A 71,002-nucleotide genomic window follows, 5' to 3' on the forward strand; every position below is an offset into this window, starting at 1 on the left:
GAACGCAAGTACTTGGGCCATCATCCGTTGCCTTGCAGGGTTTGTATCAGCAGGAAGCTGGATCAGAAGCGGAGGAGCCAGAATTCAAACCAGGCACTCTGATGTGGAATGCAGGCATCGCAAGCAGTGACTTAACCACTGCGCCACATTGCCTGCTCTGTTCAGACTGGCTTTTAAGAAAGAACCTGGAATGTCTAGGAGGTGTTGGGCAGACAGAGTCAGACAACTGCTGCCGGTGGCAAGGGGCAAGGCGAGGAGGGTCTGTACTAAGGATGGGGATGTGCAGGATAAGGGCGTGGGGGGTGAGATGGGGGATATGCAGATCATGTTACAGCTTGGGAGGAGGAAGTCTGGTAAAGGAGACAGGGAACACATGAAAGACTGTGGAAATCAAGACAGGCTTCCGAGATGGGGGCGGGGCATGTAGGATGGGTTCAGGGGCCTAAGTCGGGGTCAGCCTTGGGGAGGCGCATAGCTGCTCAACCAGTCTGCTTTAGGAGGCCCTAATGGCTGGATGGTGACACACACAAGCAGAGAGGCCAAGGCAAGGCCAGTTCACCAGGCCTCGGTAGAGGAGGTGGAGCCTCCCCCCCCCCCCCATTAACTGCACTGCAGGGGCCTGGGCTGGGGGAGAATCACAAAGCTTTGAATCCAGTATTAGGAGGAGCAGGGAGCCACCTGGGCTGGCAGCCATAAAGCTGGAGCGCATTAATCAGTAATGAAGCCCACTGGGGTGTTTATGTTGTTTGCCCTAGCAACCTGGGAGCAAAGGGGAGGAGCAAAACACTTCAGAGCCACTGCCCTCCCAGCCCCCTGGCCCACGTCCCTGTTGCCCATGAGGCAGAATGTCTGGGGGTGCAGCCGTGAGGCTGGGCCTGTGTCCTCGTCTCGTCTCGGGGCCTCTGCTTGTGTGGCTCTTAGCTGCTGTGCACTTGGCGGCCTCAGGCCCTCTGGCCAGGCCCCAGGCGGGTGGGGTGGTGGTTGGCTGTGGGGGGTGCATGTGCTCTGTTGCCCACCCACCCGCCCCCAAGTTCTCCTTGTGTAGGGGAAGATCTCCGCTTCCTCCGCTCCCCCCACCATGCACAGGGACTTAAGGGAAAGCAAATCCCTTCCTCCCCTGGGGTGACCGCAGCCAGAGCCCAAGTTCTTTTCACGGTAATCCTTCACATGAGATCCTGCTCTGGTTTTTTCCACCTTTAATTATCTTACGATTACAAGATTATAGGCTCATTATCAGACATTCTAATGCTGTGGAAATGTACAGTACAGAACATGCTCTGGACTCCTACCTTCCAGCCATGACCACTGTTCACTCTCATCTACGTGACTCGGGCTATATACACATATTCTTTTACATAACAATGTCATCTTTTTACATTTTTATTGTCTTATTTGTGCAAAAGTATACATTGTTAAACTTTTATAAAAATTTCTAAGAGATTTATTTATTTGAAAGTCAGAGCAACAAAGAGAGAAAGAGAGACAAAGAGATCTTCCATCCAGTTGTAATTCTCTGAAACTATTTGTGATTATATTTATGGAGCCATGAACAAACAAAAACAAATGAGACAAGTATGACAATACTTCAGAAAGTTCATGGGAGGGTGGGCATCTGGCCTAGCGGTTAAGATGGGGTTGGCACATCTGTATCTCCTGCTGGAGTGCCTGGGTTCAAGCCTCGGCTGTGGCTCCTGACTTCGGCTTCCCGCTAATATGCACCCTGGGAGGCAGCAGCATGTGGGAGATCTGGTTTGGATTCCTGGCTTTCTGGCCCAACCCTGCCTGTTAGGAGCCCTTGAGAAGTGGGCTCACAGATGGAGGCCTCCTGTCTCTCTGCTGTCGCTCCCCGTCTTCGTGGAGGAGCAACACTGAACCCTGCCTAGGCTTCATATCCGAGTCACGGCACCATTATGTCGCTCCCCCTCTTCATGGAGGAACGACACTAAACCCTGCCTGGGCTTCATATCCGAGTCACGGCACCATTATGTCGCTCCCCCTCTTCATGGAGGAGCAACACTGAACCCTGCCTAGGCTTCATATCCGAGTCACGGCACCATTATGTCACTCCCCCTCTTCGTGGAGGAACGACACAGGACCCTGCGCTGTTCTTTCTGTCTGCTCGGCCCTCCCCGGGTTTGCTGCTGGTTCTTCCCGGGTTGGCTACTGCCCCTTCCACCTCCGTGGAAGGGCAGTTCCCCCTGGCCACATTCCCCACTTCCGCAGGGGAGCGGCACACCGCCGGCCGGCTCTCTCAGGGGCTGCACAGGTGTTCCTTCAGATAGATGTTCCCCTTAGATGTTCCCCATAGATGTTCCTGGTGCATGCCGTCTCTCTCCTCCTTTATAGTCCTCCTCCGCCAATCCTAACTCGGCTGCTCACACGCCGAGTACGCTGCTCTCCAATCAGGAGCAAGTCCTACAGTTTATTGGTTGAACTGGAGGCAGCTGTGCGGAAGCTGTTTACTTCTCTCCCAGCGCCATATTGTGGGAGAGCAGATGCATAGAATAAGTCTTAATTCCAGTAACTCAGTCTAGTCCGGTTTGCTCCCCACATCTGCCTCTTAAAACACACACACACACACACACACAACTTTATAGGACATTGGCAAGTTGAAGCCAGCGGCGTGGAAGATACTAAAGCGTTATGGTCAGGCAGAACGGGCTCTGAGGTATAGGGTCTGCCCCAGAGCTCCTGGGGGCCCTGGCCCAAGCTGACTGCCTGAAACCACGTCCTTGCTCTTGCCTTCTGTTCCCATTCCCCTCACTCCTTACAGCTTCCTGCTGAGGGCCTCCCTCAGGAAGTCACTTAGCTGAGAACCTGTGTCGCAGGCTCCACCTTGAGGGAGGCTTATCTGAGACAGGAGCTTCCCCAGCTCCAGGAGCATGAGTGGTCGTGCCCTGACCACACCCTCACCATGCCCCTGCGGGATCTCAGGCCCCTACCAGATCCCACCTGTTTGCCCACCTGCCAATCAGGCTATGTAACTACCTCCCTTTGGAAGTGGATAAAAGGCCCTTGTTCCCCCTTGGGCCCGCTCCCTGCTTTCCTGCCTGCATGCGTGCTCCTTGCTCCACGTGGCTCATTTGTGGCCTGCTCTCTGCTTGCTATGGACCCAACTTCGCTTCTAGACTTCTTTTTCTCTCCTACATAAAGCCCTCACTCCCTCACTCCTTAAAACTTACCATGTTGTCTGGTCTATTTAAGCCAGTATTCAGAATTCTCTGAATAGTGGCAAGAGCCCACAAGGTTTATATTTTTAAAAATATTTATTTATTTATTTATTTGAAAGTCTGAGTTACACAGAGAGAAGAGAGGCAGAGAGAGAGAGAGAGAGAGAGGTCTTCCATCTGCTGGTTCACTCCCCAGATGGCTGCAACGGCCGGAGCTGCGCCGATCCGAAGCCAGGAACCAGGAACCTCTTCCGGGTCTCCCACGTGGGTGCAGGGGCCCAAGGACTTCAGTCATCTTCTACTGCTTTCCCAGGCCATAGCAGAGAGCTGGATCGGAAGAGGAGCAGCCAGGACTCGAACCGGTGCTTCAGGCCAGGGCGTTAACCCACTGCGCCACAGCGTCAGCCCCCACAAGGCTTATTAATATTGAAAAATTATTAATAAGCAGGATGGTATCACCTCTCTTGCTTATCAGACTCAGAACACAGTGCAGTGACCGTGGGTTTATTTCGTCCTGAGGCAGTGACCAACTATCAAGTAGTTCCTTCCTCTGTCCAACCTGGAATGGTTAAAATCAAAAAGATCTTGGCTTGAAGTACGTACTTGAGAAGATCGGCAAGCGTTGGAGCTACTGGAGCTCCAAAGGGAGTCTCTGGGTCCCCTGGTCTAAGCAGTGTAGGAAAAAGAAGGGGAAACAACCCCTAGTCCCTGTGATTGTCACACCACAGCCCAGCCACTAGGATTGGGCTTTGGGGCCCTCTCAGAGCACAGCCTGCATGCTGAAGCAATCACCAGGCTGTTTTGGAGAAGGGTGCGGCATCTTTTAGCAAGTTAGGGACAGTCATGCCTTGGCTGATTTCGAGACCGAGTCTAACAGGGAGAGCATTAGAAGCAGCTCCGGAGGGGGAGGATGCTGCCTGCAGTTCAGAGGGCAGAGCCCAAGACTGAGAGCCAGGAAGGTACTAACTCTGTGTCAAGATGGAGAAGGAAGGCAGGAGGAGGCTGGTTAAAGAGTGGAAGTCAGGGACAGGTAACGAAGGGTAAGGGTCAGGGTCAGGGTCAGCAGGGCCCACAGGAGGTTCTGTGTGAGTTCTAAGAACGTAACCGCATGTTGTCTAGGCTTGACTTGCACGTAATGAAAACACTACTTTTTTTTGTCTCCTTTAACATCCATTCAATAGGCATTACCTGGATGTGATAATTTTATGTGTCAACTTGACCAGGTCAAGGGGTGCCTAAGTATTCGGCAAAGCATTCTTTTTGGGTGTTTCTGTGAGGATACTTTTGGATGAGATTAGCATTGAAATAGACCGAATACAGCAGATGGTCCGCTCTAACATGGTAGGCCTCATCCAACCACCCACAGACCTCAATAGAACAAAAAGCCTGGCCGTCTTCTGAGAAGGGGGAATCCTTCCACCTGTCTGCAAGCTGGGACACCACTTTTCTTCCTGTCTTCTGGCTCAAATGGAAACATCAGCTCTTCCTGGGTCTCCAGCCTGTTACCATTTCGACGGCAACCACACCATTGGCTCCCCCTAGTCTCCAACTTGCTGACTCACCCTGCAGATCATGGAACCTGTTAGCCTCTTACTCATGTGGCTCAACTTACTCTGGCCCTGCTGAGCTCTCTGTAACTCCTGAAGACTCTCCACAGTGTTCCAGGTATACCGGTCTTCTCGATGCTCCGATGACACCAAGTCAGTTCTCAGAAATGCAAGGCCCTTACACCTTGAGGTCTCCTATGGTTTGTCCCCTAAGGGTTCATGTGTTGGGAACTTGGTCCCCAGCGTGGTGATGTTAAGAGGTGGTGGGACCTTTAAGAGGTGGGGCCAGTGGGAGGTCCTTGGGTCATTATGAAGGGATTACGGTTACTCTTGTGCATTAGTTCTTGGGAGAGGGTTGCTATAAACAGAGCACGTCTGGCTCGTCCCCCTTGCTCTGGCTTCCTGTCTCCCCACATGATCTCTCCTGGGCACATGGGCTCCTGCCATGACGCCATCCGTCGGCAGGTGCTGTAGTTAGGGTGCCGTCGCCAGAGCCCGTACCGTGCTGTTTGGACTTTCAGCCTCTGAAACAATGAGTGAAACGTATAAGTTACCCAGCCTCAGGTATGTCATTATAGTTGCAGAAAACAGACTAATACAGCTCCTGCTGGTTCTGTCTCTCCAAAGAACCCTGATTAATACATTGGAAAAAAATAAATCCCATTCCGGAATAAATACTGCCCTGGGCCCCGTGACTTTTCAGTTAAGTCCTAGGTCATAGCCTTTTTGTCCACCAAAGCTACAAATACAGCCTCTCCCGTAACTAGACTATTCAGCCCAAGAGAGTCTCCATAACTTCTCTCTTCCCCGGCTCAGGCCTGCTTCCAGCTGCACTCCTCCAGGAGGAAGTGCTGGTTTTCTTCCAACTTGCACTTCCTCTCTGCTCCTCCCAACTAGCTCCTGGGGAGGAAGCGTGGGTAGAAGGAGTAGCAGCAAGGGACTAGGCACAGCTCCTCGACCTGCCTCTCTCCAAGCCTGGCAGGGGTCTAAGCCAGGACACAGCTTGTATTGGCCTCGTCAGGTATGGGGATGATGGGACCCACAGGACAGCAGCACCTCCCTCAGTCACAAGAGTAAGCTCACCTGCTGGCCCTGGGGCTTCTAGACTGCTCTCTCCCACCTTTTGGGCAGACAATCCTGAGATGCATTTTCGCATTTCCATAGCTCCAGAGAAAGCCCTCAGTGATAGGAAACCTGTTACCACAGCGGTAATGAGCTTGTTAATACAAGTTTTTTGTTTTGTTTTGTTTTGCTTTTGACAGGCAGAGTGGACAGTGAGAGAGAGAGACAGAGAGAAAGGTCTTCCTTTGCCGTTGGTTCACCCTCCAATGGCCGCCTCGGCCGGCGCGCTGCGGCAGGTGCACTGCGCTGATCCGAAGGCAGGAGCCAGGTGCTTCTCCTGGTCTCCCATGGGGTGCAGGGCCCAAGCACTTGGGCCATCCTCCACTGCACTCCCTGGCCACAGCAGAGAGCTGGCCTGGAAGAGGGGCAACCTGGACAGAATCCGGCGCCCCGACCGGGACTACAACCCGGTGTGCCGGCACCGCTAGGTGGAGGATTAGCCTAGTGAGCCGCGGCGCTGGCCAATACAAGCTCTTTCGCTCCTCCCTGTCCCTCACTCCTGTTCCTCAGGATCATTCCACAAAATCAACGAATTGCAAGGAAGCCCTTTGCTCAGGTCTTTGGGGGTGGGGCGGACTGGCTCAGATGGATCCCTCATTAGACTTGGGATTAAAAGATAAAACCTGGAGTCCGAGTTGTGGTGTAGCGGGTAAAACCGCCACCTGCAGTGCTGACAGCCCCACATGGGAGACCCAGAGAAGCTCCTGGCTCCTGGCTTCAGATCGGTGCAGCTCCGGCCATTGCGGCCAGATAGGGAGTGGATGGAAGACCTTTCTCTTTCTCTCTTTCTCTCTCTCTCTCTCTCTCCCTGTCTCTGCCTCCCCTTCTCTCTGTGTGTAACTTTCAAAAATAAATCTTTTAAAAAAAGTCGTTGCTATCTACATCTTTTTTTTTTAAAAAAGATAAAACCTTTCCCCATACATCTTTACAGTTCTCCCTATATAATCTTTCATTTTTAGGGTTTGGGTGAAGAATCAGATAAAGCAACTACTCCCTGTCTCCCACCAGTCTTTCATATATTTCTCTCTTCCTACTCTGATCTCCGCCCCCCCCCCTTTTTTGATTTATTTATTTGAAAGGCACAGTGTGAGAATGAGAATGAGAGAAAGAAAGAGAAAGAGAGAGAGAGAGAGAGAGAGAGAGAGAGAGAGAGAGAGATCTTCCATCTCTGGTTCACCTTCTAAATGGCTACAACAGACAGGGTTGGGCCAGGCCAAGGCCAGGAGCCTGGAAATCCGTCCAGGGCTCCCACACGGGTGAGAGGGTCCAAGTACTTCAGCCACCTTCCGATGCCTTCCCAGGGGCATCAGGAGGAAGCTGGATCAGAAGCACAAGAGCTGGATGCCAATACGGGATGCAGGTGTGGCAAGCAGTGGCTTAGCCCACTGTGCCACAATGCCCACCCCTCATCTTTCCTGTCTGATCTGGTTAAGACCTGGGGAACTACTTCTTTTATAAATCTCTATGTGGTGATTTAGCACCTGACTCTGACATTTCACATTTATTGTAGCTAGATTCTCAAAGCTTCCATTTTTCTTTTTAAAAATGTATTTGCAAAAAGATTTGTTTTATTTATTTGAAAAGCAGAGTTACAGAGAGAAAGAAGGAGAGAAATCGAGAAAGAGATCTTTCTTCTGCTGGGTCACCCCCCAAATGGCTGCAATGGCCAGGGCTGGGCCGAACTGAAGTCAGGAGCCTGGAGCTTCTTCTGTGTCTCCCACACGGGAGCAGGAGCTCAAGCACTTGGGTCATCTTCTGCTGCTTTCCCAGGCCCATTAGCAGGGAGCTGGATTGGAAGTGGAGCAGCCGGGACTCAAATGGGCACCCATATGGGATGCCAGTGCCATAGGTGGAGGCTTTACCTGCTACACCACAGCGCCAGTCCCCCAAAAATGCATTTTTAAAAAAGATTTATTTATTTGTTCACTTGAAAGGCAGAATGACAGAGAGAGAGAGGGAGAGACCAAAAGAGAAACAGGTCTTTCATCCATTGGTTCACTCCCCAAATGGCTGCAATGGCTGGGGCTGAGCTAGGCTGAACTCAGGAGCCTGGAACTCCATCCATGTCTCCCATGTGGATGTCAGGGACCAAGCACTGCTTTCCCAGGCACATTAGCAGGGAGCTGAATTGCAAGCAGAATTGCTGGGATTTCAACGGATGCTTGGATGCGGATGCCAGCTTCATAAGTGGCTGTTTAATCCTCTGTGCCTTGATGCTGGTTCGAAAAAGCTTGCATTTTCCTATCCTGATACATGCTGATCACTCAGTCTAGAGCACTTCTGAACAACACTGACATACACTTTCCTAAGTGTCTATAACACGATTTCCAGTTCTCCTGCCATCCTGGTCTCCTGGCTCTGTGCCTGTTCTGAGCTGGGTTACTAACGTCAGTCCGAAAATATGCCCACTCCCATCCTCACTGCTGGTGATACCAATGAGGTGCAAACCATAGCTATTACCTCTGCCGAGATACTGTGCACTATAAACGCAGCCTGGTCGGTGTTCATCTTAGCAGCCACGTCATCTGGTTCCTTAGATGCCAGCTCCTGCTGCTATTTCCTAATGTCTGCTGGACATCTCCACTGGGATGTCTTCAGACTCTTCGAATTAACAAGCCTACAACAGCTCATCACGTCCTCCCACTTGAGCTCTGCCTCACGTACTTGTGGTCTTGGTGAGTGGAGTCATCCAAAGCGTCTCCCAGGCTAGCTGTCTCAGAGACTTTCTCAAGGACTTCAGCAGCACCCCCAATCGCACCTTTCCTCAGACCCGCTGTGTCCTACAGTCCAAACATCTCTCTGTCTTGGTTCACATCCCATCACTCCCATGGCCCCCTACCTGCAGCTCCTCTGACCTCCCATCTCCAGCCCTGATCATATGATCAGCTAGCTTTCAGTTCAGCAGCAAGAGCTACAAGTCTTCACAAATTGGCCCTATCACCCTTCTCCGGCCTCAGCCCCTACATACATATATCTAAGGCTCATGACCTTCCTTGAAGGTCAACTTCTTGGGTCCAGCGGGACTATGGTTTGAAGCTCTGCCTCCTTTCATCTTTACCACTAAGTCGTTGAATTCTAGTCTCAGATCGTAACCTGGTGATGGTGGTTTCCCAGCCACCAGTCATTGCTTTCTGCTCTCATCACTTTGCTCCTGTACTGAGTCAGGTTTCTCAGTAATGACTGCCTGCTATTAATTTGCAAGTTCTCAAGCGTCATGCTAGCTGCATGCTAATAAGAGTCATCTGAGTACATGCTCCCCAGTGCCTGGGGAACACCAAGTGACCAGGCTTATTAGGAAGCTACAGAAGTGGTCCACGCGCTCCATTCTTAGTGCCCTGGCTTAGGGAGCAGGATTCTGGAACACTGAGATTTTCCCCACCCACACCTCTCGGTTGTTGATGTCATCCTGAGAGACTAAACTGGGACACATCCAAGACACTCATTTGGGTGTATGGATACAATGAGGATGAGTCTTGCCTGTTCTTGCAGTGGCTGATGGGCTGGGCAGAAGGTTGGGGACCCCAGCAGCCCCGGAGCACATGCAAAGAGCCAACGGAATCCATGAGGTAGCAGCTACCCACACTACGGCTGATCAGTGCTCTACTCAGGACCTCTGAACCCCTAGATCTGACTCTGCATTTGCATTTCTGGGAAGTTCACACTTCTCACCACATTCTCAAAGGAGTTTGTGACACAAATGAGGTTCACAGAAGGAGAACAAAGGGGTGCTACAAAGCCACCATTTTGCTAGAATACGTTTCTTTCCGATTATAAAAGCATTTAACAATCATTGGAAAATTGGAAAATAAAACAAGCACAAAGGCCGGCGCCGTGGCTCACTAGGCTAATCCTCTGCCTTGCGGCGCCGGCACACTGAGTTCTAGTCCCATTCGGGGCGCCGGATTCTGTCCCGGTTGCCCCTCTTCCAGGCCAGCTCTTTGCTGTGGCCCGGGAGTGCAGTGGAGGATGGCCCAAGTACTTGGGCCCTGCACCCACATGGGAGACCAGGAGGAAGCACCTGGCTCCTGGCTTCGGATCATCACGGTGCGCTGGCTGCGGTGCGCCGGCCGCCGTGCGCCGGCCACGGCGGCCATTGGAGGGTGAACCAATGGCAAAAAGGAAGACCTTTCTCTCTGTCTCTCTCTCTCACTGTCCACTCTGCCTGTCAAACAAACAAAAAAACAAACAAGCACAAAGAAGACTATAAATTCAGCTCTAATTCCACCAGCCAGAGACAGCCATTTTAGCATTTTGATATGTATTCCTCTCATTGTTTCTCTGTACAAACATAAACACACATTCTGCCTCCAAATCCGGGGAAGATGTTCCTTTGTGGTTTGCCTCCTTCTGTGTAAGATAACATGGACATTTTCCCACAACTTTAATGACTTAAAAGACTTCATAGTATTCAAACATTTGAGTGTCTTCTTTATTGTTTGTTGCTATCATAAATAATATTGAGATAAACATTAATATATTTCTTAAAGATCAATTTATTTATTTGAAAGGCAGAGTTATAGAGAGGCAGAGAAAGAGAGACAGAGAGAGAGATCTTCCATCCGCTGGTTCACTCCCCAGTTGGCTGCAATGGCCAGAGCTGTGCCGATCTGAAGCCAGGAACCAGGAGCTTCCTCTGGGTCTCCCACGTGGGTGCAGGGGTCCAAGGACTTGAGCCATCTTCTACAGCTTTCCCAGGCCATAGCAGAGAGCTGGATCGTAAGTGGAGCAGTTGGGACTCGAACCAGTGCCCATATGGGATGCTGGCACTGCAGGTGGCAGCTTTACCTGCTATGCCACAGTGCCAGCCTCTTAATACACTTTCTAAGATTTGTGTTCTGTTAATGCAATGCAAGAAGTGGAGTTCTTATTTTAAAACTTTCCCCCGCTGCAGCAAAGTTCTGTATAAAAAGTGGAGTTTTTGAATGAAAGGGTATATTAGTCAGCTTTTTGTTATTTCAACTTAAATACCTGAGAGGAGTTTCTTAGGAAGGAAGAACGTTTATCTCGGCTTACAGTTTTGCAGGTTCACAGTTCAAGATTAGGCAAGTCTTATTGTATTGGTATCTGATAAGGGTGATGAATGGCAGAATAGGTCTGGAGTGAGGATAACATGGTGAGCCAGAAAGCAGAGAGAGAAGTGAGGCCAAACTCAGCTTAAATAACCAACCCTCTCATGAGAACTACCTTCTCAGAACAAGTCCCCATTGACTGAAGGCCTCCCACTGGGCCTACCACCTAGATGCCATAATGAAATCAAATCTCTATCCATAAGCCACCAACCATTAACATAAGACTCTGAGGACCAAAATCTCAATACGTGGGCTTTGGGGGGATACCAAACTATTATTCAAACCACAACATTCTGCTTCAGTCCCCCAAAAGGTTCATGTTTATCTCATAATGCAAAATATAATCAGTCCATCCCCCAAAGTACCCAAGTCTTAACTCAGTCCAACATTAATTCAAAAGTTCAAAGTCTCATCTGAACCTCAAGGCAAACTCCCTTAGCTGTGAGCCTTTGTACAGTTAAATACAAATTACATACTGGCAGGACAGGCACAGGGTCTATATGTCCATTCCAAACAGGGGAAACAGGGAAACAAAAAGGATTCACAAGGCTGAAATAAGATCAAAATCCAGCAGGGCAAACATTAAATATAAAGCTCTAGGTATGGCATCCTGGGCACAGCATGGTAGTGGATGAGCTCCCAAGGGCTCAAGCAGCCCTGCCCCCGTGGCTCTGCTGGTTGCAGTCCACCCTTCAGTTCTCACAGGTGGCGGTCTCATCTCTGTAGCTCCACTAGCTGTTGTCCTGGTGAGGACTCTCCGCAGTAGCACTGACCTTACATTTCTGCTCAGCATTGCTCCAATACGGGCTCTTTGCAGTAACTCTGTCCCTGTGACCAATCTCTGTCTGGATACTGAGTTTGTCCTCTACCTAGGTGGAGGCCCCTATGGACTTTGCCCACAAAGCTATTCCCCAAGGCTGTGTGCCGATGTCTGCAGCTTTCCCAGGCTTGTCTGGGATACTGCTTACAGCTTTCCTCACTGGGTGTCCCACATGCTTGGCACCTCCACTTTTCTGGGGTCTCCTCTGCAGCTGCACTCACAGCTTTACGACACTTTGTTCCTAACAGGGGCTCCAACCCTGTGGCGCAGCTCTGCCTGGTCCTCAAGGCTTTCCATTGAAATCTTGGTGGAAGCTACCATGGCCCCTAACTCTCATGTTCTGTACACCTAAAAAGCCAGCATCCTGTGGAGGGACAGCCTCAAAGATCCCTGAAATGTCTTCAAGGTCTTTTTCCCACAGCTTTACCCATTAGCACATGGCTCCCTTGTACCTGTGCTATTCTCTTTAGCAGGCTGTTTCTCTGAAGCATGTTCCTGTCCCAAACACACCACTTTTCCTTCATTCCTTCTCTGGCGAGGCTGCAAAATTTCCAAATCTTTCTAATCTGCTCCTTTTTGCTCACGATTCTCACTGAAAGTTGCCAGAAACACCCACGCTGCAGCCTGAATGCTTTGCTGTCTTGAGATCTCCTTTATCAAAAACAAACCAGTCCACCATCTTTAAGTTCAGCCTCCCAGAAAGTCTTAGGACATAGACACAAAAAAGGCAGATTCTTTGTCACCACACAACAAGTATGGCCTTTAGTGCAATTACCAATGGAATTCTCATGTCCATCTGAGACCTCATCAGCTCTGCATTTTCTGTCCTAAATTCAACCAGCGTTCTGGTCTGCTAAGCCCTCATCAGGATCACCTAGAACAGCATTCTAGGCTTTCTCTAGCATGCTCCTCCAAACTTTCAAATTGATAAAACAATTCCAAAGGTTCCTCTACTTCAGATAGAGTTAATAGTCATGACCCCCCCCCACTACCAATTTCCTGTGTTAGATCTTCATTAAATTAGGTAAAATATCTGAGAGTGTGCTCCCTGTGTCTCTCTGCCTCCCAATTCACCGTGGGATCCTCCCCCTGAACATATTCTGCAACCCTCATCAGATGTCAGGCTAATGGGGTCCCTTGATCTTGGACTGTGAACCTCCAAAATTGCAAACAGAAATAAATCCTCTTTCTTCCTAAGTAGCTCCTCTCAGATATTTTAGTTAAAGTAACAAAAAGTTAACACAAAAAGGGTATAAACACTTTCATTTAAGGATTTTGATACTGACAAATTATCCTCCATAAAGGTTGACTGCAAACTATCCTTCTATTAGCAGTTCATGAGAATAAGAGGGAACTTCAAAAAGTTTGTGGACAATAGAATTAAAAGAAGTTTATTTTGGCACAAAATTTTTGCAAACCATGCATAGTTTTCTTTTCATAGTATTCATTTTCCAGGAACTTTCTTTTTGAGAGGCAGGGAGACAGAGATATATAGACAGAGAGGACTCCCCTCTGCTGGTTCATTCTCTAAATGTGTGCAATGGCTGGGATTGGGCCAAGGACGAAATCAGGAGCCAGGAATCCAGGTCTTCCACATGGGTGGCAGAAACCCAAATGGCTGAGCCATTACTACTACCTCCCAGGATCTACATTAGCAGGAAGCTGGAGTCAGGACTGGAGGTGGGTATTAAATGCAAGCATTCACAATTGGGACATGGCCATCTTCACCACTAGGTCAAACATCTGCCCCTCCAGGAATTTTTTTGAAGACCCCTCTTCCTCATTCCCTTGCATCTTCTTGAGATCAATAGTCATGGGGGCAGGCAGGAGGGGGTTATTTGTAATCTGGGTGGTGAAATACCATATTCTAGGTTTTACTGGAGCCCTGTGTGGAAGCTGGTCAGTGCTCCAGCTGTGGACCACAGAGCTGACATTCTCTGAGAATTACCCCAGGTTTTGGCAACTCTCAGAGATGCCATGAAGTAGACTGACTCTGGTTTTCTTTGGCATTTCAGCAGACCTGGAGACATGATGGAAACTTTATTTCCAGGCAGTGATTCGCTTAGAGTTCATGAGATTGAAGGGCAACATATTTGGTGGCTTTTTGAGAAGATTCCCTCCCCTTTCCCCCAGCTTAAGTCAAAATTTGTATGTCTTGTGAAAGTTGTAAGCACTGTGGCTCATCCCAAAGCTCCCCTGGCATGCCCTAATTTTCTGGATAGTTCAGTTGAAAATGAGAATGTCTGAGTAAAATCCATCCATAATGAACAAACATCTGCATAAAATCATGACTTATTTTACATAATGAACAAGTTGGGGATTCTAAAATATTGTATGTGACTGAAATCCTATTTCTATTTTCTCTAGGATTGCCTTCAAAAGGAAACCCAGGGTGATTATTTTATAAAATGTTTATTTTCATCTGCTTGACAGGGAGAGAGAGAGAGAGAGAGAGAGAGAGAGAGAGAGAGATCTCCCATCTGCTGGTTTATTTCCCAAAGGCCTGAAGTAGCCAGGGTTGGGCCAGGCTGAAGACAGGAGCCGGAACTCCATCTACATCTCCCATGTGGGTGGCAGGGGCCCAAGCATTTGGGCCATCATCTGCTGCCTCTCAGGATACATTTGCAGGGAGCTGGACTGCAAGTAGAATATCTGGGACTTGAACTGCCCCAATATGGGATGTGGGTATCCCAAGCAGTGCAGCTTAACCAGCTATACCACAACTGCCGGCCCCAGATTCTTTTTTGTTGCAAATTTACATTTTTGTTCAGCCGGAGTGTTGGAAGTCATGTACCTAACATTGTTTCCTCATAGCTTAGAGCTGTGGAAGGGATTTTGCTTTTTTGGGGGGTCCTCAGTCCTGTTCCTAAGCACTTTATTGAGGAGTATGACAGGAGTCCATGACAGCCACGTCACTACAATACAGGTAATAATGGCTATCACAGGTTGGTCTACCACCCTCCCTCCTTCCTGCTGTGTGCACTGATGTTCCCACTGTCTTTGGGTACCAGCAGCTGGAGGGGCACAGCTGAGGGCAGGCATTTGGCCCAGTGATTAAGCTGCTGCTTGGGGTGCCCCTATTCCATATCAGAGTGCCTGAGATCCAGTCCCTCTTCTACTTCTGATCCAGCTTCCTGCTAATGCACTTCTGGGAGGCAGCAGTGATGGCTCAAGTGATTGGGTCCCTGCCATCCACATGGGACATTTGGAATGAGTTTCTTGCTCCAGACTTTGGCCTGGCCCAAACCAGTCCTGATGTTGCAGGTATTTGGGGAAAGAACCAACAGATGGTTGCTCGCTCGCTTTCTCTCTCTCGCAAATGAAAATAAAGGGGAAAAAATGGGCAAGTAGACACTTGTAGACAATGACCCCAGAGATCACCAGTCCGGATAGCGGTGCCCCCAAACTGACCAATGATGTTAAGCACCAGTTTGTGTTTAAGTAGAAAATTGTTTCTAAAGGGAAATTTCCACCCTCCCTGAGTTCCAGTTTAGGCTAAAGGTTTCAGCTGAAGGAGATAGAATGATATGGGGATGAACAACTTGGACCTGAACCCATCCAGAACATTCCTAAAATCCCCACATCAATTTTGCTTTTCAAGTTTTCAATGATGTGCCCCAAAATTCAAGTTCAGGATCTAACTCAAAGGAAAGAACCAAATGAGCAGGCAAGAGCTGGATCTAAATGGGGCGTGCCTATAAAATGTCATTTTGAAGTTTGTGGTTTGGAGTTTGGAATGCTGCTTCCCAGAGAAAAACAGAACAACGTTCAAGTGGGTGTTAGATTCCTAGGCTAGACCTCAAAATTCTACATAACTCGTAACACAGCTAAATCCTCATCTCGTATGAAAAAGAAGGAGCAGGAAAAAAAATGTCATCTTGTGATAATTTTAAAAACAAACAGAAACAATTTTACAACAGAAAACAAGACAGGTTTTATTCATTTGAAACACTAACATGTAAAGCAATTAGACTTAAGAGGGAGCAAGGAAAAAGCTGTTAATTTTCAGGAGATTTTTAAAAAATATTTATTTATTTATTTGAAAGTCAGAGTTACACAGAGAGAGGAGAGGCAGAGAGAGAGAGAGAGAGAGAGAGAGGTCTTCCATCCACTGGTTCACTCCCTAGATGGCCACAACGGCTGGAGCTGCACCGATCTGAAGCCAGGAGCCAGGGGCTTCTTCCAGGTCTCCCACGTGGGTGCAGGGGCCCAAGGACTTGGGCCATCTTCTACTGCTTTCCCAGGCCATAGCAAAGAGCTGGATTTGAAGAGGAGCAGCGGGTCTTGAACCGGCGCCCATAAGGGATGCCAGCGCTTCAGGCCAGGGCGTTGACCCACTGAGCCACAGCGCTGGCCCCCAAGGAGAGAGATTTTGATAGGTACTTCTGAGAATTCAGAGTTTAGGGCTTGAAGTTAACTGCATCTTTGTGTCTGATTTTATTTCATAATTTATGACCTTTTCTTTTTTTTTTTTTTTAAGACAAGCTTAACAGTAAAATCACTGTGGTTTAACATCAGTCTTGCTTGGGGATAGGGTTTGGGCTTATATATGTAATTAAAAGAGGGAGAGCTTTTACTGAAGCAAGTAAGTATAGGTTGGAAAGAAGCTCTAGAAGACAAAGGGGAAAGGTAAAAGCAGACACAAGTGGAAGTAGATGGCTGGGGTGGAACTGCTGTACCCTGTGCTGTGAAAGCTGGTGGTAAGGAGGAGAAAGCGTGGTGAGGATAAGGAAGGCTTGGGCCCCTCGGTGCGCTGGGCCTGCAGACAGGCTGCGTCAGTGCCTGGCAGCCTACATGGTGTTCCTAGAATGTCAGGAAAAGGATGGAAGGCCCTGTATGGATCTGGCATTCGCATTTGAGACCCGCTTCAGTATCCGGTGTTCGAAACTCAAGACATGCCTGCTCCGGAGCGCCAGACCGTAAGAGCTAAACCCCAGAGAAGGCCACCTCACAATGGACAGATATTCAGGCTCTTGGTTTTTTGGCTAGTAGAATTCCTCAGAATGATACTGCATGACTTCCAAAGCTAGGTCCTAAGGAGTCTCATAGCTACCATCCGCATCTCAGCACAGCAACTGGCTTGGGGAGCCCAAGTCTCTGAGCCCGCTATGCTATAAGGAAGCCTACAGCGGTTTTCCAGCCACTCCATCCCCAGGTGCCAGACATGTGCGGGAAGAAGATTCAGGTAAGGGCTGTCTTATCCCCCATCTAACTGCAACTCAAATCAGAAGCGCAAAGAAGAATCACATGGCTGAACTCATCATTCCAAAGAACTATGAAGAATAATAAATAGGTATTTTAAGCCACTAAAGTTTCGGGTGGCTTTTATACAGCAACAGATCACTAGAACTGAGATTAAGCCCAATATTTTCTTTCTTGCCAAGCACACCAATATTTTAGCTCCAAACAACAATCTGCTCGCATGAGGATGTGCCAATCGATCCATCTTAACCTGCTTAGCATCTCCCAGCATGCTCAGATTTTAGAGTTCAATTAGCTTCTCCTTAAATCTCACTCATCGGTCCTTTGCTAGACTAGAAGTCCAAAGTTCACAATTAAGGAAAAGAAATAAGTAATAACGGTCTCGAACTGTAGTACCAGGCTTATCTTGTAGAGTAACCGTGGCAACATTAGCTATTTGTAGCATTCAGGGTGGGGAAGGGGGCAGCCTTGGTGGAACTACAGAAGCAATTCTGGGTCAATGTTCCATAGCTGACTGGAAAAATTGTTTCCCGTCTCTATGGTTTTACTGCTGTTAGACTCTCTTACACATCTCTTTATTATCTCCTAAGAACTGAGTGCTTCTGGGGACACAGCAGTACAGGTGTTTCCTCAGACCAACTGGCTTAAGAAAGTGGGTAAAGAAAGACTTTCCAAGCACTTTGCCTGGGATTCCTTCTGTTGTAGAAATGACTGGAACAGGGGTGGGTGTTGGGTACAGAGATTAAGATGTTGTTTGGGACACCTGCATCCCATATAGGACTCCTGGGGTTTGAGTCCTGGCTCCAATTCTGATTCCAGTTTCCTGATAAAATGCACCATGGGAGGCAGCAGATGATGGCTCAAGTATTTGGGTCCCTGCCATCCATGTGGGAGACCTGGATTGAGTTTCAGGCTACTTACTTTGGCCTGGGCCTGTCTTGGCTGTTATGGGCATTTGGGGAGTGAACCAGAGGATGGAAGGTATCTCTTTTTTTCTCTCTGCCTTTCAACTAAATAAATTAAATAAGTTAAAAAAAAAAAAAAAGTGAAACGGGGCCCGGCGCTGTGGCATAGCAGGTAAAGCCACCACCTGCAGAGTTGGCATTCTGTATGGGTGCCGGTTCAGGTCCCAGCTGCTTCACTTCCAATCCAGCTCTCTGCTATGGCCTGGGAAAGCAGTAGAAGATGGCCCAAGTCCTTGGGTCCCTGCACCTGCATGGGAGACCCAGAAGAAGCTCCTCACTCCTGGTTTTGGATTGGCCCAGCTCTGGCAGTGCGGCCATTTGGGAAGTGAACCAGCAGATGGAAGACCTCTCTCTCCTCTCCCTCTGCTTCTGCCTCTCTGTAACTCTGCCTTTCAAATAAATAAATAAATCTTTAAAAAAAATGAAATGACTTGAACAGAGCAGTCATTTTCTTGATGAGTTTTCACGAGTTGTTTCTTATGACAAGGCTGGTCAACTCATGGTTGAACAATTACAAACATGAAGTCAGTGAGGGTAGCACCGTCACCAAGCTGGCAGAGAGATCCCAGAGTTTCACTAACTCCTCCCTCTCAGAAGTACAAAGCATGTGATTATGCTGAGGAGCTCCTAAGACTATGACGCAAAGAATCTGTGCAGGGATCAGTGCCCCCACAAGGTTGATCATCAACAGGAATTGCTTTCTCCCACCTACTGGGAATGCTGTCACGAAACAGAGATGGAACTCAAGAATGCTGACCTAGTGAATGAGTCTATGACTTAGAAGTCCTGAAACTGAGTGGCTTGGAGTTGGGTAACCCACGGGAATCCTATAAATAGCAAGGCTGAAAACAGCTCCATTCATGCTGCAGTTGAGCCATACACCCTAGCTAACTACACAGTCTGGAAACAGGTAAAAATATAGAAGAGCGTTAAGGACATCTTCAGAAAAAAATGATAGTATCTACATGTCTGGACTTTATGGATACCCTGTGTGTGTGTATGTGTATTTAAGTTTACTTATTTGAAAGGCAAAGTGACATACACACACACACACACACAGACTCCCCAAATGCCCCCCAACAGCGTGGGCTGGGCCAGGCTGAAGTCAGGAGCCAAGAACTGCATCTTGACACCCTCACAGGCACCGGCTCCCAGGTCTTGCTGGACAGAAAGTGTCCCTTAGGGGACTTGCCTTTCTTTTCTCTCTGCTTCCCCAGCCAACCTGATGCTGAAGGTCCTGGGAGAAATGTTTGCCACTTGCCCTTGCGATGAGGTAAAGAAGTACCGCCAGGAGGCTGTGATGGTTAACTACCAAGTAGGGAGCCGTCCAGTAAACCTTCAGGGGTGACTCCAAAAGAGAAGTTCAATAAGTACAAGGCCAGCTAGTGTTGACTTTGGATTAATCTTCCAGAATCTTGAGAAACACTTCACCCTAGCATTTGTCAGAAGAGTTTTATCAAAGACGAAGATGATTTTCATGCCCAGCAAAGAAGGAAGGAGGCGGGAAGAAATTGGGATTGGGCATTTAAAAGAAACCTGCTGGGCTGGCACTGTGGCACAGCAGGTAAAGCTGCCACTTGCAGTACTGGCATCCCATATGAGCACCAGTTCAAGTCCTGGCTGCTCTACTTCTGATCCAGCTCTCTGCTATAGCCTGGGAAAGCAGTGGAAGATGGCCCAAGTCCTTGGGCCCCTGCACCTGCCTGGGAAGACCTGGAAGAAGCTCCTGGCTTTGGATTGGCGCAGCTATAGCCGTTGTGGCTAACTGGGGAGTGAAACAGCAGATGGAAGACTCTCTCTCTCTCTCTCTCTCTCTCTCTCTCTGCCTCTCCTTCCCTCTCTGTGTAACTCTGACTTTCAAATAAATAAATCAATCTTAAAAAGAAAAGAAAAGAAAAAAAAGAATAGAAACGAAACGAAACGAAACAAAACGAAACCTGCTGGGCTGGCGTTGTGACATAGCAGGTAAAGCTGCCGCCTGCAGTGCCGGCATCCCTTATGGGTGCTGGTTCGAGTCCTTGCTCCACTTCTAATCCAGCTCTCTGCTCTGGCCTGGGAAAGCAGTAGAAAATGGCCCAAGTCCTTGGGCTCCTGTACCCCTGTGGGAGACCCAAAAGAATCTCCTGGTTCCTGGCTTCGGATCAGCACAGCTCCAGCCGTTGTGGCCATCTGGGGAGTGAACCAGCAGATGGAAAAATCTCTCTCTCTCTCTGTCTCTGTCTCTGTCTTTCTGCAACTCTGCCTTTCAAATAAATAAATAAATCCTTAAAAAAAAAAAAAAAGAAAGAAACCTGCTCCCATTGTTACCACCATCAAATAATGACAAAAGAATTCAAACTTTAAAGGCATGTTGGGAGGCTCTAGATATATTTTAATTGCCTTGGAGTTCTTACAAATCATGATGTAAGGAGCAGTTTTGAAAATACAGGGTGTGCATAAAAGAAAAAGTTGCAAGTCAGAGATGCTGACTGGTTTCATTTCTTAAAACTTTAAATTTTGAAATAATTATAGTCAACAGGAAGTTGCACAACCGTCTACAGAATCAAAACCAGGAAACTGATGCTGGTACAATCCACAGCCCTTATTCAGATTTCACCAGTCTTACATGCACTCATTTGTGTGTGGCTATGTCTCTCCATGCCAATTTTATTTATTTATATTTATTTGAAAGGTCAAGAGACACACAGAGTGATCATTCATCCACTGGTTCACTCACCAAATGCCAGCAACAGCCAAGGGCTGGGCCAGGCCAATACCAGGAGCCAGAATCTCTATTTGGGTCTCCCACATGGTGGGCAAGGACTCAAAGTACTTGAGCCATCACCTGCTGCCTCCTAGCAGGAAGCTGGAATCAGGAGCAGAGTTGGGACTCGAGCCCAAGCATTCCCATATGGGATGTGGGCATCTCACGTGGCATTTTAACTGCCATGCCAAACACCCACCCTGATGCAATTTTATCACATGTAGTTCGCACCCATCAAGATACTTAACTCCACTATCACCACAAGGCTCCCTCAGGCCATCCTTTTAGAGTCACACCCACTCCCCTTCTGTTCCCTCACCCCAGCCACACTAAGCTGATCTTCCTCCCTAGAATTATGCTGTTCCACGAGTGTTATATAGATGGCATCAACAGCTATGCATCCTTTTGAGATGGGCTTTGTTTTCCCACTCAGCATAATTCCCTGGGCGCCATCCAGGTGGTTGTTTCCCGAGTTGAGTAGAATTCTACGGCACGGATGTACCACAGTTCCTTTAAGCAGTCACCCATTGAAAGACATTTGGATCGTTTGCAGTCTTTGGTTATGACAAATAAAGTTGCTAACCACATTTGTGTAGCAGTTTCTGTGAGAAAGTAAGTTTTCATTTCTCTGGGATAAATGCCCAAGAATTAAGTGCTGGGTCATACGGTAAGTCTGTTTTTAGTTTTAAAAGGAACTGCCAAATCACTTTCCAGAGTGGCTGTGTCATTTTACATTCCCACCAGCAATGCAGCAGAGATCCAGTTTCTCTGCATCCTCACCAGCATTTGGTGTTGTCACTATTTTTAATTCTGGCCATTCTGATAGGTGTGTGCTTTTCATTTGTATTTGTCTAATGGCTGATGATGAACATCTTTTCATGTGCTTACTTGTTATTTATATGACTTCGTCAGTGAAATATCTGTTCATGTCTTCGGCCCATTTTCTAACTGGATTATTTATTGTTGAGTTTTGAGAGTTCTTTATGTATTCTAGATATAAGTCCTTTATCGGATACATGATTTGCAAATATTTTCTCCCAATGTTTGTCTTTTCATCCCCTTAACAGGGTCTTCGGCAGAGCAAAGTTTTAAATGTTGATGTGGTTTCAGTTTTTAAAGTGATAACAAAATAACAGTGATCTCCAGGCCTGCTCCATCATCCATGTAGAGTGAGGAAATGCATGTATTCTACCCAGTTATCTAATCGATATTTACTGAGTACCTACTATGCTCCAGGCTCAGTACCAGGTGCTAGCGATCTGCAAATGAATAAAATCGTCTCCTCCAAATATTCATAGTCTACTGGGGACAGGGACATGTGAGCATATACCTTCTGTCAGGGGGTGGTAAGGGATGTAAAGCAGGCTGGGGGCCCCCAAGATGGAATGCCTGCCTTGGCTGGGGGAGAGGAAAAGGAGGCTTCTTGTTTGTCAGTTATGAACCAGTTGAAATCCTAGCACTATTCTAGCTTTATACAGATCATAATGTAAAACATTTCCATCTATTCTATCATGTCACCACTGCTTCATTTAATAGAGATTCTTTCCCCACATCCAAAATAGCTAATGCTGAAACTGAGCTCCTGTGAGATTAATGGAGAATGAACCCCCAGGAATGATCATTTTTCCAAAATACGACATCTGTTAGTTCAACAGGTAGTCTTTGCTGTGAAGTACAGGCATCAAGGAAAGGTGTAGCTGGGTCTTGTTGCATAACAGTCCTTGGTCCTAATATAGCAACATTCATCTGAGAAGCTTAAAGGACTTGCCTCACATGACAAGCTGCCTCCTTTTTGCACTGACTCTTCGAGGAAGGCAAGACAAGATTTAGTATGCAGTGGCCTATATTCCAAGTGGAATATGACGCTCCTTACCCAGGGAGCTAGAAGAGAAATGTCCATTTGGAAGGAATATGGAGAGCCATGAGTGAGAAGAGGATTGAACCTTAGGCCTTAGGCCCTGGTCATCCTCCTTCAAGTATAAGGTCTGATCTTGCTTATACAGAGCTGACTAAATGATAATTATAATAAATACTTGAGCCTTGAAACCTGAGAATGCTTTTTGTTTTCATGTCTGATCAGGGCCTTAGCCTGTTGCCTCTCCCTGGGTGATGTCCTCACCTTATATTCTCCCTTCCTTCCTGGTCCTATGGAGGTTTAATCCTAGGACACTTGATACCTGACTGTCTAGCTTCAGCTCCTCTCTTCCCTCACTCACACTGTGGGCAACCCTGACAGACTACTATCCTAAAGGTAACATTTCTCCTGTCATTCTCTAAGTTGGAACTCTTCAGTGGCTCCCAAACACTTCACTTTCCATGACCAGCCTCAACTTACCTTTTTATCTCCTGTGATCTTTCTAAACACCCACTTAAACACTGTGGGCCCGTGCTGTGGCATAGCAAGTAAAGCCACCATCTGCAGTGCTGGCATCTCATATGGGCACAAGATCGAGTCCTGGCTGCTCCACTTCTGATCCAGCTCCCTGCTAATGCACCTGGGAAAGCAGAGGAAGATGGCCCACCTACTTGGGCCCCTGCACCTATGTGGGAGACATGGATAAAGCTCCTGGTCTGGGTTGGCTCAGCTCTGGCTGAGATCTTCCAGTGGCTGGAAGATCTCTCTGTCTGTCTGTCTGTCTGTCTGTCTCTCTCTCTGTAACTCTGCCTTCTAAATAAATAAATAAATAAATCTTAAAAAAATAAAACACACACACCACAGTCAACAGATGTCAGTTCTATGAGGTCAAGGGCTAATATCTTTCTTGTTCACCACTGTATGCTCACCTGTTGGGACAGTACATTGTGGGTTTTACTGAGTAAATGAATGAACCATCCCCTCCAACCACTGTTTCCTAAACTCATCATTTCCAAAAGCTACTTGACCATTCCCATCTCTGAGTTTCTGAGTACTGGATATCTCCTCCCTTATCCCCATAGCTACTCCCACCTAAAATAGTCTTTCTTCCCCATCTGACAATGCGAATCCTGTCCATGTTTCCACACTTGATTCAAACTTTGACTTTGAAAGTTCCCCAAACTCTCAAACCCACCTTCTTAGAACAGCTCCTTCATTTTCAGTACCATCCATTCATTCCTTCCCTCTGTGTTTACAAAAGTGAATAGCATATAGGCTCCCTGGTAGAGGAGAGCAGTCTAGATGGCATGTATCACAACCTGCTGCATCCTCTGTTATGATCTTTGTATGTGTGTATGTCTTCTTGCCTCAATTCTGTGACAGCAGAGGCCATGTTTTACACTTATTTGTCTTCCCCCCAGCCCTGACTTAGCATGGTGTTCAGTACACATTTGTTTAAAGATTTATCTACTTATTTGAGAGGCATAGTTACAAAGAGAGGGCGGTGGGGGTCGGGGGAAACAGAGAGAGACAGAGGTCTTCCATCAGCTGGTTTACTCCCCAAATGGCTGTAATGGCCAGAGCTGGGCGGATCAGAATGCAGGAGCCAGGAGCTTCTTCCAGGTCTTCTGCATAGGTGCAGAGGCCCAAGGACTTGGGCCATCTTCCACTGCTTTCCCAGGCCATAGCAGAGAGCTGGATCAGAAGTAGAGCGGCCAGGACACAAAACAGCACCCATATGGGATGCTGGCACCACAGGTGGAGGCATAACCCACTAGGCCACAGCGCTAGCGCCAGTGAACATTTCTTAAATGATGAAAATATCACTTTGATTTGATACTTTTCTCCTTTGTGCTTTTTTTCCCCCCACCTAGATAAAACAATTCCCTATCTATATGTGAAACATAGGGGCTGACTCTCATTCTCCTTGTTTCATAAATGAGGAACCTGAGGTACAGAATGGTAAAGTGACTTGTTTCAGGCTCCAAGTGAATCATGACTGCTTCACCCAAAATAGAGACTGAACAGCTTTTGGAACCAAAGGCAGTTATACAAGCACGTCCATGGTGCTTAGATAGCTCTCTTAGAGAAACAGGTACACATTGCACCCCAGGATACTCACTGTCTTAGTTGCTCTCCTGTGGCTATAACAAAATATCTGAAATGGGGTAATTTTTTAAAAGTATAAGTTAATATGGCTCACAGTTCTAGAGGCTGGGAAGTCCAAGAGCATGGTGCTGGAGCTGGTGAGGGCCTTCCTGCTGCTTCATCACACAGCAGACAGCATCACCTGGCAGAACAGAGCACATGTGCCAAACCAAGTCTCTCTTCCTCTTCTTACAAATAGGCCCACCCTCATGACCTCATCTAATCCTAATTCCCTCTCAAAGGCAGGCAGTATTATTCTAGCTATCACAATACACTGGGGACTGAGTGTGGTGGCAGAGCAGACTGAGCTGTTGCTTGGGATGCCCATGTCCCCTGTTAGAGTACCTGGGATGGAGTCCTGCCTCTGCTTCTGCTTCCAGTCCAGCTTCCTGCTAATGCACTTGGAAGGAAGCAAATGATGGCTCAAATATCCAGTCCCTGCCACCTATGTGGGAGACGGGGATGGAGTTTGGGGCTCCTGCCTTTCTCTTGGACCAGCCCTGACTGTTGTGGGTATTTGGAGAGTAAACCAACAGATGGAAGACCTCTCTCTCTCTCTCTCTCTCTCTCTGCCTCCATCCCTTTTCTGTCTGTCTTTCAGGTAAGTACAAATGAATAAACACTAAAAACCAGAACTTTGGAGGATACAAATCACATCCAAACCATAGCAACTGCTATGAACATGGGTGTGTGAATGCCTTTAAAACGCCAAAAAAAATAAAAATAAAAATAAAACAGAGTCCTGGGAGAATCAACAGGATGAAGTCCTGATTATACATGGGAACAAAAAGCATCCTCAGGTTTTGAGGTTCATGTATTTATTATAATGATCATTTGATCAGGCCCCTATAAGCAAAATCCCAATACCATTAACATGATGTTAAAGATTAAGTTTCCAACAAATGGATTTTGGGGCCACATTCAAAGCACAGGCCTCCCATACAAACTTTATCAAAATCATGAAGAAGAACATGCCTATGTTTGAAGTCAGAGAGTGGTGCACACATGATAATTAATTTCTTCTGATATTCAAGATCAAGTTACAGGAAAGGTAACATATGATAGATTAAAAAACATTCCAGAGAGGAAACAGTGGGTGGCAGTTGGTGAGCTGCAACATTTTTTCCTTTCATAGAACTATCCTTATGGAAGAAATATCATTGCCGATTTTCCTATTCTCAGCACAAAGTAACACTTAACTAATAGAATTGCTATTCAAGTGAGGGGCATGGCCACAGACCTTCATCTGATCTGCACGCGCTGACAAACAACAAGCCACACGATGCAGAGGATGCACTTGGGTGTTCTGCTGGCAAAACTGAGCTCCTAGAAGGCGTTTAAAGATTTTTCAACCTCACTGGGAACACATATTCTTAGGGAAGGACGTTTAAAATATTTCTAGAAGGCAAGGAAAATACAGGGAGAACAAATACTCATGTATCCATCAATCCAGCTTGAAAAACAGGACAGTATCAAAAGCCCTCAGGCCTTCTAGATACACAACAGTGAACCGGAATCATCAGAATTAGCTGCCAACAGTGACAAACTGGAACATTTCACACAAAAATTCTGCACTCCCACCTCTCTGGAAAAACCTTGACCGACGAGCCTGCATTCCCTTAGGGAATGCCTGGGTGGGCCCTGTGCTGGGTGTCCCTCTGTCCAGCACAGCGCACCCCCGGCTTCTCTCTGCTCCTTTTCTCTAGTCACATAGCCTGTCAGGCCCTGGAGGAGCCTGAGTTTGTAACCCTCAGCCTGTGTGCTTCCTTTCTGGGTTAGCTCTCTCCTCCATGACATGGTTCAAGAGCTCCATTTCTTTCCTCTCCTACCTCTGCTTTGGGGCATCTCGTTTCTTGGTGGAGCAGGACCCTTAAGAGGCACCAGGCTCCATGGAGATGCACAGATAAGAAACTGTGTCTGAGGGTGGACATTTGGCATAGTAATATACCACTTGGGATACCCGCATCCCATGTCAGAGTGCCTGGGTTCTGGTCCCAGCTACTCTACTTCTGATCCAGCTTCCTGCTAATGCACACCCTGGGAGGCAGTAGGTAGTGGCTCAAAGTAGCTGGCTCCCTGTCACCCACGCAGGAGATACCAATTGAATTCCTGACTCCTGGCTTTGACTTGGCCCAGCCCTGGTTGTTGCTGGCATTTGGGGAGTGAACCAGCAGGTGCAATACTTCTATCTGTCCATCTGTCTGTTTGCTTGTCTGCCTTTCAAATAAAATGAAAATAAAATTCAATAAAAACTTTAAAAGGGAGAAGAAAAAGATGCTGGTTGGGATACTCGCATCCCATATCAGAGTGCCTGGGATCAAAGCTCAGTTCCATTCTTGATTCCAGCTTCCTACTAATGCACACCCTGGGAGGCAGCAGCTGCCGGCTGAAATACTTGGGTCCCTGTCCCCACCCAAGGAGACCTTGAGTTCTGACTCTTGACGGGTGCAGACATTTGGAGAGTGAATCAGTGAACAGAAGATCTTTCTCTACCTGTCTCTGTCTCTCTGTCTTTCAAATAAATAAATACAAATTTAAAAAAATAAAAAAGAAACTGTGTCTGCCCTTGGTGGAAAATGTACCTGTGGAAGAAGCTGACCTGTGTCAAATGACATACCAGACTGGCAATTATTTGAATATGAAATGGCTTCATAAAGTTCATGGAAAATATAATTAAAAACTAAGTCTGGGGGGCCCGGTGCTGTGGTGTAGCTGGTAAAGCTGCTGCCTGTGGCGCCAATATCCCATGTGGGTGCTGGTTTGAGTCCCGGCTGCTCCACTTCCAATCCAGCTCTCTGCCATGGCTTGGGAAAGCAGTGGAAGATGGCCCAAGTCCCTGGGCCCCTGAAAAACCCACGTGGGAGACCTGGAGGAGGCTCCTGGTTCCTGGCTTTAGATTGACCTAGCTCTGGCTGTTGCGGCCATTTTGGGAAGTGAACCAGTGGATGGAAAATCTCTCTCTCTCTCTCTCTCATTCTTTCTCTCTCTGCCTTTCAAATAAATAAATAAATCTCAAAACAACAACAACAACAACAAACCTAAGTCTGGGGTGGACACTGGGCCTAGTGGTTGAGATGCCACTTAGGATGCTTGTATCCCATATCGGAGTGCCTGGGTTGAGTCCCAGTTCTGCTCCCATTTCCAGCTTCCTGCTAACACATATCCTGGAGGCAGCACATGATAGCTTAAGTAGTTGGGTCACTGGCACCCATGTGGGAGTTTTTGGCTCCTGGCTTCAGCCTGGCCCAGCCTCAGCTATTGTGGATGTTTGGGGATTGATTATGCCTCTCACATATATAAATTAAAAAAAAAAAAGTTCATTCTGGTACAAAAGTTTTGAAGACCATACATAAGAAGGGTTTTCAAAAACTTCATGGAAAGTGAACATGATATATGTGTACATATGTGTGCAAAGGTTCAGCTAGGCAGCCAAAGGTCGAAATACAGGGGAACATTTTGCAAGGAGTGGACCTGGTGAAGAAAGCACAGAGTTGGGGACACACTGAGCATGCTCAGAGAACAGTGAGTAATCCAGTGCAAGAATGGTGGTAGGGGTCATGGCAGGGGGCAAAGTGGGCAAGATGGGTGGGAATGGGATCTGGGGTCATGACCTTGAATGGATGTTCAAGCAGGAAAGTGGCACAAGAGGAGTCTGTTTATGGAGAAAACTGGCAGACAGGGAAAGGGTGCGGAAGAGAGGGAGAGAATGAGGCAGGAAGGGCAGCGTAGAAGTTATTGGGATAGGCAAGTACAGGGCTGAGCAGTGCTCAAGCTATTCAGTTTTTTCTACAAGGAGAAACAGCTTATCATTCTTAAATTGGCACTCATGTAACAACAACAGTAAACAGTACAAAGATTGCTTGCTACTGATGTAGAGGTAAAGAAAGTCCTGACCTGGAAAAGAGAGATGATGAGATCAATTGGAGAGGTGTCAGGTGGGAGAGGAGGAAGGGTCTGCTTATGAGAGAAGAGAAATGGAAGCAAACATCAGAGGTTTTAAGTCTGGGTGTGAGAAACAATGAGGACACTCTGATCTATGATAAAGGTCCCTCATTTCATGGGAGATAAAATTACCTGAGGACCAAGTCATTTTTGGAGACGATGAAGAATGCTGCTTCGGATTTGCTGTGTTGGGGGAGTTCCAGGGCCCCAGGGCCCACTTGGCATGGGCCTGTAGATTCATCCAGCAGCCATCTGGGTCTGTAGGTCAATGACAGCAATGATCACTAAGTAGGAAGGTATGAGGGGAAGTTTAGCAAATGCAGACACAGGACAATAGTCCCATCTGTGAGGTCTGGCCAGGCTTCAAGTCCTAACATCACCAGAGATAGTGATTTCTACAAAATGCCGTTACTACCTAAGACCAGCATGGACTCTTGAGCGCATGCGAGCTCCTTCACTATGCTCTTAACTTCCAAGGCTTACCCCAGGCAAGACCCCCTTTTCATTCAATTGCTACTCCTTGTACTACTCAGCCACTTTGCCTGAATGAAGGCATACGTGTCCTGGGCTTTTCTGTTGGCAACAATTTTCAGCCATTTATTGGCAAAGATGCCCTTTGATATTAATTTTGGTTTTGGTCTTGCCATCTTTGGTGGCAGGAAAGTATAGATTCCAGGTCAGCTCTGCTATTGGAGAGAATAATTGCCTACAACATTAGTAACATTCTCCTAATTATCATCAATTATCTGGCACTTGAAGTTAATCTACTTTATCTGAAGCAACAAACAAACAAAAATCCAAAAAGCCCATTACATTTGAAAACATAAAAGGAGACTCAGTAGGGAACTGCTTTTACCTCCAGACCTATAATTATCCTCCTGATTACAGGGAAGTTTTTCCTTCTTTGAACTTTATTCCCGATCCGCACTAAAGGAAGTGTGGGTCAGTGGGGCCCAGGGAGCTCTTCCCATGGAGTGGATCTGGCACAAAGATGGTAATCACAAAGCCCAGGACAGGCTCTGGCATTCCTTTCTTCTAGCTGCAAAATAGCTGAATTATCTTAGCGCTGTGTTTTAGGTTACTTGGACACATTATTCTGTGCACTGTGATAACGTGGTTTCAGTCTATCTCAGTCTCAGCAATGAGGAAGTTGACTTAAAGTCATCTATGGATGTGAAATAATGGATCTAGACCTCTTAACATGCCCACATTATGACTTCCCCAGGGCAGGCATTTGCACTTTGCACCCACCATTCAACAGCTACTGAACATCTGTGTGCTCCCGGTCCCCTCTCCCCTGCAGGCTCACACAACGCAGTGCCACACGGTGTCACAGTGGAGGTCTCAGCTGGAGGTGCCTTGGGAGCCCAGTGCCTGGAGCAACCCGCTTTGCTGGGAGAGTTGAGATGATGGGGAGACAGCCACTTCTATTTGCACGCGGAGCTGCCAGTTTTTAAACTCTTACTCCCACCTTTATCCTAACCACCTTTGGAGTCAGAAACTACTTTAATTCTATCTTTATAGATAAAAGAACCTGAGGTACTGAGATGTCCTTGAGTTGCTGCCACTCACACAGCTTGGAAGCAGCGGGGCAGGGAGCTGAACTGCTGGGGGAAGTGCACATCCCAGGCGCTCGTCCCCTGGGCTGCCTCCAGGGACGGAGGTGGTGTAGGTAGACTATCTGCTCCATAGGAGAGCTGTATGTCTGGGAACAAAATTAAGTGGGCTTGCAAAACAAATTTCCTATATTGCAGTCATTTCTAACCTTTCTTAGGTCACTTCAAGTAAAATTTGCAAAGGACCATCCTGTGGGGAAAATATCCACCTGCTTAATGGGAAAGTCACTTGGAGTACTCTGAAAGCTGGCTAGTTGGCTTCTTTAGCTGCCTGGGGGTGGGGGGGGGGAGGGGGGTTCACATCATTCTTTTTTAGAGTGACTGTGTTTGAAGACAAAGCGTTGTTTCTTTCCCTACTTCCTCTCCAACTTGATATTCCAATTATAACATATTGATTAACAAAACACCCTGGGGGTTTGAGCTGATTATGCCTAGGAGCAGGGGTTAATTGAAAATACAAAACATTAATTCTTTTAGGCACTCCCATGGCAGTACCTTGTATACTGGTGCTACTCAAAAGTAAAACAAAGGCCACAACTCCTTGGATAGATGTAGCCAGTGCATCTCACTGTTGCTACATGCAGTTTGAAGAGTTGTGAGAACCCACAGCTTTTCCATTGCGGATTTATGTTTACCCTGGTCTATAATGAAAGGAAATTGAAGCAAAACCAAGAACATACCCTGCTAAGGCTCCGTGAGAACTCAACAATCTCAGGGCAGGAAGGGACACTAACGATCAATAAACCTGGTGGTTTCAAAGGGGCATTGTGGAAATCTGTGTGTTTTTCCTTATCACAGTGACTGGTAAAGGCTACAGGCATTTAGTCGGCAGGAGCCAGGTGTGCTAGATGCTCTACCATGCTGATCAGGTCCCCCACAAAACCAAGAACTGATCCACTGGACACTCACGCAGGTGACAAACTAGCTCACCTTCAGCTAAGCCTAGAAAGTACACTGTTTCACATACAAACACAAAGTATTTTTGCCTAGTTTCCATACACAATAAATTGCCCGTGAATGCCACTACTGTATCAATTGAAAGGTTTGTTTTGTTTCAGGAATGTACCATTTTGGAGAATGAAGCCATCAAGGGCAACATTGTTCATGATACTTGAGTTGTGGAAGCAACACATCTATCCAGTTTGCATTTGTGGCTGCCCTAGGCAGGTAGCTATTATCAGTTACTGTAGCTTTGAGGGGGCATTTACATATTAAAACATACACTGTTTTATTATAATCACTTTTAAAAAATGTTTGAGAGAGATTTCTTCCATCCCCTGGTTCACTCCCCTAATGATCCGCGCCAAGAACTCCATGTGGGTCTCCCACATGGATGGCACCAGCTCCAAGAGCTGGGGCCATCACTTGCTGCCTTCCAGGGAAGCTGGGTTGGAAGTGGAGGTGCCAGGACTTGAACCAGGCACTCCCATACGGGGTGTGGGCACACCACCAGGCCTGTCTTTATAATCATTTTTATGTTATTTTTGTAACAGTGTTGGTAGGCTTAGGTTATATTATTTAAGATTTCCTATCTCAGTATATGTTAAAGGGAGCATTGCAAAAATACTTGCTATTAAAGGGAGGGTTTTTGCTTTGTTTTGCTTTACAGTCTAGACTCCTTTTTAGATAAGGAAATTGAGACCCGAAGCCGTTAACCAACTTGGTTCTGGACGCAGAGTTAATAATATCTCCCTATCGTCTTGGGATTCCGGTTTTAATTTTAAAAATTGCAAAAGGGAGGTAAGTTATGTGTGTGGTCAATTACGTGATGAGAACACAACCATCTGAATTCTGGCAGCATAAGACCTTTTGGTGCATAAAGGAAAACCGTGCGTTTTATTTGTGTCAAAAGAGAGGGGAGAAAGCATTGGGAAGAACCACTTCTGTGCGGCCACTCGCTTAATTAAAGCGAGGAAACCACTAGATAACACATTTTTTTCTATTTGCGGGACTGTGGTACAGCGTAGCCTGCCTCGGACCGGGACCACAAGAAGAGGTTCCTCAGATGGCAGAAACCCGTTTCCTCCCATTGCCCACCCACCGCAGCGGGGGAGGGGGAGGGGGGAGGGAGGGGGGTCACCCTGGTCCCAGGCCAGCAACCCTGCCGGCGGCGGCCACAGATATCCCCAGACTCCCAAGGGTGCTGAGAGCCGTTCCCAACCCTCAGGGTGCCCGCCGCGCCGCTGGGCGCCCCGCGAAAGGAGATTGGGTCCCAAGGCAGCCTGCGTTCCCACGGAACGCCGGGGGTCCCGGGCCCGGCTCAGAAGCGTCAGCTCACGATCAGCCGCGTGATCGTCTCATTGTTCCCTCGCAGCTGGGTGGGGGGAGGGCGGCTCGCGCGCTCACGTGGGGGGGGGGGCTCGGTTTCTAGGCGGCGCCCCCTGCTGCCTAGGCAACCGCTCTGGGAAGCGTCCGGCCACCAGCGATCCCTTTCATTTCCCCCATACCCCTACTCTGCTCAGCATCCCGCCCAGTTCCCTCCTCCCCTCCCCACCCCTCGCTTTCTGCTTCCCCCTCTCTCCCTCTCCTCCCCCATTCCCAGCAGTGTGTGCAAGCCACCGTTTTTTGCTTCACAAAATGGCCACCGCGCGCGACACCTGCGGTCACGTGAGCAGCCGCCCTCTCAGGGTCGGGCCTGTTTCTGTAAATCTCAGAAAGACAGTACTCAGAAGAGAAGAGCGAGGGCCGCTTAGACCAGAGAAACCCCACGCCTCCTCCAAGCCCGGGGACTGACAGAGAAAGCAGGGAGAGGAAAAGCGCTAAAAAGGAAGAACGAACACCGGCTGCCCAGGGGGAGGAGGAAAGGAGAGCGGAGCGGCCTAGGAGCTGGCGAAAAGCAGGCGGGGAGGAGTTCTCGCGAGACCTCGAGACCTCCAAGACTAGAGGAGGGTATTAGCGGCGATAGGGGACGGGGAGCGCAAGCGAATTAGGACAGCATTTGGCAGTGTGAGCGCCGGGGCTGAGAGACTAGGGGAGACGGGACTGACGAGGAAATCCCGCGAGGTTAGGACTGAGAGCGCGCAGTAGCTGGGCAGAAGTCCTAGCGGCAGGGGGAGCGCGACGGGGAGAGGGAGGGCACACGTCTTACGTGCTGACGTAGCAGTCTTCGGAGTGGGTATATTAGGTCCGTGGCCGCGCCGTGCGCTCCAGAGCCGCAGTTCTCCCGTGAGAGGGCCTTCGCGGTGAATCAAGCGCACTCGCTCAGCAGTAGAAGACTCCGAGTTCTCGGTACTCTTCAGGGATGAGTCATGTGGCGGTGGAAAATGCGCTCGGGCTGGACCAGCAGGTGAGCCGCCAGGGGCCTCTGGGGATGGCCGCTGAATCGCTCGCCTGCCCTAAGCTAGCTTGTGGCGCAGCGCTAACTAGCACTGCGCTTCCATTTCCTGGCGAGCTCGGGCTGCCCAGTGTCAGTGCCTCGGGGCTGTGGGGAAACGAGGAGGCAGCAGAATCGCTGCTTGGGGCTGTCGTTCGGGCCCGGGGCCGCGGCTTGGCCTGTGGTATTGTCCCCCCGGCCGAGCACAATGGCGGCTTTTGTGTGTGCGTGCGCAGGCGGGCGGAGGGGCCGGGGAAGGGGTGCGCGCGCTCTGGCGGGGACGCGCGCGCGCGCACCCCGACTGATAATAGTGTGACCCGGGGGTGGGGAGGGGGCGCACCGGCACGGTGCGGGGCCGCGAGACCCTCTGGGCCTCCAGGGCCTTGGCGCAGCCCGGATTGCTGTCAGGGAGAGCCGGCGGCATCCGGTGTTTGTGTGCGCGTGTGAGCAGCAACGCGGCCCTGGAATGTGGGAGGGGGCGGCGCGCGGGGTGGGGGGGTGGCCTTCACTCGGGGTAATGGCGGCGGCCTCCTTTGTGTGGGGCTGGGTAGCTGGGCGGCGCTATTGGCCCACGAGCGGGAGAGGCCCGGGCCGGGCCGGGCCTGGAAAGGAGGGTGGAAACGGGCATCTTGTTCCTCCCGGCTTTCCTTCCGCGGGCCCTTTCGTTTGAGCACAGTTTCCGCAGGCCCGGCGCTGCGGCCTCGTTTCCGGAGTGGAAAGTTTTGTGACGCAGAAGGTTGAGGGAGGACTGGGCGGGCGCTGGGGGGGAGGGCGGGGGGAAGGGGAGGGAGGCCTGGGCCGCAGCTCGCGCGGTGGCGCCGGGCTCTGGAGAGAGAGAGAGAGGCTGAACTCCGAGGGGGAGACAGCAGGGACGCGAGGGACCCGGCGCGGCCTTGGCCTCGCTTGCCCCGGATAGCCGCTGCCCGCTGTGGCGTCTTAGCCGCGGGCTGCGCGTTCTTTTTCTTAAGGGGTAGGGGACCGTGGCTTGCATTAGTCTCTTTTCTATCATCAGCGATGTGTGATCCGGGGATCCGCCAGAGGATACATTCCTGGGAAATGACCTAGGTGGGGAAAAACGAGTTTTGTTGCTCACTTGTTGCTACCTACGGAGCAAAATTTTTGGAACAGGTCAGAGGTGCCGGGTCGGTTCTGTTTAAATGGAATCGCCTCTTGTAAAGGGTTGAGGGCCGAGGAAGATGCGTGATCGCCGGCTTTGGCGGCAGGTAGTCTGCATCCCTCTGCAGTTGAGCAGGTCTTCTAAGAAAGTTCTGCTTACCGTGATGAGGAAAGAGGGAGCTGATTTCAGGAACTCCAGAACAATCCTGAGACAAAGTTGACTTGATACGTGAGTTGATCTTGATGTGTGCTTTTAGGGATTTAACGATTTCTTTGGGGACATTTTTGCTTCTCCCATTAACAAGCCAAGTATTACATCCTCTGTACTGCTGACACTTAATGCGTTGAACAGAGCACAGACAGAAAACCTGGTAGCAAGGGCACCGCACAGACTGCCGCATTCTAACGTTCCCAGGCATAGCTAAACCTTATTTAAATTTGTGGTCATTTTAACTCGGAAAAATTACGCTTTCAAGGTCGTTGAAGTCTGGACAAGGATTTGTAGGCAAGCAAATTCACTTCTAAGAAAGTTGAGATAATGTAACCTTTCAGTTGCCTAGTTTCTGTTGATAAGGTGTAAAATTTTAAGAGGCAGCTTGTACCAAGTGCGAAACGATAGTTTGTGTTCCTATTGTATTTTAAAGTATTAATTTATTACTTCCCAGAAGGAAGTATGGCAGCATTTTTGCTAATGGAAATGAGGTCCCTGCTGATCTTTTTGTTTATAAGGCGCATCAGCAGCTTCCTGTTTTCGGTGACTCCATCAGTGATGCCTACAGTTTGGCAGTGTTCTGTTAAACCTTTAACATAAGACTTACAGACATGTCTTGATAGGTCTCTTGGCAAACACGTGGCAACAGTACTGTGCTACTTGGTCTTTTGTGGCTGTTTTGGAAAAGGCAAGATCTCTTTTTTTTCCACATGTATAGTTCCTGCGCCACAGGGCGCCCCCCCACTCCTCCCTAATTCCTGGTTAGTTATAAAATGACATAAAGATAGCAGGTAACTTTCTTCCAGAATGTTGAGGCTTTGAGCTACCAGTGTAAGGTAAGTGTGGTTGGTATATTGCTGATTTTTTTGGTTGTTACCATAATTAAATACACTTGCATAATATTTGGAGATAAAGAGACTAATGAATGGCCAATTCAAAATGTGCCCTAAACATTTTGGGTGTGATATTTAGGTTTAGAATAATTCCAAGTAAAAAAAAAAATAGCGTTGGAGATAATTTGTGAAATGTGATTGGGGCTGAAATAAATCCTTTGACCATTTTAAAATAATTTGAAGTTCAGTATAACTTTATTTGGTTAGGGAGAGTTTACTATGGAAAATAGTGTAGAAAATTTATTTTGACTAAATGAGTGAAATTTGGGCCTAATTTCTGATAGATAATACCAGTATCTTGGTGTGCTGCTTTCTGCAGTAGATGCAATATTACTATTTTGCATGTACTTAGAGCATTACAGTCTTAAGCATTCTTAGTCACATTGTGATTAAGTTTTCCTATTGCCCTGTGGGGTAGGCAGGGCAACTATTTGACTATGGTGTTGGTAAATGCTGCAGGGCAGGACTAGTGTCCTTAGTATAATGTTTCAATATATGGGCTGATAACCTCCTTTTATCTTGTAGTTTGCTGGCCTAGACCTGAACTCTTCAGATAATCAGACTGGAGGAAGTACAGCCAGCAGTAAGTAAAACATTTTATGGATTTGCTGAATGTTAGAGCTTAACATCTTCATTTTTTAATGGACATATTTAAAGTCAAGAGCTTATAATTTTTCCTGTGTAAAAATCCTACTCTTAATGTAGAATTCTGTAATACTAAGTGGTCAGTTTAAAACATGGCCCTTCTGGTAATAAAGGGGACCAGTCGGTTCTCTTGAGTAAGAGCAGTTAACTATTAAAAAGAATCTTCCAATACACATTATCTCTAGAAGAGTTGGATTATGTCCATTATGAGTTCTGAGCCTACTTTACAGGTGGTGGGGATGTGTCCATGCCTTAGTGTGAATCAACCAGAATTAAACTCATGAAAATATGCATTTTGATCAGCTACTCTTCTTCTGAGGAACATGTGACTTAGTAATAGAAAAAGACTATACTGAATGTTGGGGTAGTCATTAGGATTTTAAATGCTGTGGTTTTTTTTGCAACAAGTTAGGTATACAAATTTCTTCCTTTTTTATTTAAGAGGGGTTATTTGGAGACTTGTTACAGGTTAGTATTAAGGTAGAGGAGTTTGGTTTGTGATTAGTAGACCTCTGCTGCAGCTCAAGTCTCTTCCCACCTGTTAAACAACAGCAGTGGGCATCCGCTGTCCCTTTGTTTTTAGGCAAGAAGAGCCTCACTGGGCACAAGGTTACTTGGTATTTGCTTTAAATTTTGCCATGCTGAGAATTTTTTTTTAAGATTTATTTATTTTACTTGAAAGAGTTAGGCAGAGAGAGGTCTTCCATCCGCTGGTTCACTCCCCAGGTGGCTGCAACAGCCAGAGCTGCACCGATCTGAAGCCAGGAGCTGCTTCCGGGTCTCCCACACGGGTGCAGGGGCCCAAGGACTTGGGCCATCTTCCACTGCTTTCCCAGGCCACAGCAGAGAGCTGGATCGGAAGTGGAGCAGCCGGTGCCCATATGGGATGCCTGCACTGCAGGCAGCAGCATTACCCGCTGCGCCACAGCACCGGCCCCCATGCTGAGAATCTTAGGAATAATCATCCTAATAAGAGATGTTTTAAATACTTAGTCCAATCTAAAAGTGAAAACGTTGTAGATTTACAGTAATAAAGCAAATTGACTTTCTTCTACTCGGATATATATTTGCTTTTGCTTTTCATGCAGTCTAGGCTTTATTCTTCCCTACATGCAGAACACAATTGGAACAACTGGATAGAAACAAAAAAGCTTCTTAGTGTCCAGTTTCATGATTTACTATATTACCGTCTTTGTAGGTTTTGACAGTAATACTCAGGCTGTAAGCACTCATGTTTATGACAGTTCCCTTAAATCCTAGCAGGCCTTTTGAAAAAAAAATCACATTAAATAACCACTATGAGCTAGTTAAATGTATTGGATTTGTGAATTTCAGCTATTAGGTTTCATGTCAAATTTTTGCTTGTGAAACCCTTTCAGATTGTTTCAGAAATTTACTTGCGGGTCAGACAGGGAGTTCCCACCCACTGGTTCACTCCCCAGATGCCTATGATGAGGGGCTGGGCTGGGGCCCAACCTGGGAGTTGAGCTCATTCCAGTTTTCTCATGTGAGCGTTAAGAACCCAATTCCTGGAGTCAGGAATTCAACCCAAAGTACTCTGATGTGGTACACAAGCATCTTAACTACAAGACTAATTGCTTACCCTCCTAAATTTTTCTTTTAAAAGTTTTCTTTATGAAGCAATAGCCTATTTAAAGTAACCCGTTTTTTTTTCTTCTCAATTTCTAGGTAAATAGACTAGAAGGCTAGAGACTAAGATTTATTTATTTATTTGAGAGGTAGAGTTACAGAGAGAGAGGGAGAGACAGAGGAAGGTCTTCCATCTACTGGTTCACTCCCCAGGAGCCAGGAGCTTCCTCCAGGACTCCCACGTGAGTGCAGGAACCCAAGGACTTGGGCCATCTTCTGCTTTTTTCCTAGGCCATAGCAGAGAGCTGGATGGGAAGTGGAGCAGCTGGGACACGAACCGGTGCCCATATGGATGCCTGCGCTGCAGGCAGAGGCTTAGCCTACTAAGCCATAGCATCAGCCTCTGGACACTTTTTTTAAAAAATAATTTATCATTTGAAAGGCTGAGGGAGAGACAGATTTCCATCCACTAGTTCACTCCTCCGATGCCTGCAACTGCTGAGGCTAGGCCAGGCCAGTACCAGGAAACAAGAACTCAATCCAGGTCTCCCACATTGGTGGCAGGGACCAAGTACTTGAGTCAGTGTCTGCTGCCCCCCCCCCCCCCCCCCCCGTGTGCATTAGCAGGAGACTGGAACTAGAAGTGGCGCTGTGAGTAGAACCATAGGCAGTCTACCATATGAACCTTCCAAGTGGCTTATGTACTTCCCAAGCTGTTCTACCAAATGCCTTCCCGTAGATTTTTTTAAAGAAAATGTTTCCAAGGATCATTTTTAACAGCAGATTTTGGTAAAAGCTTTAGTGTGAAGGGTTTTTTTTGCGTTTAATTAATTTTGTACTATTTCTTTTAGAAGGGCGCTATATTCCTCCTCATTTAAGGAACAGAGAAGCTACTAAAGGTAAGTCATAAACTTTTGTAGATCTCATCAGTAGTTAGTTAATGCCTAGGGAAAATGAGGCAGCTTGAAAGTCTGTAAACATTGCATTCTGTATTTATCAGGTCTAGTTCAAGTAGTGGGACAGTCATAGTAGAAAATTATTATGCATTTACGTCAGGTTATTCTGAGGCCAAGGGCATGGTTTTTGTATAACTGCACCAGTCTTGTGTTCAGTCTGTAATCATTCATAGTGTGGTTTTCACTTGAAAAAGGAACCAAGCTGCATGGTGATAATAACCCACAGTTATTTTTGACTCGTAAAAATACCAGAATGAAGATGGGCTTGTTGAAAAATAGTGAACAGGTGATAGCATTGAGCATGCTCTAGTAAGTTGGGAGTGTGATTCTCTGGTTTTGTTTCCTTGCCTTCTTTATTTGAAAGGTTTTATCCAAAATTTATTACAACATTTCGTGTCTTTTCCCATTACATTTGTAAAAGGGACGACTGTGGGCACTGTAGATTCTGTAAAATAGGTGATCTGAAATTTGGAGGAAAAAATGTCCAGAGGAGGGGAGATGTTGAATAAAGAAGTCAGGATCTGAAGGTGGAGAGTCCATGGGGGGAGCTAATGGTTTGTTGCTGTTGCTCCATCTCCCTCTCCATCTGTGGTCTGAATTGGCTTCTCTGCCCTTGGCATTGCGTGGATATGGCATCTGTTATTTCTACCAGAAGATCACCTCATTAACATGATGCTCCTTTTAGGTGAAGTTACTGCAGAGCTTGTAATCATGGGTGTTGTCATTGTTCCTTAGAATACACTAGCTAGAATTGACCCTCAAGTGTATTTATTTAGAGCCTTTTCTCTAGGCATCAGAGGCTTTAGAGCTAGCAAATGCTGTTGGTCATCTGGCTGCTTAATGGTAGAGGCAGAAGGAAAGTAACTTATTAACTTGTAAATCATCTCTGCCTGTTTAATAAGGTGTCACTGAAGCTTGTTAAACCTTCTCCCGGTGGTTGCTAATTTACACATTTGTCACCCCCATCCTAACTGAGTATTTGTAGCTATACCCAGGAATCTGTTCATACCAGGAATGTATAGGAATGTTAAGTTTGCCCTTTTCCAGATATTCCTGATTTTCATTAAGCTTATAGTAGATGAACCACTAAAATGGTGTCATTTGAGTAGTATGTTTCATGTGTACAAAGTACTGTATTTTTTTGTACTTTTTATAATTGAATTTAGTAATCTGAAACAATGTTGTGAATGAATACCAACCTCTAAACAAAATAGAAACAATGGTATCTATTTCCCAAACTCATTAACACCTATTAACACCTGTAACATAAATGAAAGAGGCAGCGGTGCTGTGGCTTAGCAGGTATAGCCACCGCATACAGTGAATCTTTTAAAAAAATAAAGTTAAATTATGATGGCCATGTAGCAGTGATATAACTATGTATATAGGCAAAGCTATTCACCTCCAAGAGATGGTATTCATTCAGAATATTCTTAGATGTATCAGGTTTCTTGATTTAGTGTTTAGTATTTCTAGTGGTGAGAATTGAAGATTTAAAAAGTTTTTTAAAGATTTATTTATTTGAGAGGGAGAGACAGATCTTCTGTCTACTGGTTCACTCCCCAAACGGCTGCAACAGCCAGTGCTGGGCAGGCCGAAACCAGGAGCCCACATGGGTGGCAGGGGCCAGAGTACTTGGGCCATCTTCAGCTGCTTTCTCAGGCACATTAGCAGGGAGCTGGATTAGATGGGAAGCGGAGCAGCTGAGACTGGATCCAGTGCCCATATGTCATGCTGGCATCAGTGGGCATTTGCTTAACTCATTATGCCACAAGACTGGTCCATGTTTAAAAAGCTTTTTGTTCTGGTGTAAATAGCTCTAAATCTTGATTTTCACCTTCTGGCACCATGTTTACAAATACTTGCATTGTCCCTTGAGCCCACAGAGATGAGAAAAAGTCAAAGTCAGAAGGATTGAAAATACCTTAACATGGTTCTTATTTCTAGATAATAATTAACTGTGGGTTTGTACCTTTTTTTCCCCCCTTAATCTGAAGGGTTCTACGACAAAGACAGTTCAGGGTGGAGTTCTAGTAAAGATAAGGATGCATACAGCAGTTTTGGATCTCGCGGTGACTCAAGAGGGAAGTCCAGTTTCTTCAGTGATCGAGGAAGTGGATCAAGAGGAAGGTAAGTGATTTCTTGTCTCCTCACCTTAGAATAGCAGTTCAGGAATTGGTCTTTAGATTGGTAAGCCCTCATTCTGACCACCTATTTGGATGTTAAACATTATGTCTGTTTATGTATTTATTTCTTTAAGTTCTAAGAGGTCTTTACTGAATTGAGTCTGTTACATAGAAATTAGATGAAAGCATGAATATGCTCTTTGGCATGATGAAATTAGTTATTTCTACTTCTGTAGTTTTATATATTCTATTTAAAAGTGTAAGTTCATCTAGTGATTGGCCTAATTTGGTTGAGATTTTTGTTGACTCTATATGATAATTTTTAAACACCTTATATTTTTAATTATCCAAGTGTGGTGAACTGACCTCATGAGCCTAATAGCTGTGGTTAGTCCTGTGTCCTGATTATTTCACAAATAGGCCTAATACTCTAAAAACACCTTAATTCAGGTAAGGATTGTTTTCTACCTTTTATCCAAAATCTTTCACAGGTGAATTGTTAAATGACACCCTAATATAACTGGGACAGTTTATATTTGGTGTGTTATTTTTTTCTTTCCCCTGTCATTAGATATTTGGTGAGCACGTTAAATGAAGGTGTAAGCCATACTCCCAATTTCCCATATATAAAACTTGATTCTTAATTTTGGCATGCGTGAGGCCTGCTTAATAAGGCTGTATGACTGTAGAAATACAAAAGTTACTAATTTAAGAAAATGAACTCACATAAGTGATACCTATGATCTGGTCAGAGAATCTTGTTTGTCAAATTAAGAAAAAGCCAGATTTGGACTGTTGGGTATCTTAGTAATTACTCACAGTGAGTAATTTAACTTCAAGATAGAGTTCTACAGTAGTGGTAGGAATCTGTTAATGGTTAAATGGTATGGTTCTGAGTAATCGCTTGTGCTGTTCAGGTTTGATGATCGTGGACGTGGTGACTATGATGGCATTGGCAGCCGTGGCGACAGAAGTGGCTTTGGCAAATTTGAACGTGGTGGAAACAGTCGCTGGTGTGACAAATCAGATGAAGATGATTGGTCAAAACCACTCCCACCAAGTGAACGCTTGGAACAGTAAGTTTTTAAAATGTATGTTAAGTGTAGTGAAGCCTTGTTAGCTAGTATAACAACCTTAGCAATTGTTTGATCCCAGGGAACTCTTTTCTGGAGGCAACACTGGGATTAACTTCGAGAAATACGATGACATTCCAGTTGAGGCGACAGGTAACAACTGCCCTCCACATATTGAGAGTGTAAGTATTTTTGCTTGACTTTTTAAGATGCAGAGGGAGGTGTAAAAGGTTTTGTGGCACACCAGAATGAGATAGGTATAAATATACCAAATGTTAGTGGCTTGTGGAAAGCAAAGGGGAGAGGGGGCAGTGGCGCATGAAAGAGCCCAACATCTTTTCTGATGCATATTAAATTAGCCCTGGGGTTGATTTTAAAATTGAAGCAGTTTTAAATTAATGTATGTATTCATATAAAACAGGATGGCTCCGGGTAGCATTTCTAGCTATTAAAACCTATTTGATTTCTTGACAGTTCAGTGATGTTGAAATGGGAGAAATTATTATGGGAAACATTGAGCTTACTCGTTATACTCGCCCAACTCCAGTGCAAAAGCATGCTATTCCTATTATCAAAGAGAAAAGAGACTTGATGGCTTGTGCCCAAACAGGTAAGCTCATTTGATAAGGTGAAAACATTGTCACACTTTTTCTGTGGGCCTTGTGGTCTCTGCAGCTACCCAGCTCTGTTACATTATAATGTGCAAGAAGCCACAAGCAATATGTAAATTATCGGGCATAGCTGTATTCCATAAAAGCTTTTATTGACATGAGGCTGGACCTTAGTTGGTGTGACTCCTGTGGTGGATGGACCGAAGAAGTCACTTGATGGTGTTAATCTGAATTTTTGGAAAATTTATTTGGATATAAAATAGAATTAGTAATTATTAACAGGGCAGTAAAAATAAATGTCTGTTGGAAAGTAATAAGTAGGATTGCTCCCTCTCCCCACCTTGCAATGGTTAAATGGATACACTTTTTTCTTAATAGGATCTGGAAAAACTGCAGCATTTCTCCTGCCTATTTTGAGTCAGATTTATTCAGATGGTCCAGGCGAGGCTTTGAGGGCCATGAAGGTGAGTATTTCTTAATAAAATGTTTCCCATTTATTGTAGAACTTGTAGGTGGTTATTGAGAGATTTCTAAGTGATGCTAAGACCTAACTCCAGTACATCTAATGAGAAGTGGTTTTCAACTGTAATATGTAGGTTACAAATTATGAATTATATTGTGATGCACTATCAGTGGTAGAGTTTAACTTAGATTCCTGTTTCTTAGGAAAATGGAAGGTATGGGCGTCGCAAACAATACCCAATCTCCTTGGTATTGGCGCCAACACGAGAATTGGCGGTACAGATCTATGAGGAAGCCAGAAAAGTAAGTATTTCAGTGGTTATTACCTTTCTCATTGATTGTAGTGTTTTATGACCACATAAAAATCTTGACGTTGAAGTTGATAAAATTTCTTTTGTTTATAGTTTTCCTACCGATCTAGAGTCCGTCCTTGTGTGGTGTATGGTGGTGCTGATATTGGTCAGCAGATTCGAGACCTAGAACGTGGATGCCACTTGCTAGTAGCCACTCCAGGACGTTTAGTGGATATGATGGAAAGAGGAAAAATTGGATTAGACTTCTGCAAGTATGTTAATTTTTTAAATGTATGGGATTCAACATTAATTTTTAAATAGTGGCCATTAACTTTATGGATTTATTAGCATTGTCTAAATTTTAAGATTGAGAGGTGATTTATTTTAGCCATTAACTTTCAGAAAGTTTGGTCATAATTTTGATATGGAAAAAATGAGTTGAAGATTTACTTATTGGGGCTGGTGCTGTAGCATAGTAGGTCTGCAATGCCATATGGGTGCCAGTTCAAGTCCCAGCTACTCAACTTCTGATCCAGCTTTATGCTATGGCCTGGGAAAGCAGTAGAAGATGGACTAAGTCCTTGGGCTCCTACATCCGCATGGGAAACCGGCAAGAAGCTCCTGGCTTCGGATCAGCTCATCTCTGGCCATTGCAGCCTTTTGGGGAGTGAACCAGCGGATGGAAGACCTCTCTCTCTGGTTCTACCTTTCTCTATAACTCTTTATCTTTCAAATAAATAAAATAAATCTTTAAAAAAGACTTATTTATTTATTTGAGAGGTAGAGAGAGAGATCTTTTCATCTGCTGGTTCACTCCCCAATTGGCTCCAATGGCCAGAGCTGGGCCAATCCAAAGCCAAGATCCAGGAGCTTCTTCTGGGTCTCTCCCACATCTCAAGCACTTGGGCCACCTTCTGCTGCTTTCTCAGGCCATAACAGAGAGCTGGGTTGGAAGTGGAGCGGCTGGGACTCGAACCAGCACCCATATGGGATGTCAGCACTGCAGGCAGTGGCTTTACCCTCTGTGCCACAGCGCCGGCCCCATGAGTTAATATTTTAAGTGGAGACTGAGAATGACCAGACCATGGAACAGTCGATTGCTAAGAGCCAGTTTTGCTGTGTGATCTTAGGTGACCTAGAAGAATCTTGTGCTCTTTTACGTGTCAGGGCATGTGGTGTTTAATAATTTAGCCATCTTAATGGTGATATAATTGTAATTACTCATGTCATCTTTTGATTATCCCTCAAATTCTAAACTGAAATTTCGTTTTCTGACAGATATCTGGTGTTAGATGAAGCTGATCGGATGTTGGATATGGGTTTTGAACCTCAGATCCGCAGAATAGTTGAACAGGATACTATGCCTCCAAAAGGTGTCCGCCACACTATGATGTTTAGTGCTACTTTCCCTAAGGAAATACAGGTATTATATGAAGCAAATCTTGTTTATTTTGGAATTTGTTTTTTTCTCGGCAAATAACAAGCATTTCCTTCTTTTAGATGCTTGCTCGTGATTTCTTGGATGAATACATCTTTCTGGCCGTGGGAAGAGTTGGCTCTACTTCTGAGAACATCACACAGAAAGTAGTTTGGGTGGAAGAATCAGACAAACGGTCATTTCTGCTCGACCTCCTAAATGCTACAGGTAAAATGACAAATAATTTTAGCATCACTTTGGCCTAGGTAATGAGAATCCATTTGAGTTTTCTTTATTTCTCTCCTCATTTGAGGTATTCTGTTAAAAGTCTACTACCACTGTCTTGTATTTGCATGTTGCCTAAGTATAAAAACAACCAAGCTCCCATTAGTGATAAAAACTTTTTTTTAAATTCAGGCAAGGATTCACTGACCTTAGTGTTTGTGGAGACCAAAAAGGGTGCAGATTCTCTGGAGGATTTCTTGTACCACGAAGGATATGCTTGTACCAGTATCCATGGAGACCGTTCTCAGAGAGATAGAGAAGAGGCCCTTCACCAGTTCCGCTCAGGAAAAAGCCCAATTCTAGTGGCTACAGCAGTATGTATAATACTATTTTGTTTTCACTCGGTTCAGCATGTTTGAATGTTTGCTTTCTTTTCAGTGGGCCATAGTAACAAAAACTGTTTTCCAGGTAGCGGCAAGAGGACTGGACATTTCAAATGTGAAACATGTCATCAACTTTGACTTGCCAAGTGATATTGAAGAATACGTGCATCGCATTGGCCGTACAGGACGTGTAGGAAACCTTGGTAAGTATTTGGTTACTTGATGGTCTGATTGTTTTTCCTGGTGATGCGTGAAGCACAAAACTTTCCAAGATCTTACATATCAGAATCCACTTTCCAAGAAATACCATTAAAATACATTTGAATAATAAACGATAAATTCAGGTTTTGTTCAAAGCATTTTCAGTTGGTTAAATAGCAGATGATAATTTTTAAGACATTCTGGTTGTAGGAAAGTCAAAATGGTAAGCTACTTTATGGAAGACCATTGTTTATGTACTCTGGAACTCTTTCTAGGCCTTGCCACCTCATTCTTTAATGAGAGAAACGTGAATATCACTAAGGATTTGTTGGATCTTCTTGTTGAAGCTAAACAAGAAGTGCCATCTTGGTTAGAAAACATGGCTTATGAACACCACTACAAGGGCAGCAGTCGTGGACGTTCTAAGAGGTGAGGTACTGATGGTATAAAACAGGAGGGGGGGTGAATGTTCACTTAGATTTCCCAGCGTTGTTTGCTCTGGGCAAGTGATGTCCAGAGGTCACTTTTCAGCATTGAACTTAAAATGGTTAACTTTCGCAGGCTGTCTAGAGTCTTTAAGGGGTGTTAAGCATCCGCTCTTCCCTGCTCAGGTCTTTGAAACCACCATTAGGGGAAATATGGCTGGATAGGGAATTGTTCAGTTGGGAAAAAAATGGAAATTGGTCATAGGTGTTTTAACGGGAATTGTGTTGTTCAGTGGAATTTCTTCATGTGAACCAACATAATTTTTTTCCTTATAGTAGTAGATTTAGTGGAGGATTTGGTGCCAGAGACTACCGACAAAGCAGTGGTGCCAGCAGTTCAAGCTTCAGTAGCAGCCGAGCGAGCAGCAGCCGAAGTGGTGGAGGTGGCCATGGTGGCAGCAGAGGCTTTGGTGGAGGTAGTGTTAATTTTTAACCTCTCTGTCTTTGGGTAGGGCCTTTTTTGTTATGTTATCTTTTTTAAGGTAATTAAGACCATGGGGGAGGTTTAGCAGTTTAGATTGTGTTTTGTATCTTTGCATGAAAAGTATTTAAAGGGGAGAGTAGTATTTAATGATGAATGACTTCATTAATTTCTTTCTTTTTCAAATCTCTCATTAGGTGGCTATGGAGGCTTTTACAACAGTGATGGATATGGAGGAAATTATAACTCCCAGGGGGTTGACTGGTGGGGTAACTGAGCCTGCTTTGTAGTAGGTCACCCTGCCAAACAAGCTAATATGGAAACCACATGTAACTTAGCCAGACTATACCTTGTGTAGCTTCAAGAACTCGCAGTACATTACCAGCTGTGATTCTCCACTGAAATTTTTTTTTTAAGGGAGCTCAAGGTCACAAGAAAAGATGAAAGGAACAATCAGCAGCCCTGTTCAGAAGGTGGTTTGAAGACTTCATTGCTGTAGTTTGGATTAACTCCCCTCCCGCCTACCCCCATCCCAAACTGCATTTATAATTTTGTGACTGAGGATCATTTGTTTGTTAATGTACTGTGCCTTTAACTTTAGACAACTTTTTATTTTGATGTCCTGTTGGCTCAGTAATGCTCAAGATATCAATTGTTTTGACAAAATAAATTTACTGAACTTGGGCTAAAATCAAACCTTGGCACACAGGTGTGATACAACTTAACAGGAATCATCGATTCATCCATAAATATTATAAGGAAAAAACTTATGCGGTAGCCTGCATTAGGGCTTTTTGATACTTGCAGATTGGGGGGAAACAGACAACAAACGTCTTGAAGCATATTAATGGAATTAGTTTCTAATGTGGCAAACTGTATTAAGTTAAAGTTCTGATTTGCTCACTCTATCCTGGATAGGTATTTAGAACCTGATAGTCTTTAAACAAGCCATTCCAGTCATGATGAGGTGATGTATGAATAATACATGCATACATTCAAAGCACTGTTTTCAAAGTTAATGCAAGTAAATACAGCAATTCCTCTTTCAGTGTTTAGGCAGATCATTAATTATGAGCTAGCCAAATGTGGGCATACTATTACAGGGAAAGTTTAAAGGTCTGATAACTTGAAATAGGTTTTTAGGAGAATTCATCTACTTAGACTTTTTAAATGCCTGCCATAAATGAAATTGAAATGGTAGAATGGCTGACCACAGCAATGACCAGCCCTCATTAGGGCCCTGGATGATTTTTGGTCTAATAACGCATGCTAGTGTTGATGTTTTTTGGTCAAGAGGGTATGAACAGGAAGAATTCTGCAGCAGGCTTTATTTTAAATGCCGATTCACATTACTCTGTTCAAGCTGCGTTGAGATGTTAAACTGGCTTACTATAGACTTTGTAAAAATGGCTCCAGAAGAGTAACAAACTGAAATCTTTGAGATCACACAGGTTGGAAATATGTACATAACTGCACAAGGTGTCAATTCTGCTCTACAGTGCAGTTTAGTCAGTTTTAGTTGCATAGGTTTCCATTGTATTTATAGTCTGTTTATGCTAAATCTGGCCAAAGATGAGCATTGTCCACCACTAAAATGCCTCTGCCACTTTGAATTCTGGGCTAATTTTGTGGCCAGAATGCGGTGATCAAACGCTCAATCTTTTTACAGTGGCATAGGAAGATGGCAAAAATTTCCTAAAGTGCAATAGATTTTCAAGTGTATTGTGCCTTGTTCTAAAACTTTTATTAAGTAGGTGCACTTGACAGTATTGAGGTCATTTGTTATGGTGCTATTTCAATTAGTCTAGGTTTAGGCCCTTGTACATTTTGCCCATAACTTTTTACAAAGTACTTCTTTTATTGCACATTCAGAGAATTTTATATATATGTCTTGTGTGCGTGTCCTTAAACTTCCAATCTTATTTTGTCTCTTGGAGATTGTTGAACGCAGCTTGTCTAGGAAGGGGATGGGACTAGATTCTAAAATTTATTTGGGACCATGGGAATGATAGTTGGGAAGAAAACTATTTGCACACGACAGATTTCTAGATACTTTTTGCTGCTAGTTTTATGTAATATTTATTGAACATTTTGACAAATATTTATTTTTGTAAGCCTAAAAGTGATTCTTTGAAAGTTTAAAGAAACTTGACCAAAAGACAGTACAAAAACACTGGCACTTGAATGTTGAATGTCACCGTATGCGTGAAATTATATATTTCGGGGTAGTGTGAGCTTTTAATGTTAAGTCATATTAAACTCTTAAGTCAAATTAAGCAGACCCGGCATTGGCAGTGTAGCCATAACTTTCTGATGTTAGTAAAAACAAAATTGGCGACTTGAAATTAAATCATGCCAAGGTTTTGATACACTTGTCTTAAGATATTAATGAAACACTTCAAAACACTGAAACGAAGTGTCCAGATTCTCAGATGTTTGTTGTGTGAGTTTTGTTTAGTTGTGTGTATTTTTTTTTTTCAGTGAATGTCTGGCACATTGCAATCCTCAAACATGTGGTTATCTTTGTTGTATTGGCATAATCAGTGACTTGTACATTCAGCGATAGCATTTGAGCAAGTTTTATCAGCAAGCAATATTTTCAGTTAATAAATAAGGTTTCAAAAATCATGTAAGAATGGGTTTAAACTTGCTGAATGTAAAGATTGAACCTCAAGTCACTGTAGCTTTAGTAATTGCTTATTGTATTAGTTTAGATGCTAGCACTGCATGTGCTGTGCATATTCTGATTTTATTAAAATAAAAAGTTGAACTGCACAGTCTCCTTTGTTGTTGTCAATTGTTTATTTTTAGAGGTGGAAATAAAGTTGTGCTTTTGCCTGAAGATTTGTAAAATGTAATTCTTTGATTGTTGTCTGGTGCTATTTCTGAGATGCCTCTTAGAGACAGAATTAACTCTGGTACCAAGTGTTTGTAATAAAAGATGCAGATGGTCTTTGGAATACAGTGAAACAGGATTTTGGTAATAGAAATCTAAAAGGCACTTGCTGATGCACAGCACGTATTACAAATTGGTTTATGCTTTTACCCACTTAACATGGCTGAGATTCTCTATTTCATGTATTTGATGTGAAAGATGGTTGAACGCTGGAAGAATGCATTAGGTAAAAGTCAAAAGCATTAATGTGTTAGTATTTCAACAAGTGATGGTTAAGAATCTGCTTAGGGATTGAGAATGTACTTAGGGTGGTGGAGACATCCATCATACACACTTGCTGCAGACAGCCCCTGCCAATTATAAGCAGTACGAGAGCCATAGCTGCATAGATGTTAGCTTCTAAAATTGAGGTTAGGTTGAACCATATGAAATGGCTCTTCTGGGTTTTTTGGGTCATGATGGTGAAATTGGTGGCTTTGCAAACCCACAGTTCATCTTGAGTAAAAGTACTCCGCTTTAGTTCTAGGTGAAGGATTTTGCATTTTAAGTCAATACTTCTGAATAGCAGCCTTTTCACACCAAGGTGTAGGTTTAGGGCACAAGTTTGAAACAATGTGACATTCATTCTGGACATGCAAAAGAGGAAGGCAGAGTCTAAATTCAATTGAAATAATTAGGAAGAAGTTAAGTTCTGAATTGCTGGATTGAGAAGCTAATGGTGGGAGGTTATTATAACTGGAGTGAAATTGGATTCCAAGGTTAGCTGAAGGTCCCGTTTAGGTGCTCTGGGTTAGCTGTGTAAATTTTAGTTGAGTCATTTGGTCTAGCAGTATTAGGCTGCAGTAAACCCAGGTTTATTTTGGCCACATACCACTGTGGTTTGGTTTTGACTATTTAAAATTAATACTTTAACCTATAGTTATTGTTCTTAATTTGTCTTTGCTGGGTTTTAACGAAGAGGTTTTTTTTTTTTTTAATTTTTTAATTTTTTTTTTTTTACTTGAAAGAGTAACAGAACTACCAGCTGGTTTACTCCCTGATGCCTGTGCAGCCAGGGCTGAGCCAGGCTGAACCCAGGAGCTCATGTCTCCCACGTGAGTGGCAGGGCCCAAACACAGACCATTTTCTGCTACCTTTCCCAGGCCATTAGCAGGGGGCTGGGTCGGAAGTGAAGCAGTGCCCATATGGGATGTGTGTGTTTTAGGTGGAGGTTTTATACCACAAAGCCAGACCGTTTTTATTTCTAAAGATTTATTTGAGGAGAATAACAGGAAGATATAAGAGGCCTTCCTCTTATCTGCTGGCTCACTCAACAAATGGGAAGCCGGGAGTTTGGAAAGGTCTAAGTATTTGGGCCATGTGCTGCTTTCCCAGTTGCATTAGTGGGGAACCTGGATTGGAATTGGAGCAATGGGGACTTGAACCAGTGCTTACCTGCTGCACCTCAACATGGGTCCCTCAAAACTTCTCTTTTAAATGGCTTTATATAAGAGCTGTGTTTATGCGTGTTTGAAAATGTCTAATGTCTTTGTGCTTAAACAAGTCATCCCTGTTTTCCTTGCTGTATGCTCTTAAGTGTCTTGCTTGAATCGCCAGCCACGGGCTTGCCCTTTGAAGCCCTGTGACTAATGTATCGGTGTCACATCCCCTCCCCGTCAAAGGTTTCAATCGCTGCAGAAGCAGTGCTTGGAAAGTTTCAGAATAGCTTTAGGTTTTGTTTGTTTTTTCCATGTGGCTCTCCGTAATGACTTCATGTTCTTGGGTTATCTAGGATAATTGTGAAATAGGAGTTAAACTTTTTTAAGGGCTACCGTGTGATATTTCAATACACGTATAGGATGTGTAGTGATTGAAACAGGGTAATCAACATCTTTGACTTGATCAGAGGCTTGGTGCTGCTTCTATTTGTCCATACCCTATATATTAGATTATTTTGAATTATAGTCTCCCTGGTTTGCTGTGTACCACTGGGAACTTACTCCACCTGTCTCTGTGATTTGGTACCCTGAAATAGGAGTTTATGACATAGCTAAAGGATATTTTGTGACCTGGGAAGATGTTTATTATGGGAAGAAACATCCCAAAGGAGTTAAAACATCCATATGACTCAGCATTTCCATTCTTATGGAGATTGTTTCAGGAGAAAAGAAAAGTCTATCACATGTTTGTATGCAAATCAGTACTCACAACCAAAAATACATGCATATGAAGGGTCTTCAAAAAAGTTCAAGGAGGTGCCCGAGCTGTGTCTGCCAATACTGTTTGCAGTATTGGCGTTCCTTTTGGGTTTAAGTCCCGAATTCTCTTCAGATCAAGCTCTCTACTATGGCCTGGGAAAGCAGTGGAAGATGGCCCAAGTCCTTGGGCCCCTGCACCCATGTGGGAAACCCAGAAGAACTGACTCCTGGCTTCGGCCTGGCCCAGCCCACTTGGGGAATAACCAGCAGGTGGAAGATTCTCTTCTCCCTCCCTCCCTCCCTCCTTTCTATCTCTGACTTTCAAATAAATACATAAAATCTTATTTAAAAAGTTCATGGCAAAGGTACATTTGAAAAATGCGTGGATTTCAATTTTTTCAACAAAATTTTTTTTAAGATTTATTTTACTTATTTGAAAGGTAGAGTTATAGAGGAATGGAAGACAGGGAGGGAGATTCCATCCTCTGGTTCACTCCCCAAATGACCGGAGCCAGGAACTTCTAGGTCTCGGGCCATCCTCTGCTCTTTTCAAGGCACATTAGCAGGGAGCAGGATCGGAAGTGAAGCACCTGGGACTCGAACCGGCACCCATATGGGATGCCTGCGCCACAGGTGGCGGCTTTACCCTCTATGCCACAGCGCAGACCCCTCCTGTTGAGTTTTGAGAGTCCTTCAGGCATAACAAGCCTTATGTCTGATATGTGGTTTGTAAAAATACGCTTTCTCTCAGTCTGTAGCTTGTCTTTTCATCTCAATAGGGTTCTGCAGAATGAATACTTTTTACAAAAACATTTAATTTTGATGCAGTTTAATTTGTTAGTATTTACTTTTATGGATCCATGTTTTGGTGTCATGTCTAAGAACTCTTCACCTAGCCTTTGATCCTAAAAATTTTGTTTTTTTTTTCTACTGATTTGTAGTTTCCCATTTAAATCTATGATCCGCTTTGAGTCAACATTACAGCTATAAGGTTTAGGTTGAGGTGTATTAGGTTTTTAAAAACATCTATGGCTGTTCGATTTTTCCAACATCACGTGTAAAAGAGACTGTCCGTCCTCCACTGAGCTGCTGTAGCACCTTTGTAGAAAATTACCTGACCCTCCCTGTGTGGGTTTATTCCTCGGTTCTCTGTTCTGTTTCATTGATCAATATGTCTATCCTTCCACCAAGACTGCACTGCTTGAATCTTTTTTTTTTTTTTTTAACCTAAATAGTAAGTCTTAAAGTTGGGTGTGTGATTCTTCCCAGTGCATTATAGTTTTGCAAAATTGTTTTAGCCCTTCGAGTTCCTTTGCCTCTCCATATAGATCTTTGAATAAGCTTTCTGTATCCACAAAACTCTTGCTGGGATATTGATGGCAACGTGTCGGGGAGAATTGACACGTTTGCACTGTTCAGTCTAACCCTTGTTTTTAAGCTGTGAACTTGAATATCCAACAGGAAAGATGACCTGGTGCTAACATGGAACACTCCTACTTATTTATCCCAGAGTCATGTTCCTGTTTTAGATACATGATTGTGGAGCAAGTGACTCCACAAAATGCCACATTTTGATGACGACAGCTCATGGAGGAATGTTCACGAGTCCAGTTTTAGTCATGGCAGTCTTAGGCATTTCAGACCACCCCACCCACCACCCACCCCCACCTACTGTACAAGACTATGAAAGCTCAGATGTTCCCATTCGGAGTCCCTAAGCATCTTGTGGAAGGGTTCCCAATAGTCAAGTAAGGTCCTACCTGCCTGGGCAGAAAATGCGGTACTCAGTTAATCTCAGACTTGGAAGAAACCTTACACCCTTTCAGTTTCATCTTAAAGCTTATCATTTTGCGAGTACCTTCGAGGTCTTCCTTGAATATTAATTCTCAGCATGCATCAGCTTAATTACTGTAATGTCCTAGAATTTTGACAGCATTTGAATGTCGATTTCCATCAGAGGACGTTGTCCTTGAAGGGAGCTCTTGTGACTTCCTATAGAAGTTCTTGAATTGGGACACACTTGGGCAGAGCCTTCCCTTTGACACGGAAGCAGCTGCCATGGGTGATCACAATCCTCTTTCTTCCGTAGGGATTTTGAAGAAATCTGGTGCTAAGAAGAGTCCTTGTAAGAGAACTGGAGGGGTACATTTATCTTGGGTATCGGTGTCACGAGTAAGCTCTACTTCCAAGAAACCTGATTTCACTTTGACCCACTCCTGGGAGTGAAGGGAGTGAAGTCTTAAGGGGCTTATTAACCTTAGCCTATTCCTCTTTTTTTTTTTTTTTTTAAGATTTTATTTATTTGAGAGGCAGAGTTACAGATAGAGGGAGAAACAGAGAAAGGTCTTCCATCCGCTGGTTCACTCCCCAAATAGCCTCAGTGGCTGGAGCTGGCCCGATCTGAAGCCAGGAGATTCATCCTGGTCTCCCGTGTGGGTGCAGGGGTCCAAGCACCATCTTGCACTGCTTTCCCAAGTCATAGTAGAGAGCGCGATCAGAAGAGGAGTAGCCGGGACTCGAACTGGCACCCATATGGGATGCCGGCACTGCAGGTGGCGGCTTTACTCGCTATGCCACAGTGCCAGCCCCCAGAGTTCTCTTCTGATGAGCTTGAACACCTTCCCATTTCTTCTATACACATTGTAATCCTTTTTCCTGTGATTATGAATATCCTTTGCCATTTTGTTTTGTTTTGTTTTTGTTACTGGTCTGTTGATTTGTAGATGCTTGCTATCTTGGGAACATTAGCTCTTTGTTACATGAGTAGCCAGATCTTTTTTGTGTTTTCACACTTAGGTTTTCACTTTGCTCACGGTGGATTTTTTTTTTTGGGGGGCGGGGGGACGACGACGATGACACTATCCCAAGAAGTTTCTTTTTCTTTAATGTGTAGTTTATTTTGTCAATCTTTTCTACTAGGGCTTCTGGGTGTTGCGTCTTTGTTTGCTTGATTTCCTACTGCAAAAAAAATTCTCCCATGTTTTCTTTTATAATTACAGTTTTACTCTTTTGGTTCTATTTTCACATTAATTTAAAAAGTCCATTTGGAGTTTATCTTGGTGTAGGATGATTGGTTGTATGAATCCAACATGGTTTTTTCCCCACTTGACCTAACACTGTCTATTGCAACATCTGCCCTTTCTTCGCTACATTCGTTAGGATAAGGCCAAAGTGTCCCTACAAAGAGGCTCTGAAATACAACGGCTTCAACAAGACAGAAACGATTTCTCTGCCGGTTCAGAATGCGAGTTCTTGGATCAGCGACTGTTGCCTTCAGTCATCTGGGACCTGAGGCTCCTTCCATTCCATTCTCTGCCTTCAGGGTAGTGATTCTCAAAAGTACTGCCTCTACCGACCACAGCAACCGAATCTCCTGGGAACTCCGGGGCCCCATTCCAAGAATGTGCACCCCACCAGGGAGCCAGGGATTCTGCTGCGGGCTCACACTGGAGAAGCGGTGCTCTGGGGCATGGTCCTCATCTGTGCAGTTCAAATAAGGCTGTGCGGCAGAAGCCCGGAGGAGGCCCACCAGCTGTTCCCGCACATCAGTCCAGGCACGCATCGCTTTTGCCATTTTGGCAAAAATTGGGTCGCCTGACCACATGCAACTGCAAGGGAGGCTGGGAAGGTGTTATCTAGCTGGATGCATTCCAATACTAAAAAGAGGAGAATGTCTTTGGGGTTAGCTAACAGTCTCCAATGTAGCCAGTGATTAAAGACACCGCCTTTATCAGATGCAAACACCCTTGTGATAGAAATGGCTCTCCTGGAATTCCTATTGCGTTAACCCCCGGCCTCTTGAGTCATGCGCTGGAACCACATAATTTTCATGCTTGCGGCCTTGTAGCAGGTTTTAACATCTTTATCATCTAGTTTTCCCTTCAGTGCTCTTTTATTTAGCTTTTCCCCCTCTTCTTGCTTATTTTTAAAAACCCACTTAGAATCTGTTCTAAAATTCTGTCAGGTTTTTTTGGGGATGATGTTAATTTACAAATTAACAGGAATCATGGACATTTACTATGAGTCATTCAAGTTGTCCTTTTTTCCTGCTCTTTAGTAGTGTTTTAAAATTTATCTTTATGTAGATTATGCATAGTTCATGTGAAATTTATTCCTATTTTATTCATTGCTGTCATAAATGGGGAATCTTCCATTATATTTTTGGCTTATAAATTGGGTGTATGAAAGCTATCAATATCAGCATACTTTTATCTTCTGCTATCTTGTTGAATTCTCGTATTGTTTATAGCAGCTTCTTGTATGATTCTCTTGGTCTTTCCTGGGTCATATGTCATCAGCAAATAATAATCGTTTTAGTTTCTCCTTTTCAATTCTTAGACCTCTAACTTATTTTCTCTTGTCTAAGTGTTTTGGTTGATATTGCCAGTACTACAGTCAATAATTCTAATGGAGTCACCTGGTTTCCCCCCATCAAACATGATGCTGGAATAAAGTTGAATACGTTAAGCGTATCAAGCTACTCATATTTGAGTTTTTGTTTATTTGTTTTTTAAAATATTTTATTCATTTGAAAGAGTTAGAAAGCAAGGTAGAGGTAGAGAGAGAGGTCTTCCATCCACTGGTTCACTCCCCAGATGGCCACAATGGCCAGAGCTGAGCCGATCCTAAGCCAGGAGCCAGAAGCTTCTTCTGGGTCTCCCACGTGGGTGCAGGGGCCCAAGGACTTGGGCCATCTTCTACTGCTTTCCCAGGCCACAGCAGAGAGCTGGATCAGAAGAGGAGCAGCCGGGACTAGAACTGACACCCATATGGGATGCTGGTGCTTCAGGACAGGGCTTTAGCCTGCTGCGCCACAGCACTGGCCCCTTGAGTTTTTATTAAGAACAAGTATTATTTTTAAAAGATTTATTTATTTGAAAGTCAGAGTTACACAGAGAGAGGAGAGGCAGAGAGAGAGAGAGAGAGAGAGAGGTCTTCTATCCGCTGGTTCACTCCCCAGATGGCTGCAATGGCCAGAGCTGCGCTGATCCGAAGCCAGGAGCCTCTTCCGGGTCTCCCACGTGGGTGCAGGGGCCCAAGGACTTGGGCCATCTTCTACTGCTTTCCCAGGCCATAGCAGAGAGCTGGACAGGAAGTAGAGCAGCCGGGTCTCGAACCAGCGCCCATATGGGATGCTGGCACTTCAGGCCAAGGACTTTAACCCACTGCGCCACAGTGCCGGCCCCAAGAACAAGTATTTATCACATGCCTTTTCAGCTCTTATGAATATGATTATGTGTTTTTCTCCCTAGATTTATTGTTGCGTAAGTATTTTAATAGATTTTCTAATATTCCGATAGTGTACTCCTCACCATCGGAACAGAAGCACTGACTAGATGGTGGACAACATTAGATCCTTTGCTTTCTCTTCCCTCCCCACATCATTAAATGGCACCACCGTGCACCTGGTCTCTCTGGTCAGCCCTGAGGAGTCATTCCTTTCCTCTCTCACACACCACTCAGCCGCTTCCACACCTGCCCACTGCACGACTAAAATCCTGGGCCAAGCTGATATCTTTCCTCAGCAGAGCTACTGTGACAGCCGCCTTACCTGGCCTCGCTGCCTCCATCGTGGCCTCCCAGGCTCCTGCCAACCTTCCCTCACCCACGGTGCTCCTATTGGACCCATCTCTCTCTCTCTCTTTTTTTTTTTTTTTTTTTTGACAGGCAGAGTGGACAGTGAGAGAGAGAGACAGAGAGAAAGGTCATCCTTTTGCCGTTGGTTCACCCTCCAGTGGCCGCTGCGGCCGGCGCACCACGCCGATCCGATGGCAGGAGCCAGGTGCTTCTCCTGGTCTCCCATGGGGTGCAGGGCCCAAGCACTTGGGCCATCCTCCACTGCACTCCCTGGCCACAGCAGAGAGCTGGCCTGGAAGAGGGGCAACCGGGACAGAATCCGGCGCCCGACCGGGACTAGAACCCGGTGTGCCGGCGCCGCAAGGTGGAGGATTAGCCTAGCGAGCCGCGGCGCCGGCTTGGACCCATCTCTATCAACCCTTAACCATGCCAGGCTGCCCTGTCCGCTAGAACTTGCTTTCTCCTCCTCATTCGGGACCCAAGTGTCACCTTCCCAGAGAGACCCTCCCTAGCATTCCTAAACTAGTTAGAAAGCACCAAAGAAGCGCTGAAGGGCCAGGAGCTGCGCAGGCTCAGGAATCTCTGGCCACCTCACTCCCAGCTTATGTGGGGCAGGTCACAGGGGGCGGGGCTTCCACTCTCTCCTGGTCATCAGGTGCAGGCAGATGTGCTTCCTGGTTCCCACAATGCCTTGCTCCCCTACTGTCTTCCTGCCATGAAAGGATCTAGAGCATGGAGCCCAGCTTTTACTTGTTCAAAAGAAAGAGCTCTGTCTTCATGAGCACAGGCCTTTAACCTCTGGGCCGCAGCTGTGGCTAGGCTACTTGCCCTACACCGTGTCTGCTCTGTGCACTTGCCCTGTACAATTAAGGGATGATCTCCTCACAGTGCCATGCTATGATGCTATAGCTCCTAAGTACATAGAATAGTAGACTGTCACACTAATCAGACCCCGCCCCTCTCCCCCTTCCTCTAACCCCCCGCCCCCACCCTCGGGGAGGAAGCTCAGAGCTCAGATCCCCCTTGACAAGTCCCATCTCACTGCTTCTCACTACTGCCAGTTGTCTCCTTGTTTCTGAACATCACCCACGCCATTGCTGTTCCTTCCCTTCCGGGCTACTTCCAACAGAGACCCCAGAAACATCTGCTTCCCCCCATCCTTCCTCTCCCCGCTCCTCTGACCCATTTCCATTTCCACTTCCTCCCTACCGACAGGTCAGGTCCCCGGTTTGGTTCAGGCTATGACTGCCTAACAGTACTTGGCTCCTCACCCTCCCAGCTTCAGTGAAGGAGATACAGGTGGAAGCCCCTGGCGTGCAAGTCCTGCCCAAACAAAGCTCCCGAGAGGTTTTCGCCTCTACTTTTTTTCTCTCCTAGGCTGCAAAGTGTGATGCCCAGAAGTGCAAGAACTGATCTACAACCATAACTCAGACAGGTGGGATGGACACGCGAGTGAGCCTGCCTGTGGGATGATAGGTTATGCCATGGCCCGGCCCAGCTGTTTTCCTCTGCATCTCATGCAATATAGGAAAAAAAAGAAAAAAGAAAAAAAGAAAAAAAACTTAGGTACCTTGGCCACACCCCCGGGCTGTCTATTCCTGCAACTTTTGAGGTTCGATCTTTCTTCTCTGAAAAGTTAGGAAGGGAACCTATAAGCTAGAGAGAACAGGCAAATCTAATCATCTCTCCTGACACAAAAATATTCTGACATTTATTTCCCATCAGATGAAAAATGATTTGCATGGTCCCTTTTGCAAATATTATGAAGTTTCATGTTTTTAAAACTCCATGTTTTTATTTCTTTCTGCTAAAGAAGAAGATCACACACGTTTCCCCCAGGGATAAGGAAAACATCTGGCAAGGGCAACACCGTGTTGTGGCGCTATGATGGAGTGAGCCAATTACACCGAAATATCAGTAACAAGCAATGAGAAATCAATGATTGAATGATACCTACTCTCTCTCTCTCTCTCTCTCTCTCTCTCCCCCTCCCTCCCTCCCTCCCTCCCTCTTTGTGAGAGGCAGAGAGACAGAGAGAGAGCCCCCATTCACTTGTGTACTCCCCCCAATGCTTGCGACAGCCACGACTGGGCCTGGCCAAAGCTAAGAGCTGGGTACTCAATCCAGGTCTCTCATGTGAGTGGTAGGGACCCAACCACCTGAGCCATCACCTGCTGTCTTCCAGAATGTGCGTTATCAGGAAGCTGGACTCAAGAGCTGAATTGGGAAGCAAATCCAACATGCCAACATGGGACGTTTAGCCACTCAGCGAAATGCCCAACCCTGCCATTATTCTTGACTTTAAATTTTCTCCATGAGCCAGACATTGCACTCACTGTTTTATGAGCTCCTTGATAGTAAGGAATTATGTTTTTTAAAGTGCAAAATGGAAGTGCAGTTACTTTTTTGAGAGGGATTCTTTTGTTTTTTAAAAAATATTTAGTTATTTGAAAAGCAGAGTTAGAGAGAGAGAGAGAGATCTTCCATTTGCTGGCTCACTCCCAAGTGGCTGCTGAGCCAGGAGCCTGAAACTCCATCTGTGTCTCCTGCAGGGGTGCAGGGACCCAAGCATTTGGGTCATCTTCCACTGTTTCCCCAGGTGCGTTAGTAGGGAGCTGGATTGGAAGTGGAAGAGCAAGGACTGGAACTGGACTCCTATGGGATACTGGCATTGCAAGCTGCATGTTATGCCATGACACTGGCCCCAAGGAGGCTTCTTGGGATACATATTTGGGAATGAAATGATGCCTGGGATTTGCTTCAAAATAATCAGGAGAAGTGGGTCAGGGCGTAGATGAAACAGGACTGACCGTGAGTTGAGAGTGGTTGAAGTTGCATGATGGGTAAGCCTTTAAAAAAAAAAAAATTCTCTTAGGACAAATTCCCAGAACTGAGGTCACAGGTCGAAGGTTGGGGACTTTATCGCATTTTCCATTGTGTCATAGATCGATTCCTCTCCACACTGCTCGTGGTGCATTAATCACCATGTGCGTGCAGATTTCCATGATTTGTGGTTCCTAAAGCACAATTTTCTTCTCCCAATATAAATGACTTGAAAAGGACGTGAAAGGCATGCTGGTTTGTGAGAGGCCAGAGCCACGCCATGACAGGCTTCTCACAAGACAAAGGAACTGGCTAGGCCCAGGACGCTTCCGCGAAGATGAAACCTGACACCGGACAGTCCTTGGTCCTGCAGGGCCAGGGGAAGGAAGGAATGCGGACATAATACTTGTTTGTCCAGGGGACTATAAAAACCTGGGGAACAAAGAGAAGGGGGTCTTGGTCTCCCAGCACTGCGTTGCACAGGAGGCCAGGCCCCAGCATGCTGGACCTATAAATAAAGTCTCTTTGTTCTTTGCATTTCAGTGAGTCTCGCTGGTTCTTTCTATCTGGGAGATCCGGAACACAACAGGTTCCAGCTGCTGGAGTGGGCTAAAGGGGCACTAAAGGAGAAGGATTAGGGCCAGCATTGTGGTGTAGTGGGTTAAGCTGTTGCTTAGCGTGCCAGCATCACATATCATAGCACCAGTTTGAGTCCTGGTTACTCTGCTTCGGATCTAGTTTCTTGCTAATGCAGAGAGTACACCTCTCTGTCTCTCTCCCTCCCTCCCTCCTTCCCTTTTACTCTCTCTGTTAGTCTGCCTTTCAAATAAATCTTTTATCTATTTATTTATTTTAAAAATTTATTTTATTTACCCAAGAGGCATCATTACAGAGAGAGAGAGAGAGCGGAAGAGGCAGAGAGAGAGAGAGAGGAAGAGGCAGAGAGAGAGGTCTTCTATTCACTGGTTCACTCTCCAAATGGCTACAACAGTTGGAGCTGGGTCAATCCAAAGCCAGGAGCCAGGAGCTTCTTCTGGGTCTCCAATGCGGGTTCAGGGGCCCAAGGACTTGGGCCATCTTCCACTGCTTTCTCAGGCCATTAGCAGGGAGCTGGATTGGAAATGGAGTAGCCGGGACTCGAACTGGCACCCATAAGGAATACTGACACTGAAAGCGGATGCTTAACCTACTATGCCACAGCACCTGCCACCAAACAAATCTTTTTAAAAATTAAAAGAAAAGGATGATATTAATAAAATAAGAATTATTTAAGCAGCTCAGAACCAGGCTTGGGACCATCTCAGATGTCCTTAACTTGCATAGGCCCTGCCCCTTCAACACCCCCAAAATGCTAACTCCACTTGACTCCATTGCCCAAGAGCCCCTCAGACCCACCTCTTCTCCCTAACATGTCATGGCTGCCCTGATGGAGGCTCCCCTGGATGTCCTCAACCTGCATGGCTGCTCCTGCCTCCGAGCTGGTGCAGCTGCCTGAATGTTCGCAGCCTGAAATCCATTCCCAACCCAGGAGTCAGAGCCATCACTCCGAAGGGCAACGTGGGTGGTGAAGTTGGTCTGTTACATAAACCCTGCGGTGTGCGGTGTGCGTTGAGACAAACCAGAACACCGCATAGCATGTGATCACATAATTGAGCAACCACGAGGGGACTTCAGAGAGTTCAGGGACCGTGGAATTAAAAGTTTATTTAGATGCAAAAATTTTAAAACTCTATAAACAGTTTTTTCATAGTATGTATCTGCCAAGACTCGAACTTTTTGAGGATCCTTTGTCATTATAATAGAATACTTGTCTAGCCGTCTCCCAGGCCAAGAAATCGAACTCTGCCAGCACCCCAGAGGCCTGTCCTGCATCCCTTCCTAATCCCAAACCCTTCTTCCTGGAGCCAACCATGATCCCTTCCTTTTTGATAGTTTTGTCACCTAGCCACACTTCACCCATTTTTGAACCTTCTTTGCTGTATAATATTCCATTTCATGCATACACAATGCACTTAATCCATTCTATTAGTGCTAGACATTTGGGCTGTTTCCAGTGTTTTGCTGTTGAGGACACTTGTAAGGCAAGATTTGGGGTTATAGAATTTTCAAACAAAGATAAAAACAGAGATGTAATGGAATAACAAGCCCCCTGGGGTCTTATGCGATTTCAAGTTACCAATAGTGCAATGCAAGTGTTTTAGAATTTTTTTTTTTTTAATTTGAAAGACAGAGAGATTGAGATCTCCCATCTGCTGGTTCACTCCACAAATGTCTGCAACAGGCAGGGCTGGGCCAGGCCAAAGCCAGGAGCCGGGAACTGGGTAGGAATCCCTGTTGCGATGACTCCTTGTGTCTTTAGGAAAGCCCCCGTCCTGTTGTGGCTGACACCGCCCGGCTCCTGCTTTCTCGTTCCTATTCTGTACTTTGCTTTTTTTTTTTTGTTTTTTCTTTACCCTCTCCCCTTCCCCCTCACACTCTGACCCCAGCACTGTGCCACGATCCGTTTTCTAATCTTGCAGGTCTTCCTTCCTGCCTTTTTTACAAGCTGCTTGTCAAAAACACGCTTTAAAAAAAAAAAAAAAAGATTTATTTATTTGAAAGAGTTACAAAGAGAGAGAGAGAGAGAGAATCTTCCTTCTCTTCCTTTCAATTCATGGTATTTACACAGGGTACTTTAAACTTTTGGTTTCCTTTTGAATTGCATCAGAAGATAGCCTTGGCTAACCTGTTTTTCTAGCATTATTTTCAATTTTACACAACTGTTTTGTTCTGTATTTGCTTCTATTATTAACCTAGCATACTTTGAATTCTTGTGTGGGGATGTTAAAAGTCTAGCTTTTAAAACTTTATTCTCTGCTTCTCCCTGCCCCCATCCATGGTTGCTAGGTATTATTATTATTTTAAGGATTTAATAATCTTATTTTTTAAAAAAAGATATATTTATTTGAAAGGCAGAGTGACAGAGAGACACAGAGGTCTCCCATCTGTTGTTTCATTTGCCAAATGGCCGCAACAGGCAGAGCTGGGCCAAGCTGAAACCAGGATGGAGTTCCGGGTCTCCCACGGGGGTGCAGGGGCCCGAGCACTTGGGCCACCTGCTGCTGCTTTCCCAGGCACATTAACAGGGATCTGGAATCAGGAGCAGAGCCAGGACATGAGCGTAGGCACTCTGATATGGGATGCAGGCGTCCCAGGCAGCATTTCTTTCTTTTTTTTTTTTTTAATATTTATTTATTTATTTGAAAGTCAGAGTTATATAGAGAGAGGGAGCAACAGAGAGAAAAAGAGAGAGAGAGAGAATCTTCCAACTGCTGGTTCACTCCAAGGGCCATAACAGCAGGGTCTGAGCCAGGCCAAAGCCAGGAGCCAAAAGCTTCTTCCAGGTCTCCTGTGTGGGTGGCAGGGGCCCAAGGACTTGGGCCATCTTCCTCTACTTTCCCAGACCACAGCAGGAAGCTGGATGGGAAGTGGAGCAGCCAGGTCTCAACCAATGCCCATATGGGATGCCGGCATCACGGGTGGCAGCTTTGCCTGCTACACCACAACGCCAGCCGCAACTCTACCTTTCAAATTCAAATAAATGAATAAATCTTTTAAAAATTATAAAAAGAGAGAGAGAGATCTTCTATCTACTGGATCACTCTCCAGATACCTGCATCAGCTGGAGCTGGGCTGGGCCAAAGTCAGGAGCCCAAAACTCCATCAGAGTGTTCCATGAGGGGGGCAGGGACCCGAGGACTTGAGCCATCACCCGGTGCCTCCCAGAGTGCATAGCAGGGAGCTGGATCAGAAGCAGAGGTGTACTCCAATCTGGAATGTGAGTGTCCCAAGTGACATCATAACCCCTGCGCCAAACGCCCGTCCTTTTTTTTGCTTTTGTTTAAAAAGCTTATGTACCTGGAGCTGGTGTCGTGCCACTTGTGACAGGCTGTTGACATCCCCTATGGGAATGCCAAGCTGGCGAAGTCCTGGCACTTCCACTTCTTCTTCTTTTTTCTCCCCAAGGTCTTCAGCAACTTTTAATGTACATTTTCCAATCTATCCATTATGTTATTAAATCATTCTTGCAGTCTTCACAAACTGGCCTGAAACAGCTTTTCATCCCATCCCAGTACAAAGGTCGATGCTTATAAACTACAAACTGAAATACTAGGAAGAAATATTAGAATACAACACACAAATTGACAGTATTTAATTTTGGATGTATAAAAAAAGGAAAATGTGATTCGTTACATTGAGTAATGTCAAAACAAAAACAGAAGAGCAAGAAAATATCTGATATGGTCTTTTTTTCTTTCCTTTTTTAACCTAGAAACCTTTTATTTAAGGCACGCAACTTCATGCATTTTATTTATACAAATTTAGGAACACAGTGATTCTTCCCATGCTACCCACCCTCCCACCTGTACTCCCACCCTTCCTCCTCCTCCTTCTCCCATTCCTATTTTTTACAAAAATCTACCTGACATGGTTAGTCTTAAGAAAATACATCAGATCAAGTTCTCAACAGCATTCTACTAGTAAATGCTTTTTTTAATTATTATTATTATTTGACAGATAGAGTTATAGACAGAGAGAGACAGAGAGAAAGGTCTTCCTTCCGTTGGTTCACTCCCCAGATGGCCGCTACGGCAGGAGCTGCTCCGATCTGAAGCCAGGAGCCAGGTGCTTCTCCTGGTCTCCCACGCGGGTGCAGGGGACCAAGCACTTGGGCCATCCTCCACTGCCCTCTCGGGCCACAGCAAAGAGCTGGACTGGAAGAGGAGCAACCGGGACTTGAACAGGTGGCCATGTGGGATGCTGGCACCGCAGATGGAAGATTAACCTAGTGATCCATGGCACCGGCCCCAGTAAATGCTTTTTAAAGACTGTTTTCTCAACGTGTCTCTCCTACTTGTGAATCAACAGCCTGACTTAACATAATTCACAGACAGAAAACTTACCTTAAGAAGCTAGTTCTTGATTCTTAGTATACAAGCAAAATTAATCCATATCATTGGCTAGCGGTTCTAATGAAATCCTAGCTGGATGTTTGACAGAGTGTTCAGACACAGAGTGTTTGACACAGAGTGTTCAGGAAAAAAGATAGCAGAAAACAACTTTCAAAAAATTATTTGAGGAGTCCTGCGCTGTGGCATAGCGGGTTAAGCTGTTGCCTGCAGTGCCGGCATCCCATATGGATACTGGTTCAAACCTCGACTGCTCTACTTCCGATCCAGTTCCCTGCTAATGTGCCTGGGAAAGCAGCAAAAGATGTCTCAAGTGCTTGGACACCTGCACCCACGTGAGAGACCCAGAGGAAGCTCCTGGCTCCTGGTTTCAGCCTGCCCCAGCCCTGGCTGTTGCAGTCATTTGGGGAGTAAACCAGCGGATGGAAGACCTCTTTCTGTGTATCTCCTTCTCTGTATCTCTCTGTAAATCTAGCTTTTAAATAAATATAATAAATATGAGAAGAATTATTTGAGGCAGGGGGAGAGAGAGAGCAAGCGAGCGTGCTCCTATCTGTTGGTTTACTTTTCAGATGCCTATAAGGATATGGTTGATCCAGGCGCAAACTGGGAGATGGGAAGTCAATTCAAGTCTCCCACGAGGGTGGCGGGAATCCAACCCCCTGAGCCATACCTGCTGCCTCCCAGAGTCTGTGTTAGCAGGAAGCTAGAATTCAGAGTGGCTGGGTCTCGACCCCAGGCATTCTGATATGGGATGCACGTGTCCCAACTGGTACCTTAACTACTGCACCAATGGCACTCCCACTTCGGATCCAGCTTCCTGCTCACGCATCCTGGAAGGCAACAGATGATGGCCCAAGTACTTGGGCCCCTGCCACCCACATGGGAGACCTGAATGGAGTTCTGGGCTCCTGGTTTCAGTCTGGCTGGGCCCTGACTATTGTCAGACATTTTGGGGAGTAAACCAGCGGATGAAAGATCTTTGTCTCTGCCTCTCTCTCTCTCTCTCTCTCTCTCTCTCTGTTGCTCTGCCTTTCAAGTAAGAAGAAAATAAACACTAAAAATAAAAAACTTTCATACAATATAATTAAATTTTGGTGAGTAAATAGGCCTGGGTTTAAAAAATTTTTTTTTAACTTAAAGAATTTTGAGAGGCAGAGAGACATAGAGAAGGCAGTAGAGAGAGTGCTCCCATCTGCTGATTCACTCCCCAAGCACCCACGGTGCCCAGGGCTACCCTGAGCCAAAGCTGGGAGCTGGGAACACTCAATCGAGGTCTCCCACAAGAGTGGCAGGAACACGATCAATTGAGCCATCACCATTCCTCCCAGGGTCTGCCTTAGCAGGAAGCTGGAGTCAGGAGTGGAGCGGGGGGTTGAGCGCACACACTTCAGTATGGGATGTGGGCATCTTAACTACTGGGTCAAACGCCCATCCCCACCGTCCTGCAGCCCCCGCCAACATCAGGATACAGAACACTCCCCTCATCCCTTTATGAGTCATACCCTTCCCACGCCTTTAACCTCCACCAGCTGCTGATCTCTTCTGCATTCATGTGGCTTCGCCTTTTCTGGAATAGCATGTCAATGGACTCATACAGTAGGCATCCACTCGGACTGACAGCTTTCACTCCGCATGCCTGTGTTGGTAGGTGCATTAATAGCTCCTTCCTGTTTATCGCTGAGTAAACATTTCATTGTATGTTGTACCGTAGTTAGTTTATCGATTGACATGTGCAAGAACATTTGAGTGGTGTCCAGGGTTTGGTGATTATGGATGAATGACGCTATAAACATTTGTGTACAAGTTTTTCTGTGAAAATAATTTGTATTTCTTAGGAAGAGAAATTACATGGATCCTATGATGTTTGTTGAACGTCATAAGAAATTGACATTGTCTTCCAGAGTGGCTGGACCCTTTTGAATGGCCACCGGCAGTGAACGAGAGCTCCAGTTATTTGGCAAGCTCAGCAGTACTCGGTGTTATCAGTGTAGCTTTTTGTTTTAGCCATTTTGCCATTCTAATCTTTATGTTGGTATCTCACTGCGTTTTTTTTTTTTTTTTTTTTTTGCATTTCCCTAATTGCCAACAATACTGAGCATCCTAACATCCGGACTAAATGCTGGCTCCTGACCTTAACTTTTATTTCCTTCCTTCCTCTTGCTTTGGTTCATTCTACTGTTCTTTTTCTAGTTTCTTAATAAGGAGGCTGAGGTAATTGATTTGTGATCTTTTTTTCTCACATAAGCATTTAATTCTATAAATCTCCTGTGAGGCTTCATGCTTTAGCTGTATTCCAGAAATGTTATATTTTCTTTTTTTTTTTTTTTTTTTAAGATTTATTTTATTTATTTGAAAGACAGGGTTACAGAGAGAGGTAGAGACAGAGAGGGAGGTCTTTCATCCACTAGTTCACTCCCCAGATGGCCGCAACGGCCGGAGCTGTGCCGATCCGAAGCCAGGAGCCAGGAGCTTCTTCTGAGTCTCCCACGTGGGTGAAGGGCCCAAGGACTCGGGCCATCTTCTACTGCTTTCCCAGGCCACAGCAGAGAGCTGGATTGGAAGAGGAGCAGCCGGGACTCGAACCTGAGTCCATATGGAATGCCGGAGCTTCAGGCTAGGGCGTTAACCCTCTGTGCCACAGCGCTGGCCCCTTTATTTTCTGTTTTTAAAAAGTTTAATTTTCATTATATTTGAAAGAGAGAGAGAGAGAGAGGAGATAAAGAGAGGGAGAAAGGGTCTATTTATCTTCCATCCTTTGGTTCATTCCCCAGATGGCTGCAACAGCTAGGGCTGGGCCACGCCAAAGCCAGAGCCAGGAACTCCATCAGGGTTTCTCACATAGCTGGCAGGAGCCCAAGGACTTGGGCCATCTTCCACTGCTTTCCCAGGTGTATTAGCAGGGAGCTGGATCAGAAGTGGAGCAGCTGAGACTCGAACTGGTGCTCCGATATGATGTCACAGGTGGCAGCTGCTGCACCACATGGCCCCTCTGGTCATCTTTCTTACTTTGAAGTCTACTTTGTTGATATTAATAGAGTCACTCTAGCTTTTTTCTTTTTTTTTTCCAGCTTTTTTTTTTTCAAATTATTTTTCCATGGTGTAACTTTTTCCATCCTTTTACTTTCAACTTGCTTATACCAATATATAGAAAGTGGATCTCTTACATCCAACCTGACAATTTCTGCTTTTAATCCAGCTATTTAAACTGCATGCATTCAATATAATTATTGATACATTAAGGTTTATTTATTTTTAAAATATTTATTTATTTACTTGAAAGGCAGAGTTAAAAAGAGGCAGAGGCAGAGAGAGAAAAAGAGAGAGAGAGAGAGGTCTCCCATCCACTGGTTCACTCCCCAAATGGCCGCAACGGCAGGAGTTGCACCGATCCAAAGCCAGGAGCCAGGAGCTTCTTCTGGGTCTCCCATGTGGGTGCAGGGGCCCAAGGACTTGGGCCGTTTTCTACTACTTTCCCAGGCCATAGCAGAGAGCTGGATCGGGAGTGGAGCAGCCGGGACTCGAACCAGCACCCATATGGGATGCCTGCACGGCAGGTGGCGGCTTTACCCGCTACACCACAGCGCAGGCCCCTAATACATTAAGCTTTAGATCTGCCATGTTATTTGTTTTCTATTTGTCCTCTGTGCCTTTTGTCCTTCTATTTCTCCTTTTATGCCTTCATTTGGGTTATTTATCTTGAAACAGTCCTCTGTGCTTTACCTATTGGGTTTTGACTGTATCTCACTGTACAGCTTTTTTAACGATTGATTTAGGGATTGAGACTCTCTGTCTGTCACAATCTACTTAGAACTAATATTTTCCCAATGAATCAGAATGTAGAAACCTTCTCGCCACTTTTCCCATCTTCGACTTCATGTTGTAGCTATCATCTAGGTTCTAGCTTTCATTCGAAGGTACTTAAGAGGGGGCAACCAGCCCACTCCGTTTGTTCGCTCAGTCGTTTACCATTTCCATTGCTTTTCCTTCATTCCTTCAGTTCCCCATGGCCCTCCGATATCATTTCCTTTCTGTCTGAAAAACTTGCGCTAGCTTTTGTTTTACAGCGCCTGCCAGCAGCCTTCTTCCAGCAGAGAATGCCTGAAGCATATTTCCGCCGGATGTAGCCTTGTGGGTCAATAGTTTTCCCCTCTCCGCACTTTACAAATGTCATCTTGGAACCTTCCGGCCTCAGGGCTTCTCATGAGAAATCTTTGCTTATTTGGATCATTATTTCCCTCCATGTAATGCCTTACTTTTCTTGGCTTTAAATACTCTTTTTTTCCTTTGTCCAGGCTTTTCAGAAGTTTGCTTCTGGTGTATCTGGAATGTGGATTTCTTTGCATTTGCACTGTGTTTTATTTCACCAAGCTTTATGGATCTCTAAGCTCATGTCTTCCATAGAATTTAGGAGGGCTTCAGGCATTATTTCTTCAAATATATATTAGGCTATTGCTATTTGTCCCCAAAGCCTCTGCAGTGTATTTATTTATTTGTTTTAAAGATTTTATTTATTTATTTGAAAGAGTTATGTAGAGGGAGAAGGAGAGACACATGCACACACACACACACAGATCTTCCATCCATTGGTTCACTCCCCAGATGGCTGCAATAATCAGAGCTGGGCCAGGCTGAAGCCAGGAGCCAGGAATTCCATCTGGGTCGCTCCCATGAGTAGCGGAGGCCCAAATACTTCAGTCATCATTCTGCACCTCCCAAGTGCTTCAGCAGGAAGCTACATCCGTAGCAGGGAACAGCCAGGATTCGAAGCGGGCCCTCGCCTGCACCATGCTCTCTGGCTCCCAGTTTCTCTGGTCAGAGGGAGGTTTGTGCTACCTTCTCAGCCACCATTGCATTGGCTGCTGCTGCGGGACTGCAGTTGCAACCCGGGGCTTGCTTAGTGGCTAGGATTGGAGAAAAAGAGTATTTCTCCACTTTCTCTGTCTCCTAGCAGCTTCCTTCCTATTCTTGGATCAGAAACAGGGCACTCAATTGGAGTTCTTTCTGTCTTCACCTGGTGTCCAGTTCTGGGATTTGAATCCAGGCCAGGAGATCTAGGAGGTGAAACCCCCCCAGGAACCACCCCGGCTGGCGGGGCCACCCCTCCAGGCGGGCACCCTTGTCGGGTCAGCCTGCCATCGCTTACTTTTGCTGGGCCTCAGGTGAGCTGCTCCATGCTTTCTGCTCAGGACTTTTCGTTGCCTGCTGTGGGAGAAGCAGGCTAGAATGTGCTTCCTCCACCCACAGTGAGACTCAGAGCCCGACTTTTTAGTTTGAATTCAGATTGACGAAAAACTTGCAAAAATCACACCGAGACCTCCTGTATATCCTTCACTCAGCTTCCTCTTATTTTAACCTTTTACATAATGACATGTAAACATAATATTATGATCCAAACCAAGAATTTAATGCTGGTATCAATAAGAAAACTATGCACCTAATTCCCAGGTTTTTCTGTTTCAGGATCCGATCCAGGGTTCCATGTTGGATTTAGTTATGCCTCCATGGTCTCTGTCGATCTGACAGTTCTTCAGTCTCCCTTTCTTTCTTTGACATTAAAAAAATAAGAGACAGACACAGAGAGGGCTCCCATCAGTTGGTTCAAACCCCAAAAGCCCACAGTGGTTGGGGCTGGGACGGGGTTGAAACTGGGAGCCAAGAACTCAATGCAGGACTCCCACATGAATGGTGGGAACCCAGTTACTGAACCATCACCATTGCCCCCAGGGACTTTTAGCAGGAAACCAGGGTCAGGAGCCAGAGCCACTGAACCCAGGTCCTCTGATGTAGGATATGAGCATTTTAACCACTATGCTAAACACTTCCTCCCACTGACAATATTTTTTTTTTTTAATTTGAAAGGCAGAGACAGAGTCACAGAGACAGAAATGGACAAAGAGAGCTCCCATCACTGATTCACTCCCCAAATACTTGCAATGGTGGAGACGGGGCCCATGCAA

At 45.6% G+C, this 71,002-nt stretch overlaps 1 protein-coding gene and 1 long non-coding RNA gene across 6 annotated transcripts; one reads left to right on the plus strand and one right to left on the minus strand.

Annotated features, from left to right (window-relative positions):
• Positions 1-3,247: 3,247 nt before the first annotated feature.
• Positions 3,248-33,425, minus strand: LOC138847748 (uncharacterized). 3 transcript variants are annotated; one of them, XR_011385708.1, is made up of 3 exons: positions 33,288-33,425; positions 28,716-28,841; positions 3,248-3,497 (listed from the first exon to the last, which is right to left on the minus strand). It is a non-coding gene; the product is annotated as an uncharacterized lncRNA (long non-coding RNA). The 3 variants fall into 3 exon arrangements; XR_011385707.1 differs by lacking the exon at positions 3,248-3,497 and adding an exon at positions 10,315-10,548; XR_011385706.1 differs by lacking the exon at positions 3,248-3,497 and adding an exon at positions 24,696-24,783.
• DDX3X (DEAD-box helicase 3 X-linked) lies at positions 33,346-49,395 on the plus strand. 3 transcript variants are annotated; one of them, XM_008272507.4, is made up of 17 exons: positions 33,346-33,485; positions 36,258-36,315; positions 38,819-38,866; positions 40,921-41,053; positions 41,967-42,125; positions 42,205-42,304; positions 42,597-42,732; positions 43,112-43,197; positions 43,400-43,498; positions 43,600-43,760; positions 44,767-44,911; positions 44,989-45,133; positions 45,323-45,504; positions 45,599-45,716; positions 45,990-46,143; positions 46,476-46,615; positions 46,818-49,395. In XM_008272507.4, the coding sequence occupies exons 1-17, from the start codon at positions 33,441-33,443 to the stop codon at positions 46,895-46,897; spliced, it is 1,989 nt and encodes a 662-aa protein (XP_008270729.1). In that variant the 5' UTR covers positions 33,346-33,440; the 3' UTR covers positions 46,898-49,395. The 3 variants fall into 3 exon arrangements, with proteins under 3 accessions (XP_008270729.1, XP_002719895.1, XP_008270730.1); XM_002719849.5 differs by having other exon boundaries at positions 46,479-46,615; XM_008272508.4 differs by having other exon boundaries at positions 46,482-46,615.
• Positions 49,396-71,002: the final 21,607 nt, after the last annotated feature.

Source organism: Oryctolagus cuniculus, chromosome X, assembly GCF_964237555.1.
Source record: "Oryctolagus cuniculus chromosome X, mOryCun1.1, whole genome shotgun sequence".
Taxonomy (NCBI): Eukaryota; Metazoa; Chordata; class Mammalia; order Lagomorpha; family Leporidae; genus Oryctolagus; species Oryctolagus cuniculus.

What these genes read in the sequence shown, in the direction of transcription:
- DDX3X (XM_008272507.4), top strand. Translation starts at nt 33,441, where the DNA reads ATGAGTCATGTGGCGGTGGAAAATGCGCTCGGGCTGGACCAGCAG. An exon ending in ATTGGATTAGACTTCTGCAA is followed by an intron (nt 43,761 to 44,766) that starts GTATGTTAATTT and finishes GTTTTCTGACAG; the next exon opens with ATATCTGGTGTTAGATGAAG. An exon ending in CAGCAGAGGCTTTGGTGGAG is followed by an intron (nt 46,616 to 46,817) that starts GTAGTGTTAATT and finishes ATCTCTCATTAG; the next exon opens with GTGGCTATGGAGGCTTTTAC.